General features: G+C 52.3%; 2 protein-coding genes across 11 annotated transcripts; one reads left to right on the top strand and one right to left on the bottom strand.

Annotated features, from left to right (window-relative positions):
* Window positions 1-16,289: 16,289 nt before the first annotated feature.
* On the top strand, window positions 16,290-68,088 carry JADE2 (jade family PHD finger 2). Of its 10 annotated transcripts, XM_039242249.1 has the most exons (14): window positions 16,659-17,300; window positions 17,962-18,189; window positions 22,146-22,328; window positions 27,189-27,246; window positions 29,236-29,324; window positions 41,418-41,575; window positions 46,055-46,215; window positions 46,892-47,103; window positions 48,277-48,444; window positions 49,878-49,994; window positions 51,238-51,702; window positions 60,999-61,116; window positions 64,043-64,171; window positions 65,479-68,088. In XM_039242249.1, the coding sequence occupies exons 4-14, from the start codon at window positions 27,189-27,191 to the stop codon at window positions 66,285-66,287; spliced, it is 2,484 nt and encodes an 827-aa protein (XP_039098180.1). In that variant the 5' UTR covers window positions 16,659-17,300; window positions 17,962-18,189; window positions 22,146-22,328; the 3' UTR covers window positions 66,288-68,088. The 10 variants fall into 10 exon arrangements, with proteins under 10 accessions (XP_039098181.1, XP_039098182.1, XP_039098180.1 ...); XM_039242250.1 differs by lacking the exons at window positions 16,659-17,300; window positions 17,962-18,189 and adding an exon at window positions 16,290-16,447; XM_039242251.1 differs by lacking the exons at window positions 16,659-17,300; window positions 17,962-18,189 and adding an exon at window positions 16,599-16,616.
* On the bottom strand, window positions 18,420-20,231 carry LOC120238522 (translation initiation factor IF-2-like). Its single transcript, XM_039242303.1, has 5 exons — window positions 20,161-20,231; window positions 19,779-20,050; window positions 19,440-19,539; window positions 19,154-19,233; window positions 18,420-18,913 (listed from the first exon to the last, which is right to left on the bottom strand). Exons 1-5 carry the CDS (start codon window positions 20,229-20,231, stop codon window positions 18,420-18,422), a joined length of 1,017 nt encoding a protein of 338 aa, XP_039098234.1.
* Window positions 68,089-69,457: the final 1,369 nt, after the last annotated feature.

The raw sequence follows: 69,457 nt of genomic DNA, 5'->3' as shown, positions 1-69,457 counted from the left end.
CCAGGATGTGGAGTTTTTGGTGCTAACACTAGGGCAGGTTAAAAAAAAAAAAAACAAAAACAAAACAAAACAAAAAAAACAGGATAGTTTGTCACCCTAGGTGGTAATCATTAACCCAAAGAGGAGACAGGCTTCAGGAGGCACCAGCCAGCCTTCTAGCATGGCCCCCTAGGGCCTGCCCCATGCACCACCTAGTCTCTGTGGTTTGTGGCAGAGACTTGACCCGCTCTGCCTGGCCCAAAGCAGGGAGATGCCCCCCTCCTCCAAGCAAGAAAACCTCTGTGGTCTGGGTGCTCTCAAAAGGCAGGAAGTTGAATCATCAGCTCCAGTAACGTCTCCGTCAGCCTGCGGGTCTGCCCCAGGGAGTTCAGGGCTCTAGGCCCAGGGGGCTGGCTCTACATTTTGCTGCTTTCTCTGAACAGGAAAGGTCTGGAATAAGGTTTCCAGTGAGGCTTCTGAAGAAATGAGAGCTGTTGAGTCAGGTAGTGAGGAGAGCTGGATGGCAGTCCACTGGGGCTCTAGCCCAGCTCTGGCCTAAGCTTGCTGTGTAGTCTTCAGTGACTCCCTCACCCTCTCAGTTTCTCGGCCTTGCCTTCTACCACAGAAATGCTGATTCTTGAAATCCCCTTGAATTAAGAATGTGGATGGTGACCTAAGCGAGAGCGTTCTAGGTCAGTGGACAACTCATTCTAGGCTCCACAATCAGAATGCTCAGACACACATCCTTGTCTCCCACTTGCCTGGGAGCAGGACCTGACCCTTTCAAACTGCAGAAGCTTCTAGGAAGGTGACACCTGGATTTAGGGGGCTAAAGGGGAGGAGCAAAAGAAGAGAAGCAGATTAAAGAAGGTTACCCACTGATAATGATGATAATCATACCACTTGTTTATTAAGCACTCACTATGTACGAGCCCCTGGATGATCTTACTTGATCCTCACAATGACCCTTTAGGATAAAGACTGTCATTATTTCTGCTTTATAAGCGAGGCAAATGAAGCTCAGAGAGATTATCTTGCTCACAAATAGCTACCAAGTAGAGGAGCAGCCGTTAACCACTTTGTTAGACTGTACTTTTGAGGTTCTGGGGCTCAGGCAGCCCACAGGGAGCATGAGGGAGGGATGAGCTTCCCAGAGAAGTGAAGAGTCCGGTGAGAGAGAAAGTGTTCTTCCTGGTGCTGGACAAAGACCTCCAGAGAATGCACAGAAGTCTGGTGGCTGCTGACCTTGGCGTAGTACCCCTGGCGGAGGCAGATCATGCTCCCGCGGATTCCCCAGATGGTCTCTGAGGGCCTGATGAGGAAATAGGACACACAGCAGGATTTTGCTGCAGAGAGGGAGCTGAGCATTTATTTCCTGAGCGAAGGCAGCAGCTCTGCTCCCAAGATGCCCCCTGGGGGTCTCGGTATGCTGCTTCCTGCCCTAGCATGGGTGCTACGCTCAAGGTTCAGAGCCTTGCGGCCCATGACATGCACTGTTTGGTGTCCCCCTTTCTCTGTGAGAGGGGGAACAAAGAGAATTCAGCAAGCCCAAGAGGGGCCAGTAGGGCCATTGACAGGGACTGTTCCCCAGGATGGAGGTAGCCCCCAGCTTGGCTGTCCTCGATAACCTAGCAGGTAGATGTTCCCCGGCAAAGAAGCCAGCCCAGCTGTGCAGGCTACTGACTGGACCCCCAGCATAGGCTCAGGCCAGGCCTGGAGATGCCTTCTCTCCCATGAGCAGCAGGTTCAAAGCCAGACTAAGCTATACCCCTGACCATTCTTTACCCTCTTTACCCTCTCTGGGGCAGCATGAAATTCTCTGCACACTTCTTAATCTAAAAAGGGCTTTATTAATGTCTGCTCTGTGGGTTCTAATTGGACAGGTAAGAGTGGGAATTTGAGAGGACCTGGGCTGGTACCTTGGGGTGGAGATTGGGGCCTGGAATCTGGGTGCAGGGGTTGAGGCTACTCTCCTGACCCCCATCTTGCCTGCAGTGGACCCCAGGCCTCAGGACCCAAACCATCCTTGCAGACATTTGGCTTCTATACCTGGCTATTTTAGGCAGCTTAAAGCTAGACTTGATTATGTCAAACCTGAAATAGCTCCTTATATTAGACGTAGCTGGCTCACCCTTCCAAAGAAACCTTTCTGGAAGCCTTGGGGTCTTGTGGTGAGCACAACACCCTCCACCACTCCCCGCCATCCTATCCTCAGTCCGTCTGGCAGAAAAGGAAGAGCAGACCAGGGCCTCCACACACAGTGTGGGCTCCATGGGCACATGCGGGGCTAAGGGCCCCTGGCAATGCAATGCTTCTGGTTAGTTCTGGGCCCTGCCCCCAGCTCCTCCCCATGGGCAAAAAGGGCAGAACAGGACTGGCCGGTTGAGGACACTGTGGGACTGTGCCCAAGGAGTGACAGTTCTGGGCCTCTCCCTGCTCCTGATGATTGCCAGCAGGGGTGTGGAGCCCAGGAGGGAGGCCCCAATCCTTCCCCAGTCCAAAGGCCACTAACAGCCCAGTGGCTGGGAGTATGTCAAAGAGGCCGGGTCTTCAGGCAGGGAGGTACAGGACAAAGGAGGACAGGCAGGAGAGAAGGAAGGGGCTGGGCTTAGTTCAGATCCTAGGGCCTGAGTGCATCTCTGGCTGGGTCAGGCTGGGCCTGGAGCTGCCCTCACTGTCCCCCACTATACAGCCTGAAGCCTCTGGACAAAGCTCTGCATCATAGTCCATCTTCTTTGGCCCCTCCTGCTCCTGGGTGGCAAGTCTCCTGTAGGACTTGAGTGATATGTCACCAGACTTCCAGGTTCCCAAGGCAAGCCCCTGCCTAAGCCACTCTGGCAGAGAGACTCCCTGCTCTGACTACGCCCCTCTCCGGGAAGGGGTACTTGCCCTCATCAGGGGTGGATGCTGTCAGACTTGCCCACGGTGGAATTTCTGACCCAGGGCAGGTAGGTGAGAGAGATCCTTGGGTCTGGGAGTCCTTTGTGAGCCCCTCAAATTAAGTCAGCTAGGCAATGCTCCACTACAGCCCTGATCACTGCGGGGGCCAAGTAGACTTCATAGGGCCCCAAGTGATGGAAGTGGGGAGACCTTAGAACTCTCAGGGAGCTCCTAGCAGATGCAGTGTGGCCAGAGCAAAGAGGACAATCCAGCAGTCAGGGCCATTGGTGCAGAAGTCAGAGCTCTGCCTCCTCCATCACAGGGACACCCAGGCTTGCTCAGAAGCCTGGGCAGGGATGGTGCTGAGGGGAATGGAGCTAAAGGGCTAGACTCGAGGCTTCTGGCTTCCTGACCCTGGGCTTGGCATGGGGTGGAGAGAAAGCTGAAGGGGGCAGACTGAGAATCTCAGAAATCAGAGGAAGACTTCCTAAAGAGGCGAGGCTGCCACGTGAAATGGAAAAGCTGTCAAGACTGGGGAGCTGGGAGCAAATCTGGAGGTGGGGACATGCTAACAGGTATATGGACCAGTGAGCCACCCTCCTCCTATCCCCGGGGGAAATGTGTACAAAGCTTGTGGGTGATGAAATGGCAAGCAGCAGGCACTCTGGTCCTGAGCTCCAGGCCCTTGCAAGTCTTCACCCACTGTTGCAGTTTGAATTGTGTCCCACCAAAAATGTCCTAACCCCTATACCTGTGAATATGACCTTATTTAGAAAGAGGCTATGTGCAAATATAATCCAGTTAAGATGAGTCATTAGGGTGGGCCCAAAGCCAATATGACTGATGTCCTTGTAAGAAGAGGGGAATTTGAACAGTCACAGGTACATGTGGAGAATGCCATGTGAAGACACACAGACACAGAAGGAAGAGAGCATGTAAAGATGAAGGCAGAGATCAGAATGATGCAGCCACAAGCCAAGGAATGCCTAGAGCTACCAGAAGCTAGAAGAGGCAATGAAGTAGCCTCCCCCTTCAGGCTTGGGAGGGATCCTGGCCCTGTCAACACTTTCATTTTGGACTTCCAGCCTCCAGAGCTGTGAAAGAACAATTATCTGTTGTTTTAAGCCACTCAGCTTGTGGTACTATGTCAACTCTAGAAAACTAACACACCAGGCTGGTTCTACTGCCCGGGATGCCCTTCTAGCAAGTCCGGTCACTGCCATCATGCAGGCAGTTGAGGGTGACTTCTTGGTGAGTCCTGATGGTGAGCCCTTGTCCAGTTGATCAGTAAGGTCCGCAGGCCAGCCTGCCTTCCCGACTAGACTGTATGCTCCTTCAAGCAGGTTCCTGGTATATCATGCACGCTCAGTCAGTGTGATGTGAATGAAGGAATAGTTGAGGGGTAATGAGACCCTCTCAAACTGGAACATGTCATCTACTCCTCCACAGCCTATTCTAGCTTGGGTGGGCACAGGGCAGTCCACAGAGAGGTTATGGCATCATCCCCACGGACCACTCCTAGCTCTTCTACTGTCCAACCCCCTCCTAGCCTTGTGTGAGCCTAAATAACTTGGGGAAATTCCTAACCTTCCTTTTCAATTTGGCCATTGGCTCTAAGGGTTTGCCACAACATAACTGCTCAGGTCCCTCCAACAAGGGGACTGTGTCTGTGGCTCGATGACTCATGCACACTGCTCCATCCCGCAGCCTTGGGCGGGACCCAGGGCTGGGGATGGTGCCAGCCAGGGCAGGCTAGGAGCTGGGACATCCCATTGCACCAGCCCAGTCCCCAGGAACGGAGTGTGCTCAAGGCTTCAGGACAAAAATCTGGAAGCAGGGAGGCAACACTCATTTGAACTGAGATCTGAAGGACAAAAAGAAGCAGGCAGAGGCAACAGTGAGTTCAAAGGCCCTGAGATAGGAGTGAGCTTGGCGTGATCAAGAACTGAAAAGAAGACAGAGAAGGCTGGGGCATGCTGAAAGAGAGGTCAGGGATAGGACATGTGATTAGACTGAGCTCACCTGGATAATCCGGGGAAATCTCTCCATCTCAAGGTCCTTGACTTAATCATGTTTGCAAGGCCCCTTTTGCCATGTAAGGTAACATACTCCAGGTTCTGGAGAGCACAACATAAACATTTTGGGGGCGGGCATTATTCTGCCCACTGCAGTATGTCGCTTATCCTCTTATCTGCCTCTCACTCCATTGCTACATTTCTATTCACCTATCTATCTACCTATTTGGATTTGACCATGGATCTACTAACCTTGTCACCTGGCCACAACTTATCTCTCTCCTTCCCCTTTATCAACTCTCAGCAAGTTATTTATCAGCCTATCATTCCTCTATGACTTTCATCTTTCAATCTGAAAATTGTATCATCCCCCAGCCATTGGTCCGATAAACTGACTTTTAAACTCAATCTGTCATTTGATTCTCCTCTGCCCATAATGAATTATCAACATCTAGCTCCATATTTTTATATGTGCCACATATATGGATGTTCTTTCTAAACACCTACAAATAAATTCAATAAATATTCACGATTGCTTCCCATGTGCCCCTGTGCCCAATTCTATGTCATGTGTGGGTGCAATACAGGGTTGATGATATCCTCGGTAGCCATATTGGGCACTTTTTCATCATTGTCATCATCACTGTCGATGCCATCACTGCCAATCTATGCACACTTTCCGGTTTCGTTATCCATGTAGGTATCATTTTTATATGGCCTTACCAGCCAAATCCAGGCTGTTCTAGTCTGCCTTCCGCTCACTATTCATCCTGTGTATAAATAATGCAGACCCATTTTAACTGGATCTTAGATAAGGTGTAGGTAGAAAATTATATCTGCAGGGCAAGCATCTTATGCATCAAATAACAAATCCTAAAGTTAAATGGAAATTATTTTTAGGTTGTCTGGGCAAATAGTACAGAGAATGGGGAATCCAGAGATGTTGCATCAGGCATATTTGGGCACATACAGACATGCAACACACATGTACACATGCACATGGGTACACACAAATGCACACGTGCACACAATCTTTCTTTCTTCTGCCCCCACATAGTGAATCCTTCCTGGCTCATTCACACCTTGTGTGTGTGCACACACATGGCCAAAGTGGACATGACTCATGCCCTAACCCATCTTGTTTCCAATCTAGGAATCTCACCTCCTCACCTGAGCTGTGAAGTCTTCCAGGGCAAGAATGATACCTGCTCTTCCTTGGGCATGCCCTCCCAGCCTGGCCAGCCAGGGGACTAGACACTTAAGAGCTGTGTGCCTTTCCTTGAATTCTGAAGGCAGCTGGGAATCAGAGAGGTAAGCAGCTAGATGCCCAATGACAGAGGTCTCCAGGGAAGTCCCCACTGCCCAGCACAGTCCTTTCTGGCCCCTAGGAATATGCCTCTCTTGCCCCAGCTAGATGCCAGTGTCATATAGGCTTTCCTTCTTTTGTAGAACTTTCCTACAGCCTAGAGGAACTGTATTCAGTGGATAAATCTGCCTTGAGCTGGCCTAGCTGGGGATCAGCTTGACAAGAATTCCCTGGTTTCCAAGCATGTCCGCTGCACAGGCATCCAGGGCCAATTCCTGTCCAAGCCTCTCCCCCAGGGCCTTAGCTGGAGATCTAGCACATTTGGAAGCAGGTTACCACCTGCCAGAGCTGCAGGTCCTGGATGTCCACCAGCTACAGTGATCCTGGCTCACAAGTCATTTTGTCCACAGCCCTAAGACAGGAACAGCTTGCTAGATAGTGCCTGCAGGCGGCTCCCAAGGCAACCACCTTGTACTCTGGGGTATTTCCCAGCAATGGGAAGCTGGTCAAGGCCAGGACACCATTAACGAAGCCTTGACTGGAGTGAGGCATCTCAGGGCCAGCTACCCTTGCTGCTTCCCATTCCATACTGAGGCTAGATTCTATCCACATACTTGACCCCATCCCTATCCAGTTTATGCCCCTCCTCCATTCTGTGGTATCCTCAGGACAGGAACCTCATCTAATACATCTCTGTACACTGAAGTCAGCCTAGACCAACCATAGGAATTATATGCAGAACAGATGTGCACCTGTGCACAGCTCACACCAACATCCTGTGGGCCCAGAGCCGAAGTCCTAGCCTCAAGCTGTCTCCACTTCTGCCTCCCAGCCCAGAGCCCTCACTCAGTGGGTTTCATTAACTGTTTAGAGCCCAACAGGTAATGAATTATCCCCACATTTGTTTCCTGAGGAGCCAAGCTAGCCCAGGTATCCTCAAGCCAAATGTTCTGGGAAGAAATGATAGTCCATCTGTCAGAGGAGGGAGCTCCTCCAGGAGGCCATGGTGCTGAAAAACCTCCCTTCTCACACTGGCTCCCAGTCCCAGCCTGGCCCATGTTCAAGTCCCAGCAGGCCAAAGGCCAAGTGGAGCTTTTCCATGCCCCTACTGGAGCTCAGTCTCCATGGGAAAGCTCTGGAATGGACTTAGAATCCCAGAGAGACCCTAACGCTGGGGCCCAGAGAGGGCCAAACAAGCCCCAGTCCACGCGGGAGTCAGCACCGGGGCTAGACCAGAAGGCAGGCGTCCTGACCTCCAGGACCACAGTGCAGCCCATGATTGGGCTGGGGAACATGTCCTGCCACCCCCATGATGCTTCTGTCCCTGTAGAATTCTAAACATCTGTGGGAGCAAGCAACACTACCCAAATGCAAAGGGCTTCTTAGGGTTCTCTCAACAACCACAGGGTTGACTCTTCCTCCTCATCTCCACAACTCCTACCCTAACCCTCACCTTTTCCCAACTTCACTTCCTATACTATAACACAGGCAACCCATCCACAATTTGATGAGTATCTTTCATATGGCTTTATTTTCTCTATGAAATTACATATATCTGTATATCTGTGTTCAGATTAAAATGTAGGCTTTTAAAGGTATTTTTTAATGCAGATAAGATCATATTACACATATTCCCCTGAAACTTGCTTTATGTTTTCAGGTGTACAACACAATGATTTGATATTTGTATATCCTGAAAGTTGCTTTTCACTTAACACTTATTAGAACTTTCTCTACATCAGACATGCAAAACCACACAATGCTTCTTCCTTTGCTGCCTTCTTTTTTTTTTTTTTTAATGTTTTTATATATTTATTTTTAAGAGAGAGTGAGCGTTAGCAAGGGAAGGGCAGAGAGAGACCTCCCAAGCAGGATCCACACTGTCAGTGCAGAGCCTGACTCGGGGCTCAAACCCATGAACTGCGACATGGTGATCTGAGCAGAAATCAGGAGTCAAATGCTCAACCAACTAAGCCACCCGACACCCGACTGCCTTCTTTTTGTACTGTGATTTAGCCAGTGCTCTAGTGATGGACATTCAAGCCATTTACAGTTTTTCTTTTTTCTTTTTTAAAGATTGCATTTTATATTTTATTTTAAAATAATGCTTATTCACTTTTGAGAGAGAGAGACAGAGCGTGAGTGGGGGAGGGGCAGAGAGAGGTAGACATAGAATCCTAAGCAGGCTCCAGGCCCTAAGCTGTCACCACAGAGCCTAATGCGGGACTCGAACCCACAAGCCATGAGATCATGACCTGAGCCAAAGTTCGGACTTTGGACTAAGCCGCCCAGGAGCCCCAAAGATTTTTCTAAGTAACCTCTACACCCAATGTGCAGCTTGAACTCATGACCCTGGGATCAAGAGTCTCATGCTCTACCGACTGAGCTAGCCAGGGGCCTCTCTAATGATATTCTTAAACAGATCTTGTGCCCACATCAGAGGACCTCTCTGGGGTAGATTCCTAGAAGTAACTTGCATGTTCTCATCTCCTACTTCTAACTTGGGGCAACAGCTGGTTCTTACCTTTCATCTTCAAGCAGCTTACTTGTATATTTTCCTGTACAAAGGCAGTTCCCTCTCAGAAGGAACCCTGGAACCAGCTATTAGCATCACGTACTATGCTCCACTGCACTGCTGGGCACCAGACAGACACTTCTCATCTCTCTGGATCATTCTCCCCGCCACCCCCCACCCAGCTCATCAAAATTGCTACCTATATGCAGGTCCATCTCCAGACCCTTCTCAACCTCTCTAAACTATTCCACCACACAGGCTCCCCAGGAAGCTTGACCATCCTGCATATACTTAAGGACTTGTTTTCCTAAATGGGCCAAAATCCCTTGAAGACAGGATCTGGATCTGGACCTGGAACTCACTGCCCTAAGATAAAGCCTTGTCTGTATAGGTGCTTGTTAAATGCATGCTATTTCTAATAAAACCAGGTAACCTCCAGCATGGCTACAAATTCATCAGTAAATCCATGGGACTGGTCTTTGTAAGACTGCCAGAAGAAGGGAGAAACACTAGGGAAGGGACACCCGTGTGGTGACGCTTAAAGCACGTGTGGTTCAGTGCTTTAAGCATCAGACTTTGGCTCAGGTCATGATCTTGCAGTTCGTGGATTCAAGTCCCGTGTCGGGCCCTGTGCTGACAGCTCAAAGCCTGGAACCTGCTTCAGATTCTGCGTCTCCCTCTCAGTCTGCTCCTCCCCAGCTTGTGCTCTGTCTGTCTCTCTCCTTCTCAAAAATAAATAAACATTAAGAAAAAATAAGAAAAAAAAAAAAGAAAGAAAGAAAGAAAGAAACCCTAGGGGGAAAGCAAAGGGTTTGCTTACACTGTTCAGCTTGACTTAGAGCCAGTGCCTTTGATTCTTGGTGGTTCTTGCACAGAGCCAGGCCCCTCAGCTCCATGCGGGACGTCTCACACTTTGCTGAGTGTCTGGTCAAGCTGGCCCCTGACTTGGCCGGAGTTACTGCCTGCTGCCAGTTTCTGGGGAAGTGTTTAGAGACCCCAGGGATCTTCTTTGCCTTCTGCCATCTGTGGCCACTGGGTTGAGTCTGAGAGTCTGAGAAGAGACAGGTGGCCTGGCTGGCACATCATCCAGACATCTCCTACGGCTGGTCAGTACCATCTCTAAACCAGCTGGCAAAGGGTCCAGAGGGGTGCTTCTCCCAGGCATGTGTTTGTAGCGCCACAGAAAGTAGCAAGGCTGGCTCTTGCCAGGGCAGTGTCTTAAGCTGCAGATGCAGCCCTGGGCAGCTTTCCTATCTGTCCCAAACTCCACCTGCAGCCCCTGCCTGGAGCCTAGGAGGCAGGGATGCTGGATCTGTTCTCTCTTGAATGCCAAATTATGCACTTTGCATAACACTTGGCACAGAGTAGGCAGCCAGGAAATATTTACTGAATGACCAACAGAATGAATGTTCACCCTCCCTTAGAGGAGGTCACCTAGTAGCACTGACTATATTTGGGAGAGTGAGGATCAGATTCCAGAAACAGAGGAGATGGAAGAAAGGGTGAGCAAAGCTCACGTGCTTGTGCGATCTTCCCAGGTTTTATTTTGTCCCTTCAGGGTTTGCAGAAAGCCTCCAGGAACTCTAATGTTAGGGCAAGTGCTGTGATCCAATTTTCCTAACCCTACTACTGCAAGTATCACCTATGGACTAGCACCATCTATATCATCTAGTGAGCCTAGGAGCCTGTTAGAAATGCAGATTCTCAGCCCCCACCCCAAACCTAACGAATCAGAATCTTCATGTGAACCCAGGTGATTCATGTTCATGGTATTGTGGGACAAGTACTGCCTTAAGCGGCTAGTGAGTGAACATAGGACTTTTTGCCTGACACAGTTTGGCTGCTGGAGAATGTGGCTAACTTCATGTGGGGCTTCTGCCTATCATGATGACTCAAATTATTGAGTCATATTATTGTTTGTCTCTCCAGCCCTTGAACACTGCTAGAACAGAGTAGGCATTCAATAAAGATTTGATAAATAAATATTGAATGATTCTCATGCTCTTTTCTAAATTTAGGGTGCTTAGGGTACGCTGGACCTCTGCTTCTGGATATTAGTCACAAGAGATTGGAATTTTTGGGGTCAGTAAGGACCCCCAGAAGAACAGCTACTGTCTGGAGCAGTTACTGAGTGCTAAGCCAATGCTTACAAAGTATGGTTCAAGGCCATGGGCATCAAGCATGACCAGGTACATATTAAAATTGCAAATCCTTGGGCCCTGCCCCGGACCTGCCCGTGGAGAACCTTTGGGGATAAGGCACAGAAATCCATATTTTATTTATTTTATTTTATGTTTATTTATTTTTGAGACAGAGAGAGAAAGAGAAAGCACAAGCAGGGGAGGGACAGAGAGAGAAGGGGACTAAAGATCCAAAGCAGGCTCCACACTGACAGCAGAGAGCCCAATGCAGGGCTCAAATTCATGAACCGAGAGATCATGACCTGAGCCAAAGTCTGACACTTCACTGACTGAGCCACCCAGATGCCTGGAAATCCACATTAAAAAAAAATATTTTGGAGGGGTGGCTCCTGAGTGGCTTAGCTGGTTGAGCATCAGACTCAAGATTTATTTATGTAAGTGATCTCTACACCCAATATAGGACTCGAACTCATGACGCCAAGATGAAGAGCCGTGTGCTCTTCTAAGTCAGCCAGGCACTCCCAGAAATCTACATTTTTAACAAGCATACCAGGCTCACTGAAGTTTGGAAATTATTGCAGTCTGAATTACAGAGGAGCAAACTTAGGCACAGAGAGGTTGTACAAAGTCACAGAGCCAGGGAATGGTGGGGACAGGATTCTATTCTAAGACCACCTGAATGTGAAATCCATAGTTCTAGGCATACGATCTGTTACACTGAAAAAACTGATGCTGGGTCCGACTGTGTGTATTTAGCCATATACATCACTTTGTGTCCACAAAGTCTGTTAGATTGTCAACTCTTGTCAAATATTGGAAGGCAGTTAACGTATTTTCTTTCTCTCAGTATCTGTAGAATCCATTAACATGCCTAGCACCTGGAATACCCTCCATAAAAATCATTTTAATTGAATTTCTACAGATACATGATTATCCATCCCTATAAACATACATATACACAGGACTTTTCATTTTCAGGTAGAATCTTGGAACAAGGTGTAACCACTATAAACTTTCCCACTCTCTCTTGAACCCACCCAATCACACTTTCACTTATGCCATTGTGTAAAGTGACTCTTATCAATTTCAACGTGGCTGAAACTAATGATCAATTGTCAGTCTATATCTAACCCTATCCCTCTTTGTAGTTTTGCACATAGAGCTTTCCTCTCTCCTGAAACTCTCTTATCTTGTCTTCAGGACATTCCTCCTAGCTCTCTGGATGCCACTGGGTCCTTTTTACTTTAGTTTTTTTATTGTGATAAAAGACACATAACATAAATTTTGCTATCTTAATCATTTTTAAGTGTACAGTTCAGTGACATTAAGAACATTCACACTGTTGTGCAAACATCACCACTCTCCATCTCCAGAACTCTTTCATCTTGCAAAACTGAAACTGTACCCGTTGAACGATGAGTCCCCATCTCCCCTCCCTGCTCCAGCCCCTGGCAAACATTGTTCTTTCTATCTCTATGAATTTCATCACTCTAGATATCTCATACAAGTGGAATCATACAGTATTTGTCTTTTTGTGACTGGCTTATTTCACTTAGCATAAGGACCTAAAGATGCATCCATGTTGTAGCATGTTGCAGAATTTACTTCCTTTTTAAGGCTGAATAATATTCCATTCTGTGTATATGCTGCATTTTGCTTTATCCATTCATACATTAGTAACACTTGGGTTACTTCCACATTTTAGCTATTGTGGATAATGCTGCTATGAACACAAGTATACAGATACCTCTTCAAGACCCTGTTTTCAATTCTTTTGAATGTATATCCAGTAATGGAATTCTGGATCATGTAGTAATTCTATTTTTAATTTTCTGAGGAATGGCCATACTGTTTTCCACAGCAGCTGTACTATTTTACATTCTCACTGATAGTGCACAAGGGTTCTAATTTCTCCACATCCTTGCCAACCCTTGTTATTTGCTGTTTGTTTAAATAGTAGCTATCCTATTGGATGTAAGGTGGTACTGTGTTGCATCTTTGATCTGTATTTCCTTAATGATTAGCAACATTAGCTAAAATAAAAGATTAGCATCTTTTCATGTGCTTATTGGCCATTTATATTTCTTCTTTGGAGAAATGTCTGAATATTTCTTTTTAAACAACATCTTAGTGATTCCTTTTCATCTTTCAGACCTCTTCACCTTGCAGTGGCCAAGGGCACTGCCCTTGGACCTCTTCTCTTTCTACACTCACTTCCTTAGTGATCTCATGCAGTCTTATAGTTTTAAATACCAGCCACCTGCTGACCCTCCTCAAAAGATACCTTCAGCCCAGAACCCGCCCCTGAGCTGAGGCTACCATTTCTAACTGCCTGCAGGACAGCTGCACTTGGGCATCGAGTAGGTGTCTTAAGCTTACTATGTCTTAATGCTGAGCTCCTTATCCTCCCCCAAATCTACTCCGTCTATAGTCTCCACATCTCTTTTAATGGCAATTCTGTTTTTCCATTGGCTCAAGACACTTGTTGTCATCCTTGATTTCTTGTTTTCTCGTGCCCCATCAACAAATCCTGTCAGAGCTGTCTTCACAATATGTATGGACTTTGACCACTTCCCCTCCTACTACTCTAGTGCACAGTAACATCATCTCTCACCTGGTTTATTTCAGTGACCTCCTAACCTGTCTTCCAGCTTCAGCCTTTCCACTTTCAGTCTGTCCTCCATCTGGCAGCAAAGTAACCTGGAAAATCCAGTGTCAGATTATGTCACTCGTCGGCTCAAAACCATCTTTATTACTCCTAACAAAAGCCAAATTCCTAATAATGGCCTATGTAATTTCTTTCTGCTACATGTACATAAGAAGCACCTTCCTACCTCAGGACCTCTGCATTTGCTGATCTCTCTATAGAGAAAGTGATTCCTTTGTGCCAGGGACCCCTGTGGCAGTCTGTGATGCCCATGGATTCCTTCTGAGTATAATATCTTTAAATCCATAAAATAAGTTTCCTAAATTATAAAGAAAGCCAATTATGTTGAAATAAACTCTCAAAATATTTTTAAAATGTGTAATAGAGTAATGTATGTGTTTCTTATTAATTCATTAAATTACACGAGCTAGCAGCATAATTATGAAGTAATGATAACTGTGATGATATTTTAAGGTATTTGCAACAACTATAATGTGATGTGAAAATATCTGATTTCTACTAGCAACAACGTCACAGGTGCTGCTAATAGCCCTGTGATTTGCTGTCTGCATTCATAATTGAAGAACATGCTAAATGTTAATTCGTGAAAATAAAGCTAAAATTGTTTTCCCCGTCTAAAGTCAAGACCCTCTGGATTCTATCCACAGATCTCTGGGGGGCGGGGGGGGGATGTCTGCAGTCACCACGTTAAGAACCCCTGCCTTAGAACATTCTTCTCCCATAAGCCCTCACAGCTCATTCCTTTACCTCCTTTTATTCAAAAGCCACCTTCTCAGTCAGCTCTTCCCTGAGGACTCTATTTAAATTGCATGCCCACGTTCCCAGTCCCCCTTTCCTACTTAATTTTTCTGAATAGCACTTACCTTCAAATATAATATTTTATTTTAAAAAATTGTGTATCTCCTTCCACTAGAAAGTGCATTCCATGGGAGTAGGCATTTTTGTCTGCCACTTCTGTGCTAGGTGCTCAGCCCTTAGAATGGTGTCTGGTATACAAGTGGCACTCAGTAAATATTTGTTGGGGAAAAAAAACGAATGATTACATCTCCTAGAACTGTTATGTTTTTTCTCTTTTTTTTTTCTGCAGTAAGTTCATGATTTGTGAGACTTTTACTAAAGATTAAAGAGTTACAGTGATCTCCGTTGCTATTATTCTGTTAACATTTTCAAGGTTAACCTTAAAACAGTAGCAGAAGCTGCAGGAATGCAAGGATTCTGATGAAGCTTCCAGTCCTAAATAAGAAGTGCCTTCCAAGGACTCCTTAGGGGACCTGGGTCTCACCCAAATTCAGGGAACCACCTCAGACGCAAAGTGCTACATATAATATTCTTTCTTGCTATTATAGCAGTCAGGCCCCCATCCCCAATCAAACCGATAATGCTCAAACCTTTTAATTCTGGCAGCATGGTAAAATGGAAAACACATAATCTTGGGGGCATCCAAACCAGATGCCCACTCTGCCACCACTTTCTAGTTTGTGTGACCGTTAATAAGTCACGAAACCTTTCAAAATAGGTAAAATGGGATTTTTGTGAGGATGAAAGGGGATGACTTGCAGAGTGCACAGCACAGAAGATGGTCATCTTCTCCCTCTTCCATCTCTCTAGGTCATTTTATAACTGCTTGCCAAGGCTCACAGGATCTTGATGGCTAAGAGGAGGAGCCTGTCCAGTCCTTTCGTGCATGTAAACTCTCTAGAACTAGACCCAATCAGAGTACTTTCTTTGGATTGCGCCACTGTAAATTGGTGCTTCCATTCCCACTTGAGATGTGTGGTTGAGACTGCCATCTGGACCTTGACCATGAAGCCCACCATCTATCACAAGTTTTTTCACATCTATTTCTTTTTTGCCCTAACTAGGAAATCTTGTACATGTCCTCACAGAGGGCAAGACAGAAACCATTGTCCTCCAGTATTTCAGTGTTAAGAGCTTTCGGGGACCACATTCAAGCACCAGGGAAAGTGCTAACGTACACTGTGCACTCTGAGCCAGGCCGCTGCTTTACACATATAGAATGTATGCATACATATATACATATATGTGTATGTACACCCATGGCTTCAAGAACCTGCCAACCATCCTGTTCTATATTAGAAGAAAGAGACCCAGAGAGATGAATGCATTTTCCCACATCAAGTAGCTTCTCAACTGCAAAGCCAGGATTTGAATCCAGGTATTTGACCATTTTGTTAACATGCGAACAGCCCATGACATCTGTTTTCTGGCACTGAGTTTAGGCTTGGGAAAATCCTACCAATTCAGAGCTAGAGTCAGGTCCAACCAGGAGGTGGTACCCCAGTTCCTCAGTCTTGCCACACAAGCCTTCCCAGACTTTGTGAATGAAGGCCAAGGAGGAGACCCTTGCTGGGGCTCCCTTTTAGCTCATATTTCTTTCTTCTTTCTCACCATCTCCCTCTTTGTTGTGTAGACAATTTACCCTGTCAGAGGATTTGTGCTGTTAATAGAAGTTTGTTTATTATTAGATTTATTTCTCCTATAAGCAAATGTGTTCACAACATTCCATCGGGAAATCTTTTTAATTGTCAGATAAATGTCATCTTATGTAAATCGAATATTTATCTTTCCATGGAAGGGCGTGGAAGGGAAAGACAAAAAAAAAAAGGATAAACAACCTTCAGTCTTGGAGAGGGAAGGCGGTTCCTGTCCCAGATCACAACTCACCCACGTGCCTTCAAAGCCAAAGGTGAGTTGAAAAAATTATTGGATCATCTTTGAGGGGCAGCCAAAAGGGAGGGGGAAGAAAGAGAAGTTGGCAACGATGCTTTGGGGATGTTGATCCAGGCTCCCAGGTTCCCCCCACCAATCCCTGCCTGAGACCAGACCACCCCCGTTCCAGTTGGGAGCATTCAGAGAAGTCTGCAGCTTGCCCCCGACACCTCCCCATCCAGGAGGCTAGCGCAGCTCCTTCCTCGAGAGAAGGTGAGCACCGCGGGCGCAGCGGGTTGAGTGGGTGTGGCCCGCGGCTCTGGGAACGGACCCAAGGCCCCGCCACCGCCTGCGAGCCGCCCGACAGCCCGCCTGCCTGGCGAGCGCAAGCGCTTCTTCCAGAAACTGCGAGGATCCGAGCGCACTGTTTGTGCACCACAAGGTCAAGTCGGGAAGTGGAGCCGGAGGAGGAGGGGCGAGAAGGCGAAGGGTGGGGAGAGGGGCGCCCCGCTTCCTCGCCAAGTGCCAGCCCTTGGAAGTTGCCCCCTCGGTTTTTAACCCTTTAGGGGGAAGGGAAGGACCAGCTAGGGGGGAAGGGAACACCCCAGGGCAAACACCTACTGGGGCCACCACTTGCAGCTACCCACCCACCCATCACTGCGTTCCCCACCCCCCGGAAATGCGGGGCATAGCTGGGAGCCTGGAGGCACCCGAGGGGGGAGGGGGGCGACGAACCCGAGAGGAACCCTCTCTACGGACCTCCCCTCCTTCCTTAAGGTCGCCCACAATTTCAAGTTTCCCCCGCCCGGGATGTTAGTTTCCATCTACTGTGGGTGGGGGAGGAGGGCCGCGCCCCCTCCCCCAGACTCGCGCGCGTGCCCCTCCCCTCCGCTCCTGCCAGCACTTTCTGCTCACTTCTGGCGCTGCAGAGCGCCACGCGATTTATTCGGTTCGCATTTTTAAGCCAGCGATTCGGGAGCAGGGCCTAGGGCGAGGGTCTTCCAGCGCTGGAGCCCCGGGAGGCGGGGTGCTCAGTGCAAACCTCGTTCCCTCCGCGAGTGTCGCCTTCAGGCTGTTATTTGCAAAGAAACGTCTTTTTGACGCAGGGAGAAATGGCAAATTTTAAGTACGTCATTAATATGGCGCCAAAAGATTTTTTTAAGTATAAGCTTGCTTTTTTTTTTTTTAAGGTTGTGGGGGGCGCCGCCCGGGTCTGGGGCGCAAAGGGGGCGGGGTGTGAGCAGAAAGTGTGAGTGAGAGAGTGGAGGGGCGGGGTATGTGTGTGAGTGTGTGAAGTGTGAGCAGACCTGATGGGACTTGCACGGGCGCAGCCGCCGCTCGGGCTCGGCCCTGGGGACAGGGCGGGCTGGGGGCGCCCCAGAGCCCATGGGGAGTCTGGGCCCGAGGTGCAGGCAGAGTGGCAGCCCGGCCGGGCACCCTCCCCCCAAGGCCTGCAACGCTACCTGGACCCGCTGCCGGAGCCAAACAACTAGGCGGGGGGTGGGGCGGGCGACGGGGGGTGTCAGGAGTGGAGATCCGAGTGAATAAGAAAAAAGTGGCTACTCCCCCTCCCTCGCTCCTCCCGCCCGCCCCCACCCCACCCCCACCCCAACACATTTTTTTTTTTCTAAAGAGATCACAAGGAAGTCTTGGTTTAAAAAGAAACAGAAACATACACAGGGGGATTGGTGAATGGTGCCGACCGCGGCCATCGCAGTTGGAGGCTATTTTTTTTTGTGGGGGGGGGTTGAGTAGCGTCCATGGAGTTACTTTGTGCCCATTCCTAGCGGCAAGGGCTTACGTCCAGCGGGCTGACCGTCCCCAGCAGGGGTGCGGGGCCGGGGACGCCAAGGGCCCGGCCGCCTCCCTCGCCGCGACCCCGGATGGATGCGCGCCCCCCGCCCGCCCGCGCCGGCCCCAGGAGCTCCGGGTTTCGGGAGCATCCTTCCCGCGCCGGCCCCCGCCGCGGCGCGTAGTCCAGGGCAGCGCCCCTGAAAAGGGCACCGCGGAGGAAGGTAAGATCCTGCCCCCAGCGATGGGCCCTGCGCATCTCCACGGCGTTATTTTGTGTTTTTGCAACAGATCTGCCAGCGCTCCTCGCTCCCTCGCTCGCGCTCGCGCTCTCTCTCTTGCTCGCTCGCTCCCTCTCTCTCCTGCTGGCTGCCTGTTCTAGGAAGCCAGGGCGCGGGGGGGTGGGGTGGGGGGGGAGATGCACAGCACCCGGGAGAGAGATTGCGCATGTTGGTCAGTCGTGTTTTAAAGAGTACATTGCGGGGAGGCTGAGAGGGGCGCATGCAACAACAACTTTTGGAAGGGTGAGCTTGGCGACCTTCTTTATTAATGACTGCGGCAAAGCGCCCCCGGGCCGGTGAGGGGGCGCGGGCGGGCGGGGGCGCGCCAGGGCTGCAACTTGCCCCGCGGGCTCCGGCCGCGCGGAGGGGCTGCGGCGGGAGACCGCAGCGGAGGGGAGGTCGTTCTGCGGAAGACTGGGGTTCGGAGGACCCGGAGCTATCTGCCCTCCTGTCGCCCTGAGTTTCATTTTGTTGATACGCAGCACGTCCGGCCGCCGAACCGGGCTGAGCCGGTGCACATGACTCCGCGCTGGGCTCACGTGCAGCCGGTCCGGTCCCAGACACCTTCCGGGGGCCACCGCCTCCGCCCTGTCGCCCCCTCTCCGGGCTGGGTGCACGCGGGCGCTGCACGCGGGGGCAGCATGCTCAGCTCCCGGGCGCAGAGGCTCTGCACAAATTAAACACAGTGTTTTGGAGGGGCGGGGGACACCCTTTCCAGGTGAGTATGCAGGGTGTGCAGTCCCGGTGTACGGGGCGCGGGCTGGGGTCGGGGGCAGCCCCCCCACTCCGGGGCTGCGCGGGAGTCCGGCGGGGGAGAAGCGCTGGGAGAGTGGAAATATACCGGCTGCGGCCGGAGCGGCGGGTGCGCGCCCGCGGGGCGACGGCAGGGGGCGTGGCCCTTGTTTACCTTCTCTCAACTCTGCCGGTTCGCGTCCCGCTTCGGGGACCGTACTGCAGTCCCCTGCCCTCTGCCTCGCTCTCTGCGCCCTGGGTGGTTCCGGGAAGATGTAAGCAAGTGGCAGTCTCAGCCTGGGACATACACACCTGATCCTCAAATAAGTGTCATTGCAGCCCCAGCCCCCACCAAGCACCGCTGCAGTCCCTCTCCCGGATCCCGGGCCCCGCCCCGCCCCCGGCAGTGGCATCTTCCCGGCCTCACCTCCTTCCTCCCTCCCTCCTTCCCACCCACTCGCCTGCGCCTGCGGAGCGGCTCCCGCCCGCTTCCTCCCCGCCTGGGTGCAGACTTGTGGCTCCCTCCGGTCCCTTCCCGCCTATCACTGGGCTTGAGACACTCTCATCTCCAGGCCAAGGGATGAGAGGAGGTCAGCCTCGCGATTCGTAGCGGTTACATCAGAAGGTGGGGATGTCTGCGAAACCGGCAGGAAGGCTTCGCGGTGGCTTCCAGAGGCCCAGGACCCCCCGCCCAAACACACACACACCCAGTCTCCCACCACACACAGCTAGCTGCCCACTTCCTAAGAGGCTCGGCTCCTCTTACCCGCCTCACCTAAAGACCTCGTCCCCCACCCAACCCCCGCGCTGGGCGTTAAGTCCGCAGTCCCCGGCCCGAACCGCCCCTTGCCCTTCCTTCGCCTGGGCCAGAGCCCCCCGCAGCCACCTCCGGCTCCTCCTCCCGGCTCCCGCGGTCGGAATCACGCCGGCGCGCCTCCAGCCTGCGGTCCCGCGAACTGCCTCCAGGGGCAGGCTGGAGGCGCGCGCCACCCCCTCCCAGCCCTCAGCCTTCGCCGCGGGCCGGGACGCTTTTTTTTTTAAACCACCTTGGCTGCAGGTCTTCTGCCCAGGGCTGGTGGGAGCGGGAAGGACAGTGTTTCCCTTTGCCCTGAGCCAAGGGCACGCTGCACCCGGCGACTTTAGTCTCTGCAGATGTCCAAACTTTGCTCCCGCGCTCAGCACCCTCGCTCATCTACTGCGGGACATAAAGTTTTACCCAGAGGCTGAGTTTGCAGAGGGTCATCAGGAGGCATCTTGTCTGCACTCACAGTGGCGCTAAAAGGGGCTGGGGAGAGGCTGAGAGGGCACGGCTGGCTTGCCGCCTTGCCTTTGTTGGAAGGGGGAGGAGCCCTGAGTTTTGAGCCCAGACTAGCTGTCAGGATGTCCCCTTAACGTTTATGTTTGCAAACAGAATCAGGGTCCCGGGTGGTACCGCTGCCTGGTCCCTCCTCTCACGGTGGCATTAACTCCCTCCCTTCACTGGTAAAATTCCCAGTAGGACATTTGGCAAAAGGGCCATGCGGGGAGCTGCCAACCGGGCCTGGCCCTGTTTCCTGGGTTCCCAGGGTGCTGGCTTTACCCCTACCCTGACTTCCTCTCTCACCTTAGGGCCCAAGTGAACGCACCATCCCTCCCATCTCTTCTTCCTCAGGCGGGTTGGGACTTGCAAAGCGATCTAACAAGCAGAGGAGGAAAATAACAACAGAATAACTGTAAGGGGAAGGAATGAGTAATAAAGCCGACCCAGGCAGGGAGGAGGGCTTTCATGTTTAAGAGATGCTATTTGCTTTTTAGGTCACAGGCTGCAAAACAGGCTTTGATCCGAAGTGGGCGAATAATTTATTGAGAGTTTGCATGGTAGGGGAAAAAAGGGGATGTTTGTTTGATCTGGAGCCCTCTCAGTTGTCCCAAGTGCTGTTGGCTGTTGTTTGGAGTGGAAAAGCATTTGGTTCTACAGCAAATGCCTCGCAGAGGGAAGTCCTCGCCCCAGGCAGCAGGGACTTGCAGTGAATGTTGGTTTTGAAACTGTTTGGCCAAAGGTCTCTCCAGCACTTTTGGAGATGAAGTGTTTAAGGACAAAGTTGTTTGGACTCGGGATGCAGCAAATGTTTCCAAAACTTTTCCCATCCAACGTGCTTTTCCCCTTCTCTAAATTGCACGGCTGATCGGCCAGTAACATTAATCCAAGAGAGCTTCCACTTGCCTTTCGTTAACAGGTGAGGTGGGACTGCTGGTCCCAGCTTGCAGGTGTAGCCTGGAGTCTTGTGGTTAGGCCTCTGACACTGACTGTCACATCCTTGACTGGGGGGCGGGGGGGGGGTGCTCTAGTTAACCAGGGTTCCAGGTAACAGGAAGGTAATTGTCTTACACCCAAGACCCAGGTCAGTGATTTCCAGTCCCAAATTCTTGACAACTCACCCAGCAAGCTCTTTGCAAGCCTTACAGTTAGTTCTGTGTTTAGGTGCTCCAAGGGAAGAGCTAGTTGCGAGGAGGTACCCCTGGCCTGCTTTGTGCTCCATCCACATAGGATCCTAACTGTGTGACTCAAAGTTGAGGAACCCAGGAAGGTTCTCAAATAGCCTATAGGAATCTGGAGTATGGGGGCACCTGGGTGCCTCAGTCGGTTAAGCGTCCCACTTCGGCTCAGGTCATGATCTCACGGTCCGTGGGTTTGAGCCCTACGTCGGGCTCTGTGCTGGTAGCTCAGAGCCGGGAGCCTGTTTCAGATTCTGTGTCTCCCTCTCTCTCTCTGCCCCTCCCCCGCTCGCTCTCTGTCTCTGTCTCTCAAAATAAAATAAAGACTAAAAAAAAAAGGAATCTGGACTGGAGTATGTCAGCCACACTGTGGGGTTGGAGGGCTGTGCAAGGTAGCCCAGGGGGTCAGAGTATACCACCTGGAGTCAGAAAGCCTGGGTTTGAATGCTGGCTATGCAGTCACCAGCTGTAACAGTGCTCTGTGCCTCACTTTCTTCATCTGTAAGTAGGGTTAATGATAGTCCATACCCCGTGGTTGGTGTATGGATTAAGCAATATATTGCATAAAGAAGATTAAACCCAAAGCCAGCCATGTGGTAAGCACCTGATCAGCATTAGCCGTTTTTACTATTACTGTTAATGATCTGGAGAGGGCCCAAATGCAGCTTTGACCTTTGCTCTCTCCCCTTTAGGCTAGGCCAGAGAGCCAGCTCCCCTCTCTGAAGAAGGGACCGGAAGGACCCTGCAGTTGCAAATGGGCAGCCATCTGTGGGAGCAAGCGGACTGAGCATTGCCCTCTGAGGTGGAGGGTAGGGTGAGAAGGTGCCGAAGGACAAAGTAGACAAGGCCCCTTTCATTCTTCCAGGATCCCCTCGGTAGGTCCCCAGAACTGGGTTTGGAGGGTGGGTGTGGGCAGCGTGTTCCAGGGGAGCTGGGTGCCCTCAGGGACACTTGGAAATGCAGGTGCGTAGTGAGAAGTGTTGGAGGAGAGTTCAGGCGCCCCTCTGCTTGGAGAAGCAAGTTTGAGGATCTGTGTACAGAATCATTTTTGTAATGGCAATTACTGTCCCTCAGAAGGCATTAAAGTTAATGAGAGATAGGAAAGACTGGGGCTCTGACCCGCGTTTAAAGCCAGTTTAAGAGCGTGCAGCTCTTGTTTTCTGAATGTCTGGCCTTCCCGACACAAGGAGGCTCTGAGGACAGGTTTTCCAGCCGAAATATCATTAAATTGTATTAGCATCTTATTACACACACGCCTAAGCGGTCTGCCTCAGACAGGGAGAGTTTTTGTTTCTCTTTGAAAGATTGTGTCTGGAATGGTAAATTGCCTGCTTGAAAGCCGTTTTCCCCCCCTTTTTAAGGAGGAAGACGAAGTCCTGCTGTGTGTGGTGGCGGGCAGGGCAGGCCTGGTGGCCCCCAGAGAGGAGAGGCCGGAGGCCAGGTTGGGGTGTTTTAACTGCCCAGGGAGCGGCTGCACTAGCACGCCTGAAAGGCCCACTGTTTCCAGGGTCAGCTGGAAGGGCGTTAATGGAGGCCCAGGGTGTTTATTTGAGTTTATTTGTGGAGAGGTCTTTAAAGGGGGCTGGCATTGGGCATTGGTGTTTCAAGTCCAGACCCAAGGCCCCCACTAAGACCAATGGCTAGTGCTGCCAAGAAAACATCTGCCACCAAATTGCTGCCCTATTACAGAGTTGACATTGATCATTAGCCAGGAGCCCAACCAAATAAAGCCTCCTGGAAAATGTGTGAGGTTAAGACGGGGAAGGCAGGCTGTGAAAACAGGACAAAATCTTGGCCTGGGGTGTATATTCCTGCAAGCTGCAGGCCAGCCAGCTGGGCTCTGTGCACCCCTCACTTCTACAGAGAGGGGACAAGAGCACACTCAGCATTCCCTGTGTATCAAACCCCTATTGTGTGCCGGACATAACATGAGGGGGCATTGGAGCTGCAGCAGAGATCCAGACAGATGTGCTCCTTCCACTCCTCTCCAAGGAAGACACTGAACAAATGGCTCAACAGACACTAATCATGGTAGATGCTCTGAAGACGTTGAATAACCAGGTTATGGGTTTTCTCTAGGTAAGGTACCTGGCATAGACCTCCTTGACATTTAAGTTGAAATGTGAAGGATAAAAAGTGAGACATGCTTAGACTACTAGAACCGTACAGCAGAGAGCGCAGCCTGTGCACCGCTCCCGAAGCATGGAATATTTGGCTTCTTTCAGGAAATGAAGAGACCACTGTGGCTAGAAAGTGGTGAGGAAGGGGATAGTGGTCCATGTGAACTTGTGGAGGGAGGGAGGGGCCAGATCATGTAGGATATTGTGGTCAGGAGCTTGAGTTTTGTCCTTTGATCAGCAGGAAGCCTTTGAAAGATTTTAAATAGGGGTATGGCATGATCTGATTTATGTTTTTTTAAAGGTCATTCTGGCTGCTGTGTGGATTCTAGATTGAGGGGTGGAGAGGAGCAACAGTGGAAGATGGGAGGTGAATGAGGAGTCCAGGCAAGAGAGGAGACTGGTTTGGACCAGTGTGGTAGCAGCAGAGATGTGGGGAAAAGTGGATGGATTCACAACATGCTTTGGACGGAGAGCCCACTGGACTTGCCAGGCGACTGCTGTGGGGCAGAGATTGCACAGAGTCTGTGGGAACTCCAGGACACCCACGCTCCCGAAGGAGAGCTTCTTCTCTCTGTCTCTGGGCTGGGGATGGTGTGGGAGGTGCAAAGGGAAGGAAAAGGGGACCCTTTTCTGGGGGTCACCTTTATCCCCAAAAGCAAGCACCTTATGACAGTGGCGTGCTTTGGGAGAGATGGGAGGGGCCAGTGGAGAGAGAAAACCAGAGGCCAAGACCAAAGTGTCAGCCCCTCTCCACACCCCACCTGGATTTCAGCTGTGAGGAAGGAGTTCCCTGTCTCCTAGCTGAGTTGGGGTGGGGTGGGGGGGTCAAAGCACAAAGGGCTGTCCCACAGGGGAGTCCAAGCCTCATTTGAGGCTTCATTAGCCACTAACAGGGGAGGCTCACCTGAGGCAGGGAGGCCTTTGGAACAGACTTGGTTCAAAGGAAAGAAGCTTCACTCACACAAAAAGTAGCTTCCCTCTGAAGCCTAGTTATTATTCCAATTAAGCCACACAAAGTGTGCTCCCTTAATAACACCCTACCCAGGAGAACTCAGGGGTGTTTTCACGGAGGGCAGGTTGGACAGGGAGCAGGCTGAGGGTGGGGTGCTGGTCTGCACGCTGGCAGCTCACCTGTTGGTCCCTGGGCAATAGGGAACAGCATCACAAGAAAGGTGTTGGCAGTCAAGGGGTCCTGTTACGGGCGTCCCTTCTGTACTGTACAGGAGCCCCTCGGGGCGCTGTTAGGAGGACCCCTCACCTGGCCCAGGGTTCTTATGGTATGACTAGGACCTATTTGGAGAGCCAGCCACTGTGCTTAGGGCTCTACGCCGATTCTGGCCCACAGATGTGTTTAGTTTGGCCCTCTCAAACTGTTTTTGAAAATTCTGAATCCGTTGCCAACGTTTGAAGTTCAAGAGACTTCTGTGAAAATCCAGATAGAATCCTTATCCTCTGAGAGGTACGTCTTTCTCGAGGTCTCTGGTCTCTTGAGGGGTAAAGCTAGGATTTGAACTCGGCACCCCTCAGTCCAGAGCTCCTGCTTTTCTGCTTTGGGAAATGCTGGCTTGGAAGTGGAGAGACATGGGGTCCATGGGCAGGGCTGCAGGAGAAGATCTGGCCTGCGTTTATAGCGCTTCTCCTCCTCGCCCTGCCCCCACCTGTGAGCGCTGGGCTGGCAAGACGCAGGCTAGAGTCAGGGCCCTATCACAGTCATCTTGTCACACTCAGAAACTGGAGGACTGTGAGGATGACAGCTGTGGGTGGCAGAGCGTTATTGCCCCATTCTGTCCCTGACCCGGGCCACGGGACTGCTTGTGCTCTGCTGCACAGAAGCAGGGAAGTCTAAAGGTCAAGGGCACATGCTCCTGAACCAGATAAACTTCTCACAAGCATTGCAATCTTGGGCAAGTCACTTAACCTCTGTGCTTCCTTTTCCTCATCTGCGAAAGGGAAGCAGCCATCATGTCCACTGGCATAGAAGGGCTGTTCTGAGGGCTTCGTGAGGTCCCTGTGTAACAGGGTGTCCCCCTTTTTCTGCCACAATGAGTGCTGAGCAATTTAACCTCCCTGACACTCATGCCACCCATGTCCTCAGACTTCCCCTGTACCTCTGTACCCTCTGGGGAGCATGTTTCGTGCACCTTTGGAGCAAGCAGCCCCAGTGAATGTTCCTGTCACCCTGATCCTACTGTTGGGGGACACTGGAATGGGAAGAAGCTCCTGACTAAGGTCAGATCTGAGGCGGGAGGGTCCTGGTCAGCTCAGAGGTCTGGACAGTCTTGCCCCGCCCTAGAAAGCTAATGCTCTCTGGTCTCGAAGAAAGGGGCCACGGTAAGAAAAGGGGAACCCAGGGCTCGGCAGGAACAGACTTGGAGGGGTTGGTAGTGGCAGGCGGCTCATGGGACCCCAAGCAGAGGTGGGGAACCCGGTTGGCCTGGAGCCAGGCTGGGTAGCGGGGGTTTTCTCTCTACTAACACTGGCTCCTTGCCCTTTGCTGTGGGCAGTGAGGCAGCCCAGGTTCCAGACTAAGAGGGATGTGGTGGAAAATGCTTTGGGTTCCAAATCCCAGATCTCCTCTCACATTAGGACTCTAGCCACTGACTAGCTGTGTGACCCAGCCACTTGGTGTGCTCTGCTCGGAGAGGAGTCAGAAGCAAGCTCTGCCACCCTGGGCTCGGAGGGATTCGAGGAACTAGTGGGTGGGAAAGCACTCCCAGCAGGCAGGGGCTCACAGGGCACAAAGGCAGCTCGGTGTGGGCTCAGGGATCAGACCATGTGGATTCGAATCCCAGGTCAGCCACTTACCAGCATGACAAGGTCCTGCACCCCTCCAGAAAAGGAAGCCAATGGCTCACAGCTTCCCGGGTTGTTAGGAACATGTGCGGACAGAACTTTGGTAGAGGAATGAGCTCAGTATGGAGAGCTTCTCTTCTTAACCTTGGAGTTAAATACTATAGTTGGGATAAAGTTGGCTTGGGCTCTAATCTGGAGAAGGACATTGGGGGAGGGAGGGCAGCCCAGCCTAGGACCAGTCCCCCTGGGCCTCGTATGTCTCAGGGACCCAGCTTGGAGCCTTTCTGCTCCTGCCCCTTTTCCACACCCCTCTGGCCACCACCCTCAGGATGGGTCCTCAGTGCAGTGTGAACTGGCTTGTCTCTAAACTCACATGGCAGTGGTCCCTCTGGAAGAATCTTGTTTCCTCTTCGTGCCCGTCCTCGGCACCCAGCAGAACACCAGTTATAATTGGATGGGAGTAGATTCTCTGGAAGGCCTGAGTTGCCTTGAGTGGAAGCTGGGGCCAGGTAGGCCCTAATCATTGTTCTGGGGCTGCTGACCCCCCTTGCCCTCCTCCCTCTGTCGTCTTTGGCCATACTCCTGCTCATCTGAGGCTCTGGGCCCAGGAGGTGGGAGATGCAGCCCCCTGCCCCACCCCCAGGAGTCCTATAGGTGGGTGGGGAGAGGGTGAGACTGGCTGGGGAGAAGGCTAGGGCAGGGTCTTATTCTTCCACTTCATCAGGGGGGAGTATGGGGAGGTAGGTTATCAGGCAATTTTCTGAGAGACTGAGGATTTCCTGTGCCTCCTGTAAATGTAATGGGGCCTGCCTTTCGTTGCAGATGGAAGAGAAGAGGCGAAAATACTCCATCAGCAGCGACAACTCTGACACCACTGACAGTAAGGCCTTCCTGCTTGGGGCTCCTACAAGGAAAGCATTTGAATAATTAGCAGGCCTACAGGCCTAGCTCGGAGGAGGCTGCCCCATGGTCTCCATGTGGCTGAAAGCATAAATCAGGCCCGGTCCTTGTGCTCCTAAGAAAGTCCCCACACTCTGTGGCCTCCAGAGCCTTGCCGTTCTCTTACCCCTATACCCTTTTATCCCCTAGGTTTTAATCTGGTTGGAAAAGCTCAGATCCCCTCTGGGTCTTTGCGTATGCTGCACCTGACTGCTCAGAACATATCCTGTTCCCTCTGTCCATGTGTTAAATCAGGGCCCTGTAGAAAGCCTCTACACAACAGACAGAAAATCTGTTCCTCATGATTGTAATTAGCTGATAGGAGTATCACCTCCTTGATGAGAGGGGTCATGTCTGGCTCAATGCTGTATCCTCAGCTAGGTCAGGCACATAATAGGTGTTAAATAAATGCTTGTCGAGGGAGTTAATGAGGGACCTTGCCAGTAGAATCCCAGAGGTAGACTTATGTATGGGTGTTGAAGCTGGGTGTCTTGGGGTCAAGGAAAGAAGGGGGCTTAGGGAGCCTCTTCTCAAATTTGGTGTTGATAAGGGAGGTTTGTATAAGGAGAACTTTTCTCCAGTACCAGAATGCAGCTCTTCCCAGATGCTGCAGGAACCTGGGCCTGCATGAGATGCCAAGTAAGGGGTTCTGTTCTGCCCTATGTAGGAGAGGTGCGGTGCCAGGCAGATCCCATCAGCAGTGCATCCTGGTGGGAGCCCAGGCTGAGGAAGAGGCCGAGCTGACTGCCAGGGAGGCTGGGCCTGGAGCCCTGTAGCTCTGCACCTCAGTTTGTTCACATATGTGGTGGGCACCTGGGATTTGGGAGATCTCCAAGGCTGCTTGGATCTCCTGGAGTTCCACAGCCTTCCAATAGACTGAAGACAGATGCACCCAACATGGCCAGCCAGCCCTTCCCAGCCCCTTCCCTACCTCCAGGTCTCCTTCACTGTCCTTTGGGGTCTGTTTGCTCAGCTTGGTCTGGTGTCTAACCTGGCCAGCCCTTCCTCCCTGTGGCAGGAGATCACAGCATCCGGCCCTTTGTGGCCACAACCACATTGCCTGTGGCTTGTCACAGTAAAGCCAAGAAGAACCGCATCCTCTGCTTCTAACATCATTGCAGACGAAGGAACCCTTGAAGGCCAAGCACCTGCAAGAGTGGCTGTCTGGGCAGCTGCATCACAGTTCGGCCAGGCTGTGGGGTACTCCCTTCCCACCAGCCCCCATCACTAATACCCCTCCCAGGGCTGTTGCTCCTTTGGCCCTTGGGGTGGAGGCTGCAGTCTTGTAGTCTAGTTAAGGGTCTTAGACCCTAATGATAATCGTTAATGTTTACGGAGGCGGTGGTCTGTATCAGGGACTGTGCTGACACTTTACAGGCATAGTCTCATTTCATCCTCCCAATAGCCTTTTGCCCCCATTTTAGAGAAGAGCAAACTGAGACTCAAGAGAGGTTGTCATTTGTCCGGGGTAACAAGCTAGTAAATGGGTCTACTTTAGCGTAGCATTCTTCCCACCTCCCTTTTGTGACTCTGCATGTCCACTGGGCACCATCCCAGAGTATGTCAACCTGGGGCAGGAAGGAAGAGTGGCCACAAAAGGCTTATTCTGGCCCTCCTTCACCAAGGAGGAAGCAGAGGACCAAAGAGCATAAGGGACTTGTCATGGGTTGTACAGTAAACTAATAACTGAGGAGTCCTGGCCACTGCCTTTTGTTTCCTAAGTCCCTTATGCTTGGTGAGTGGAGGAAGTATATGTGTCTGCATTCAGCATTGACAAAGTCCAGAGCAGGGACAGGTGCTCACAGAGGTTTCCACCTGCTGAACATTCAAGCCAGAGTCTTCCTTACGGGCTTCCTATCCTTGGATGTGGGTGGGTGGGTGGTGTTCCCTGCCTTCCAGGGGCTCCTAATGGGCTGTGCTCTATCTGCAGGTCACGCTACATCTGCATCAAGATGCTCCAAACTGCCCAGCAGCACCAAGTCGGGCTGGCCCCGGCAGAACGAAAAGAAGCCCTCCGAGGTGGGTAGTAGCAAATGTCCAGAAAAAGATGAAGCATTGGTGGGGAAGCCACAGGGGAAGTGTCCTGTGGACAGTTGAGGGAGTGAACTCTGTAGATGTATGGGGGCGAGCGTTCCTGGCTCGGGGTCCAGTCACTGCAGAGCAAGGCCAGCGTGGCTGAGGGGAATGAATGGGGACGAGGGGGTGCGGATGCCAAGCCTTGTAGCTTTGTAGGATGTTGTAAAGATGTTCCAAGTGAGCTGAGCGAGAAGAGAAGCCTTTCAGGGATCATAAGCAGGGTAATGACATAATCTGATGTTTTAATAAAAGGCTCCACTGACTGCTGTGAGAAGGGAAGACTCTTGCAATTGTCCAGGAGAAAAGCAGTGGTGGCTGAGAGCTGAGCAGTGACAGTGGAGAAAGAAGCAGTAGGATTTGTGGTGTTCTTGAGGCTAAGCCAAGGGTGACGGGGTGTGCTGATGCAGGGGTGACGGCTGGGGTCCTCAGTATCATCCAACCAGTTAGGTCATCTGCTCCTTATTCTTCCTGTTTCACACGCATCTGCATTCTACGTCTTCCTTACTCTGACCGAGATGTTTCTTGTGGCAGGTAGAGGTGTTTATGACTTTTCCAGCTGTGGAGAAGGACGTCGGGGGTGGGTAGTGCTGGACGTGCAGGGCTATCATGATCCTGCTTCTTGTGGCCACTGACAAATTCCATCCGAGGGTCACATCACTCTCTCAGGTCTTCAGTGCATTGCACTGGGCACAGAGGCTCCCTTGGCCCAGATGCAATTGCAGGAGCATTGAGTGCCCGAGAAGCAGGGGCTTTGAATCTGGTCCTTAAGAGAGGCATTGTTCTGGGGGCGCCTGAGTGGCTCAGTCGGTTAAGCGTCCAACTTCGGCTCAGGTCATGCTCTCACCTTTCGTGGGTTTTAGACCCGCGTCGGGCTCTGTGCTGACAGCTAGCTCAGAGCCTGGAGCCTGTTTCAGATTCTGTGTCTCCCTCTCTCTCTGACCCTCCCCTGCTCATGTTGTCTCTCTGTCTCAGAAATAAATAAAACATTTAAAAAAAAAAAAAAAGAGAGAGAGGCATTGTTCTGTAGCCTACAGAGTAGCCAGGAGCTATAGGCTGGACACTTGACTTTTAATCCTTAAAACTAACTCAGGGTTCTCTGTCCTTCTCTTACAGTAAAGAAATTGAGAATCTCTATAGCCAGGACTTGAAGCTCCTGAGGCCAGTAGTGCCAAGGGTGGGAAGGCCTAGAGTCTTGAGGCCGAACTCCGACATAGAGTGGAGGAGGGTGTCTTTGTTCTGAGCCTGGGGTCCTCTTTCCCCACTAACCACAGGGGCATTCATGGCTATGGGGGTCAATCCTAAGCAACAGTAGTTAGCCAGCCCCTAGGATGCAGTGGAGGCATCTTTCGCAGAGCCTTGCATTTGAAAAAGAACTCCCCAAGCCCTCCTTCAGCTGGCCTAGTCTAGCACTTTCGTGTGTGTTTGGTGGGACAGGGCGGGTGGTTGAGAACCGATGCCTCCCATCCCCCATCTCCTAAATTACTGTCCTCCTTTGGCCCTGTGGGAGAGGGGTGGAGATGGAAGGAGATACCTCTGGGAATGCAGTGAGGACTGGAACAAAAGCTGAGGATGAGTTGGGCACAGGGGGTGTGGTTTTGAGTGCCCTCGTGGACTAGCCCTGCCCGGTCGGTATATGGGACGTGCTCAAGGGCACTGGGACACAAGAGGCAGAGTGTGCCATAGGGCCCTGGGAGCCTCTGGGACTGCGTCTCTGCTCCTCCACCCTCACTCCCACCTGTCCTCCCACCCCTGTCTAGAGAGCCACAGGGCCTCCCTAGTGGCTATGGTTGAGTTAGTAAAACAATAGCCACATTTAAGTGCCTTCCACGTACCTTGGAGGCAGGAATTCTCTTTCCATTTTGGAGATAAGGATTCTACCTGTCCTTGCTCTGTTCGGAGAAGAGTGGCGCAGTTCTGGGGAGCTCCTGGGGCTGGCTGCTTCCCCAGACTCTGCCTGCCCTGCTTCCTCCAAGCACCAGGAGGAGGTGGGGGCCATTTCTCAGGGTAGAAATCCCAGGGGCAGGGCTGCCATCTATACCCTGGATAGGCCAGGGGCTGGGAGGAAACAGGTGTCTGCAAAGGCTGAGGGGAAAGAATGATTTGCATGGGGCTGAAAATTCCCCTCCCTCTTGGGTTTTCCAGCACAGAGCCTTTGAACCTTTCTCCCATCTAAAAATAGAGTCAAATCATCAAAAGGGTGTTGATGCCAGGCCCTCTGGCTACTGGTTGTGCATGGCTCTGGGTTCGAGCCCAGGGGCCTCTGCAGGCAGCTTTGAGACCTGACTGGCATCACCCGCCTTCAAGCCCTGAACTCCAGAAGGGCCGAGGAAGTCCTCCCTGCCTTGAACTGTTGCCAGGAACAAGCTCTTCCTCCCACAGCAGGCTGGAGTGCAGCCTGTGAGGTTTCCCTCGTCCCCTAAGTGAGGAGGCTGAACCATAGCCGGCATAAATTCCAAGTGATCATGAGGCCGAGAGGAAACCATCAATGAAAGCTTCCAAATTATTTGGCTCATGAGAAGGCAGAGATGAAAAGCGAGGATTTGGCGGCAGATAATGTTTGCACTAACTCTCCTCTCTGGGCCGTTCCCCTCTGTTTCTGTCAGTGGGTTGGAGAGGTGGGCCTTTAGAGTCTGCTGGGCCTGGGGGCCAAGGGCTTTGTTCACCCTGGTGAAAGGGGATCTGGGAGTCCCATTTCTCCAGTCCCTTAGAGTAAGACACTTGTGGGGTAGTTGTCAGGCTGCTCACAATCTGGGGCCAAGGTCCCAGCCGCAATGCTTGCAAATTGATGTGCGTGGTGCAGTCCCCTCCCTCGTGGGGAACTCTTGTTTCCCTTTGTCTCTTCATCTCTGAATGTGAACAGTGATGGCATGGGGTATCTGAGGGCCAGGAGTACCTAGCTTAACAGCAGTACCAACACATAGTGAATCCAAAAGCCGCAGAAAGGGCTGGGCTTGGGTTTATGCCAGGTAGGCGGCTGCCCCTGTAATAACCTGCTAGGGGCTGCCCTTCCCAGTGCACCCGAGGGTATAAATCTCCTAGCTCCCTCTGCACTGGAATAAGGTGCTGTAGGGCAGAAAAAAAAGTGCTCAGACCAGGAGTCAGGACCCTGGACAGGGCTGAGGTCTTGAGGCCCAGCTTCCCTTCTGGCCCTTAACCAGTGGGTAGCCTCCCTCAGCCAGAGTGAAGGGCGGGGGGGGGGNGGGGGGGGGGGGGGGGGGGGGGGGGGGGGGGGGGGGGGGGGGGGGGGGGGGGGGGGGGGGGGGGGGGGGGGGGGGGGGGGGGGGGGGGTGAGGGGGGGGGTGTAGTACAGGCCTCAGTACTGGAGCTGAAGGGACAGGCCCCGGGATTCTTGGGAGGCTGGATTTTTGGTGAAAGTGCACCAAGTCTGAAGTTGGCTCCAGGAACCCCTTTGGTAGTAGAGGGAAAAGATACAGTTGACCCCAAGGACATAGGCTGTCCCCTTCCTCTGCCCTGCCTGCGAGATCCCAACAAATTTGAGATTTGTCCCTTAAGGCTTAAGTTAAGCAGGCCAGCCCTGAAGGAGTGGAAGGGATTAGCCTGCCCTGGGAAGGTGGTACTACTATATAAACCATGGGTTTCTGGCCTCGCTTGTCTGACCAGACGGCATAACCATTTTTGGTACTTAACACTTTGTGAGACCTATCTCTGAGAAACTGATGGAATCCTGAAGATTATTCTTTTAAATACTAATACCAGGCCCCCAGTCCCACCTCACCTCCAGGAATTCTGACTTGAGTGGTCTGGAGTGTAGTCCCAAGTATCTACTTTTTTAAAGCCCTTTTGTCAGAAGCTGGGTTTAATAACTACTGCCACAGGCCTTTCTCCTTAATTTGCTAAGACAGGAAGTCCTGCCTTGATCCTCCCTGGAAAGACCCTGAGGTTGAAGAAGGAAGAGGAGGCTTTGCAGCCTGATTCAGTGACCTGAGCAAAAGCAGGGAGTGTGGGTGAGGGCAGTCCCCCAGCTGGCCCCTCCTCCCATAGTGTCCAGGGGATGAACAGGTTTCTGCCAAGCCTTTGGCCTGGCCAAGGTGTGAAGGACTTCTGGAGGAGAAATGAGGCCAGCCCCCTGGACTGGAGCCTGTGTCTTCCTCAGGCCTGGGACAGAGAGGCAGAAGGAAGGGGAGACCGAGTGGTGGGGGTTTTCCCCCAGGCCGGGTTTTCAGGAAGCCTGAGTCCCCGAAGTTAGCTATTGGGCAGAGACAATTGGTCTTCAGGACCCAGGAGCTACTGATAGTGATTAATCTCAGCAAGCGCTTGAGAACGCCTGATAGGCCTAGCTGGCTGCTAGGGGTGTAGAAAATGCAGGCCGTGTCCCTGGGGAGCTGGTCCTCTGACTCGCAGCAGGATGCAGGTGCTTCACAGGAAAGTGTCCGTTACGGGAGGTGCAGCCAGCTTTGCCACTGAGGAGCTCCGTGACCTTGGGCAAGTGACTGTATCTCCCTGAGCCTCCAGGTCATCATCTGTAGGGCCCTGCCGTGGAGTTTCTGTTCAGTAGATATGACTGTTCTTTCCTGAGGCCCCTGAAGCTTGAAGGTGAAGAAGACACCGGAAGTGAGTGAAGGTGAAGCTGGCCTCTCTGGGGACAAAGCCTTGATGGTCCCAGAACAGGGCGAGTATGAGTTGGGATCTGTCAGCTTCCTTTGCAAGCCCTGATGACTAATCAGTATATCCCTAGCAGAGAGAATAGGGCCTCTCTGTGGATTCCACAGGGGCCCTTCACCAGTGCTTAGCTTTTTGCCCTAGGGGACAGGTCCTGGAAGAAAAAGGTGATACTTGTGAACAGTTTCTGTCACCACTGAGGTGTCTGCCAGACCCAGGGTTCATGAAAGTTCCTATAGTTCCTATAGCAGTCCCCTCCCACCCCCTCCGAAAAGGCAGCAAGTGAAGAAGGAGGATGCAGCTTATTGGCTTACCCTGTTGTTTGAGAAAATGGGACCCTTCTACCTTGGGTGAGGGCATGGGTGGCCAGAATGTGTTGGGGAGCAAAACCACAGGATAAATAAAATGCCTTCCCAGAGGAGCACAAGTCCTATGCAGATGTTTGAAGTAACAGATTTTATATTAAAACAATGATGGTATCTATTGTTGTAAAATGCAAAATGCCCACGATTGTGAGAGGTCAAACAGGAGAAATCGAAAAAAGTTTCATGCTTGCCCTGTGGTTTTAAGCCATATTTCTAGCCAGCAGCTCCTCTGCCGCCCCCCAAGGCTGGTGGGTGGGCAGGAATGAGGGGGAGCCCTTCCACTGGGTTAAGTGCCTGCTTTCTGAGACTCCTGCTGCCTTCCTCTAGGGGTGGAGGGCAGAATCCACTTACAGTATAGTCGGAAACACCACTGCTCCCGCCAGCTGGAAATTCCTCCCAGCCTCTGGGGCTTGTCTTGCAAAAGAAATGTGTGTAATAAATTCTTTAAAGAGCAGGAAGTGCTGTTATCCTTGTGAAAGAGAAAAGAGGGTGTGTGTGAGAGAGACAGAGAGAGAAAGGGAGAAGTATCTGACAAAATTAACCTAGCTTGAATAGGACTGGGCAGAGGGTAGCTATGCTCAGAGCACTTCTCTGGTGTTTTATGCCTAATTTAAGTAAATTTGTTCTTGGCTTGGGATGCTCTTTATCATGTTCCAGCCAAAGAAAGAGTTCTTAAAAAGAAGAAATATCTCCCGGTTCCCTGGCAGTATTGCAGTGGTTAAAGTACAATGCAGACCTCAGATGAGTGGTTTACTTTGAGTCTCAGTCTGTAAAATGGTCGAAATGTGAATTAGGTGAGGTAATAAGGTATGTATATATGTATATCATGTATAGAAAGCATTTAGCCTGCGCCTTGCTTAACAGGACAATGACTTTTCAACATTAGCTATTGTTTCTAATGAGATAAAGTGCTCAGAAAAAGCAATTGTGATTTAACATGAGGTATTTGGAGGGCACCTGGATGGCTCAGTCAGTTAAACGTCTTGACTTTGGCTCAGGTCATGACCTCGCAGCCTGGAGCCTGCTTCGGATTCTGTCTCCCTCTCTCTGGCCCTCCCTTGATTGTGTTCTCTCTTTCTCTCTCTCCCTCTCTTTCTCTCCCTCTCTCTCTCTCTCTCTTCCTCTCTCTCTCTCTCTCTCTCAAAAATAAATAAACAAAGTGAGGTATTTGGTAGTAATTTCACTTGGCTTGTTCAGGACAGACCCTCCATTTTTGCGGGGATTTGAAGGAGGGTACCACTCCTACCTTTACTCCTGTGTGGACAGAGGTCAAGGAGAGGCATCCTTGGCAAAAGCTGTTTTCATTGGCTTTGGGACAGTGACCAAGACCAGTTCCTAATGTCCACCTAGAAGGATCTTTCAGGCCAGCCCCCTGCCTCTACTTCCCCTACTAGGCAGGACAGGAAACTTCAGAGTTTAATCATACTTCAGACAAATCCTAAGGTTCATTCATTCATTTGTTGTACACCATTTCTTTTTCTTTTCTTTTCTTTTTTTTTTTTTTTGAGAGAGGGTGCAGGTGAGTGAGGGAGGAGTGAGAGAGAGAGAGAAGTGGGACTCACCCAGTGCTGGGCTCATACTCATGAACTGTGAGTTCATGTCCTGAGCCAAAGTCAGATGCTTAACTGGCTGAGCTACCCAGGCACCCTGTTGAACCCCATTTCCTGAGCATCTGGTGCATGCCAGGCACTGTACCTCAGACAGGTACCATGATAAACCAGACACATGCAGTCTCTGCTTTTCTCAGCCTAATTACTACAGGAGATGGACATTAAACAAATAATTACACAAATAATCATATTTTGTAATGATGATAAGTGCTGGGGCCTTTCCTTAAGTAATTGAACTTCCTCTTGGTGTCTGAAATACTCTATGATACAATAATTCACTCTTGAGAAAAGGACACAGATCAAGGTCCCAGGATGAGTTATTCAAATAACATCCATAAATCTTGCAATCACATACTTCTCGAGAACTCTGTGTAGGGAATAGTGGAAGTTGCCTGTCATCATTTTCTTTGCTTTAGGAGGTCATGCCAGCCCCCACTGACAGTTCCTAGTGGAGTTTGTTTGGGGTTCTTCCTGGGGAAGTAGGTGTGGAAAACCAGACAGATGGCTCGGTGGTTGTAGTCTTCAGTCTGAGGAAAAGGAAGTGGAGGTCAAGGCCATGTGCGTTGTCACTAGATCTGGGGAGAGTAGGGCCTTCGGCTCCTTCCAGAGCCATATTGGCACCTCGGCATTCAGATTGGTTATTAAACATTCTTCCTACTGTTTGAAGTTTTAGACCTTTAATCATTCTTCATACTGTTTGAAGAAGCTACAATTAACATCTCCCAGGCAGCTCAGAACTTGGTTGCTAGGCAGCAGACCCTTAAAGACAATTTGTCATTTTCTGCCATAGGAGAGAAAAAAATAGTAAACATTAACATTCTTGGGAAATTGCTTGTTTTCCAACTTCCAACTTTTTCGCCATGGACAGGCTTCCAGTTCATCAGCGTCCATTTTATTCTTTATTTAGTTTTCATAAATAATTCAAAGGCGTTTTAGGAGAAGAAGTGAGCTTCTTTCAAGCTTAACCTCTGGCAGTTTAGAACAAAAAGGATGTTTGGGTGACAGTCGGGTTGCCGTATTTGTGGACAGGTTTTATATTAATGCACAGAGGCTCCTTTGGAAGTTACAGGGTACCGAGGTGCCCAACTGTAAGTAGCCTTGGGCAGCAACCCAAGAAGGTCGCAGTAGATTCATGGAAGGCTCTTGAGTCCTTTCGCCTTTGTTGGCATCTCACGTGTGGTAGACCCTGTGTACGTTGTCGGGCTCCAGCCTGTGGTCCAGCTGGCACTCACTGAGCTCACCTCTTTCATGTGGGGGCTGTGGAGGAAGAAACCAGGGGACCCCAACACAGGGCTAATGGGAGTTCACAGGAAGCCCAGAACCCAGCCTGGGACCCAGGAAGGTTTCCCAGAGCACATGTGGACCCCCACGTCTGAGACCTCCAAGGTGAAACAGGCCATCCCCGCTTTGGCAAGAAAGAAGAGTGTCCCAGCAGGCTCCTCCCACGTGCCAAGGGTGAAAAGTGCTCCGGAGTATGGAGTATCTATCATGTGGCCACAGGGGCCTGGTAATTCCTCCAGCTCAGCTGGAGGGAACAGTGGAAGGCCATTCAAGGGTTTGCAGTTCACAAAGGCCACCTTCTGATTTGCATATTCTAGCCTTTGGGGAAGCTATCTGATTTGGCTTTTGTGCAGGCCTTGAGCAAGTGGCCAGAAGGGACAAAGGGGCTCTGGGGGAGTGCTGGGTGGCTTCAGAGTCCATGGGCTGGGATCCTTTTTCACTTCCAGCATGTAGGGCCTTGTATAGGTGATTTAACTAACTTGAGTCTCAGAGTAAGGATGATCGTAGCCTCTACCTCACAGAGTTAGTGTAGGAACTCAGGTTAATTCAAGAACTGCCTTTAGACGGGTACTGAATACATAATGCTCCGTAAGTGCGGGCTGCTACTATTATGATAGTGCTCTCCTTCCTGAACTTCCATCAGTCTCCTGCCCCAAAGGACCATTGTGTCCAGTCTGCTACCCGCTACCTAAGTGAGGGACGATGAAACTTGGAACTGTCTTGGGGCTAGACTCCCCCTCCCCTCCTCCGCCTCTGTCTCACTCCTAAATCTCTCTGATCCCTTGAGCCTGGGATCCCTTCCTGCAGAGTTCCAGTGCCGCTCCTGTTCCTACTCGGGGCCACCTCTCCCCTGCTGGTGTAGCCTGACATTGAGCCTCCCAGACTCCAGCTTGGGTAGTGTGCTGGTCCTTCGGCTTCGAGCCCGGCTTGGGGATTTCAGCTCTGCATATATCCATGAGGTCTCTCACCCTATTAGTGCAGGTTCAAAAAGCACTGCCAAGGAGCCAGCTGGAGGCCTCAGATAATTCCCTAGAGAGGGCCATTCATTCATTCATTTACTATTTACTGAGCACCTGCTATGTGGCAGTCATTATGCCAGGCACTGAGTACATAACAGAACACAGGACTGCTTTGGCAGGGCAGATGTCGAGAAACAAACCACAGGAGCACACCAGTTCATTGTGGGGGGGTGTTAAGTGCTGGGGCCTGAGGCAGGATGGCCAGGTGGAAGATGGCTCTGCGGCGCAGTTGGTGCTCCTTGAGTCAGAGTGAGCACCTGAAAGGTGCAAAGGAATCCTGAAAGAAATGGTGCTTATACCACAGCCCAGGATGAGGGAACAGCAAAAGGTTTCAGATTTACCCATGCCTTTTTGTAGGGACACTTGGTGACAGTAGTGAAGGGTTGATTTCTAGAGCCAGATGATGGGCTGTCCCCGGTGGGAGACTCCCCATGGCACGGGAGCAACAGTGTTTTGGCCTGTACCACTTGGGTTACCTGGATCAGGAGATCTCAGAGGCAGTGATGAGCCGACTGTGGGTTCCATTCACCCCAGCCTCTGCTGGGCTCGGCAGAGGCCTCGGCTGGGAAGGGCCCAAGCCAGCAAAGGGGGACTTCTGAAGGACAGCACAGAAGCACCTGTGTTTGTGTTCTTGTATCAGCCGCCTTACTGCTTGTTAATAAGATATGCAAATTATCAGGGTTGTGAAATCTTCCCCACATTTCATCTTCTGCTTAATTACCATTTAATCGTAATCTCATTTTAATTTTTTCACACTGGCACCTTAATTAAATGTTAGGGTGTTAGTCTTAACAATTAAATTATATTGGCAAATAGAGTCTCAAGAAACTTGACCTTTTTCAAGCCCTCTGTAGCTAGATGCAAATGTTAATTAGATTTCTGCACGATGTTTCTGCGAGCCCCGCTTGGTACACCCATTTCAGTGTTTCCTTGTTGTTGTGGCCCTAGATTTGAATGAGACACACACAGCCAAGTGAGTTGGTCCCCTGGCAGGCAGAGGTTACCATTAAACAAGTTGGTCATGAACCCCTGGAAGGCCAGTGATGCTGGTTTTTTGGAGAGTGGTGGGTTTGGAATTTGGTCAGAGGCCTGGAAAACTAATTGAAGTGGTTTCTCAACTTGTGATTCTCATTTGATGACTGCTGGGAAAGTTGGTGCCTAAGCAAGTCACGTTGTGTCTGGAGCTGCCACCACCAGGTCCTGCAGTAACACTTTGTGCGAGACCACAGTGAGGTCAGGCAGCTGGGCAGGAGAGGCACTGCCGGAATCAGCTAGGGCTGGGTTTGGAGACTATTCTGGGGTGGAAGTCGAGGGTCGGGGCAGGGGGGCAACAGACAGACTACGGGGAAGCCCAGATTACCCCTGAGTTCGCCATTGCCCAGAAGAAAACCAGAGCATGAGTGTGTAGACATTCATGGCCTGGCCCTGAGAATATTTGGATGGGCTTGACTGAGAACGAATGCAACCTTCTCTTCTTCTTACTGTGTCACACACAGAGTATGGCACTGTGTTGCCCCAGCTCAGCGGGACACATGGTGTCCTCGTTCTTGAGAGTCGTTGGAGTCCTTGACTCATGGGGAACTAGTCTCTGAGCTGCCACCGGAACTGGCCTCTCCCTCAGCTATTTATATAAGGTCCTGATACTTTCTTTGCCTGGGATTGGTGCCCTGCACTCCTTCACACCTCTGCTTGAGCCTGTGGTTGCAGTACAACCATAATTTTAAGTTTTTATTTGTTGATTTTGAGAGAGAGAGAGAGAGAGAGAGAGAGAAGACACGAGCAGAGGAGGGGCAGAGAGAGAATCCCAAGCAGGCTCTGTGCTATCAGCTGAGAGCCCGACATGGGGCTTGTATTCATGTACCATGAGATCATGGTCGGATCCCTAACTCACTGAGCCACACAGGCACGCGCCCCCCTACCCCCGTTTTTTTAAGTTTTTATTTATTTATTTAAAAATAATTTTTCAGGGGCGCCTGGGTGGCATAGTCGGTTAAGCGTCCGACTTTCGCTTAGGTCGTGATCTCGCGGTTCGTGGGTTCGAGCCCCGCGTCGGGCTCTGTGCTGACTGCCAGCTCAGAGTCTGGAGCCTGTTTCAGAGTCTGTGACTCCCTCTCTCTCTGACCCTCCCCTGCTCATGCTGTCTCTCTCTCTCTCTCTCCTAGGAATAAAAACATTAAAAAAAAAAAAAAAGCCAGTTAGAGAATATGATCAAAGAAATGATCCCTAAAGCACCTTACAGTGAATTTTACAACAACCGTGCAAATCTGTATGAAAAAAGCTTTAGCCTTCCCATGAGGAATTTTAATAATATTTGAATAAATTAAAANTCGAGCCCCGCGTCGGGCTCTGTGCTGACTGCCAGCTCAGAGTCTGGAGCCTGTTTCAGAGTCTGTGACTCCCTCTCTCTCTGACCCTCCCCTGCTCACTCTCTCTCTCTCTCTCCTAGAAATAAATAAAAATATTAAAATTTTTTTAAGTTTTTTTTTTTTTTTAATTATTTTTGAGAGAGAGGGAACGAGCAGGAGAGGAGCAGAGAGAGAGGGAGACACAGAATCTCAAGCAGGGTCCAGGCTCTGAGCTGTCAGCACAGAGCCCAACATGGGGTTTGAATTCACGAAACTTGAGATCATGACCTGAACCGAAGTCAGCTGCTTAACTGAGCCACGCAGGCACCCCTTTATTTATTTATTTTGAGAGAGATTGAGGACATGAGCAGTGGAGCGTAATTTTAAACCTTCTATAGAAATTCCCCGAGCAGTCGCTTAATGCCAGTATGCACAGAAGCCTTCCTACCATCTGATTTTTCCCTTAGGTTTTTGGCCTTTCTTGGCAAGTTTTTCCTCTTCTCTCTGAGTTCCACTCTCATCTATCATTCAAAGTCCATTCTTTAACAGATCAGAACACAGGTGAATTCCATTCAGTACATTTATTGAGCATCTACTGTGTGCAGAGCCCTGTGCTGAGTTCAGGGAAGATGTGTTAATGTAATTATTGCTTTTGTGTTGGCTTCTTACTTTGAAGTAAGCGGTGGGGGCGTGGGGGGAGGGGAACAGCAAGCCCCCTGGAGTTGCATTTGCCTTTTCTGTCCCGGGTGTGGAGCAGACCACCCTGAGGCACTCTTTCCTTTCCCGCTCCTTACAGGTGTTCCGGACAGACTTGATCACAGCCATGAAGATTCCAGACTCCTGCCAGCTCAGCCCGGATGACTACTACATCCTGGCCGATCCATGGCGACAGGAATGGGAGAAGGGTGTGCAGGTGCCGGCTGGAGCAGAGGCCATTCCAGAGCCTGTGGTGAGGTAAGTCAGGCAGACCAGGCTAGGGGGTCCTCAACAAGGCAGGCCAGGGCAAGGGACCTTCATAGCCTGTCTCTGTTCTTAGATTCTTTGGTCATATAAACCCCTGAAAAGTTCCAGAAATACTGGCAGTTTACCTTTGAGGCTGAGAACTCAGCTCTGGAGCCATATGACTTAGGTTCAAATTGCCACTTGCATTCAGTGTGACGTTGGGCCAGAAGCATAATCTCCCTGAGCCTCTGTCTCCTTGTCTGTGAAATGGGAATGACGACGGTACATCTACCCTATATGGTGTTCAAGGTGGCATAGGGAAACAACGCCTGGGAGACATTTGGTACGGGACCTGACCCACACAGGCATTCAGTAAAAACTGGCCTTGGGTTATCCTCACTTCAGTCCTAACTGGGTCCCACAACCAGGTCTTATCTGGGAAATCTCCGAGCTTTTAAATAGTCCTTAGGTCAGGAATAAGCCATGCTCTTGACTTGTTAACTCCCTTTTAAGGAGTTCTAAGTGGGAAGGAGTCGAATGCTGACACATAGCAGGTGCTCTGGAAGCAGTTGCTATGATCCTCCTCAGGAGGATTCCCTGCCAGGGCAAGGTGGCAGCTGGGTTGGGGCTGGGTCGAGTACAATCTCTCCAGGCTTTGTAGCCTTTGGGTCTTGTGGGTCACAGAGACCCCTGGTGCCTCGTGGCCATGGGCCTTGCCTCCAGCGACAGAGGTCAGCCAAGTGTTTTCTGCACCCTGCAAAACCCTCTAAGTCGTCTCTGGCCAGAGGGACCTGATGTCCTAAACTCCCCGGCCCTCCTGCATGCTTGGCTTTGGCAGCCCCATGGCTCTCACTTAGGCCCATTTTGACAAGTCCTGGGTCAAAGATTACGACCATGACCTCCCTTGACAGTGCACTGTTGCTTCCTGGCCACCACACCTAGGAGTGCCCGCCTGGTGCCATACCTGTGCTGGACATGAGATTACAGAGGCAGATAAGACTGAACCCTGATTAGGTGCTCTGTGAGGACCGGGGGCTGGGCAGGGCTCATCCTGTGGCCCCTGAGGGCCGAGTGCTGGGCCCTCTGACAGGGGAGCTCCAGTAGTCTCTGAAAGAGAGAATATGTGGGATTTGGAGAGGGAATATATTCTCCACATCCCCTACCCAGGGCCAGAAGCATGGATTAAGCTCCTAGCCAGTTTGACACCTTTATATCTACCTACTGAAGAACTACTACTAACCAATTTAAACCAGTTTTCTCCTCTGTAAAATGGGCCTGGTAACTGTAGCTGCCTAATGGTGTGGCAGGGATGAAATGAGAATACACATGGCAAGGACCCAGGGTAGCAAAGGGGAGGGGTAGGCCACCAGCTGGACAGAGAGGGGAGTCCTGATTAGGCTTGGCCCAGCTGTCTGTCCTCCCTCCTTGATGTCAATGTCAGGTGGTTCCGGAAACATCCAGTAGCCTGCGTAATTAATTGCAGATGCTTCCACACCAGTAGCTTGGCTTCTGTCTGCCTTCGCGGTGCTTTATCTGTTGACATCGAGAGGAGAGCATGTGTTCAGACTGCTCTGGCTTCTCTAGGTGCATTCCCTGCATATGCTCGGCTGCTCTAAGCTGACAGGAGCCAGGCACTCCTGGCCTGTCTGTGCTCTTTGGAGAGGATAGACTGAAGGTAGGGAGGGGCTGTCTTCTTTGTGAAGTCGTCCCTATCTCCCTCTAGCCCAGTCCCTCCATCTTCCAGGGTACCTCCCATTGCAAGGCCCTTATCTCGAAGCCAGCACAGCAGCGACCGTGGTTAGAACTATTAACAGCAGCACTTCCTGAGAATTCGCTGTGCTGAGCCTGCTATGTTCATCTTCTCATTTAATTACCATATCAGCCCTCTAAAGTACATCTTTACTGTCCCCATTTGAGAGATGAGGAAGTCGGGAAATTCTGGGGAATTCCCTGCATGACCGCCAGGGCCTAGTGGGCTGGGCCAGGAAGTTACAAGCCGCGGGAACAAGCACTGGGTTGCCCCTGTGAGGCCCAGAGAGAGTCTGTGCCCCCATCACGCTGGCATGCCAGCTTTCATTGCTCTCCCCCAGGCCCCACTGTCTTTCCCTTTTTGTCCATTCTTCCCTGGCCATTGTGCAGGTCTGCCCACCTCCTGCTCTGAAATTTATCTGGTTAATGAGAACCTGTCTTATCCCCTGGTCATGAATTGAGTGATGACCTGTGCTGCCCCCTCAGTGAGGCCAAAAGACTCGACCTAGGACAAAACCAACCTCTGGTATAGGTATAGGCTTTTGAAGTAGAGACCCTCCCCCAGCCCAGGCCATCCACCTTCTCCAGCTGATCTCTGTCCTGCTGGCTGACAGCTGAGACTGAGACCTTGGCCTAGGGTCAGGTGGGTCGGCGGCTGGTAGAAATAGCTTCTTCCATAGCCAGAGCCAGAAGATGTGTAACACGTGAGGACGAGAGCCCCAGAAAGCACAGGAAATGCCTTTCCTGGTGTGAGCCCCTTAACCCTAGATTCTCAGAGAAAGAAAGGAACTTTCTGACAGAGCACACAGGTGTCGGCAGTTACACCAGTAGGTGGGAGGGCACTCAAACAGAGGTTGTGTCCAAAACCTCACTGAACATACGCTGGGGACACAAAGCAGCATCAAGACAACATTTGTCTTTGTTTTTAAAAGAATGTATTAATTCCAGTAAGACCTTCATGAGGGAAGGCAGGATTTTATAGGACTAAGAGTATCAGTAATGCATCTGTTTGGAATGACCTATTTTACGGGGGGCTGGAGGGAGCCGCCATCAGTCACTACCTGAGGCCTCCCTTAATCTGGGCCTCTCGTGTGGGAAAAGGTGGCACCAAGCACTTTGCCTTTCTCCGTACTCCCGTCAACCTCCTCTGAGCCTCTCCCTGGGTCTGGAAGCCGTTTTTGCCTCCCTGTCTTCTTCATCCTTCCTGCCCCTCTGGCTGACACCTGGCCCATTTCCTGGAGCCCAGGAGTCCTCCCCATAGTTGAGCCATGTCTGTGCCATCCTGCCCACCCCTCCCGTCCCCTGTCTGCGCTGAGTCACAACCCCTGGCAGCCCTGCCTTTGACCCCAGGAGGCCTCTTGGGCAAGTGAGGGGCCTCTCAGCCCCTGGGAGGGCTGGCCAGATGGAAGTCAGGCTCTGCAGCAATAACCATGGCAACGGTGGGGGGTGAGAAGAGCTGGCATTTTGAACTGGCATCAGGAACTGAGGGGCAGTGCACAGCTGAGTCACGAGGGGGAACTGTGCCCTCCCCAGGCAGAAGCCCTCTGGTTCCATTTCAGAAGGAGCAAAGTAATATCCAAAGGTTTTAAAATACACCCTTACACACCTGTAGTGATTAATGTGTGCCAGGCACTATTGTAAGAGCTTTACCCATATTCATCCATTTGACTCTTACCAACCATAGAAGGTAAGTACTGTTATCATTAGCTTATTTTTTTGGATGAGGTCACTGTGCACACAGAAGTTCAGCAGCTTGCCCAGATTACACATTAAGTGGTAGATCAGGGTCGCCTGGCTGGCTCAGTCGGTAGAGCGTGCGCCTCTTGATCTTGGGGTTGTGAGTTCGAGCCCCATGTGGGGGGTAGAGTTTACTTAAAAAAAAAACATAGTGTATCAGGACTTTGGGTCCACATTTTGCAGACAGGACCCTTCCAGTGGAGCTGCCCCAGGGAGAGCCATGACCCAAGGGAGGGCTGCCCTGGAGTATATGATTCTGGGATTGTAATAGGCCCACCTGTGGATCCAGGGGAGGAAGCCTCGATCTTGCAGTGGGGGTGGGGGCACCATGGTGAGAGACTGACTGCTCAGGTTATGCCATATCTGAGGGAATGATAAGGTATGTGGGAGACATGTGTCTTCTGGAGGTGTAAAGCTTTCATGTGGAAAGGGCTACGGTGGGCTACTGCAGTGTACTCAGGTAAGGCTCCTTCTTACCCTAGAGGAGAGCCGGCCTCACTTCCCCTTGTGGGGTCATGGGGATAATCTTGGCCTCTCCCTAGCCTTGAGGGGCATGCTGAAGGACCTGAAGCCCCACTCTTTCCCACTTGTCCCACAGTGGTCGACACTGGGCATTGCCCAGTGAGAGCACATGGACTGCCTCCCATAGGCCCGGGCAGGGCAGATCTAGATCATGGAGCTTTAGCTAAAGCCTCATGACAGGACCAGTAGAGGAGTGCACTGGGCAGAATGGATATGCAGGGCAATGGGTCAGCATCCATTCCCCTCCTTACCCACACTCTGCCCTTTGTTCTGCTTTCCTGCTTGCCCATAGATAGGCCTTTGGGTCTCTGCAGGGTAGTCAGGCAGGAAGAGGTAGTGTAAGGAGGTCGCATCAAAATCTCACACCTCGCTTGTCCAGCAGCTCCTTATCTAGTCTGGCCGACTCAGTGGAGCCCGCCAGACCCCGTGAGCCTGGCAGGCTAAGGATCCCTCCTCTCATGATTCCCTCTCTTGATTTCCTAGGATCCTCCCACCGCTGGAAGGCCCCCCTACCCAGGTGTCCCCTAGCAGCTCTGAACTTGGCGAGGGCTCCCAGCCTGATTGGCCTGGGGGCAGCCGCTATGACCTGGACGAGATTGATGCCTACTGGCTGGAGCTCATCAACTCGGAGCTCAAGGAGATGGGTAGGTGACCTGATGGGACAAGAGTGGGTTTGGAGCAGGCCGAGCAGAGTTTTCTTCTGAATGCCACCCTCAGAAGGGTATGGGCACAACTGAGCTTTGGCACTGCATGGATCTGAGAGAAAATCCCTGCTGTATTCTAGTTTGGAGAAGTTATTTGGGGTGTCTTGTGCCTCATTTTCTGTAGCTGTCAGGTGAGTGCACTAATAGCATGTAATTTCCAGAGTTCTTGAGAATATCGTTAGTAAGCTTGACCGTTACATGAAGAGTAAGTGAGCACATTAATGAGTCTAGGATGAAAAATGAGGCTGAGGACAATTGATATGGGGCTCCTGGCTGAAGCCCACTAACATCTCCTAGGAAGGTCCCCCATTCCTGCCATACACACAGTTCAAGCAGTGGATTCTCCATGCATATAGCTGCCTCCCACAGATACTTCCATGTTATTTGCATGTACACGTGCGTGTGGTCACAAGCAGGCTGTCAAAAGTCAGAACACCATAACCTGCCCCAGGGGTCTTTGAGATTGAATGGCCCTGCCCGTTCTGTTTTCGGATGACGGAGCTGAGGCCCGCGACAATGGGTGCATTTTCCCATCACCCGGTGGGTGGGAGGAGACCCCTCCATACAACTGCCTGACAGAGCAGGCTCCTAACACCCTCCCCTGCTGTCCTCACAGAGAGGCCAGAGCTGGACGAGCTGACACTAGAGCGTGTGCTGGAGGAGTTGGAGACCCTGTGCCACCAGAATATGGCGCGGGCCATTGAGACACAGGAGGGGTTGGGCATCGAGTATGATGAGGACGTCGTCTGTGACGTGTGCCGTTCTCCCGAGGGCGAAGATGGCAACGAGATGGTCTTCTGTGACAAATGCAATGTCTGCGTGCACCAGGTGGGCATCCTCTCAGTCGCCCCCTCACATGTTCCTCGGCCAGGCCGCTGCCTGGACATGGTCATCCTGGCTGTAGGAATGCAGGAGCATTGTGGACACAGGCCCCTAAGCAGGGCAGGGGAGGAGGAGGGAACGGAGTGAGTGCCCCCTGGCTCAGCCCTGTCAGCCACACTGGAGTCAATGTCCACTGGGTGGTCTTTCCATGCTTTTCCTGTGGGCTTTCCTTGACTCCCCTCACTGAGCACCCTGCCCCCCTGCCCCTCCTCCTGTGCTCCTCACCATCCTAAACTTCTAAAGAGGCAACACAGTGCAGTGATGGAGAGTAAAGCCTGGAGCCAGCGTTCCTGATTCCAAATTGTGGCCCTTCCCTTTACAAACTATGTGACTTTGGGTAATTTCTTAACCTCTCTGGGCCTCTATTTCCTCAGCTTCAGATAAGTAATTTCTTGTGATGATTAAGGTACTTCCTATGAGCTGTTTGCTTAGAACAGTGTAGTCCGGGCTTATAAGTATTTACCATTATTGATGATATAAATTGGGTGCTGTCTGACATGCCGACATCTTGATCTTGGGCTCCAAAGCTTCCAGGTTTGGAGCAGTTCTGGGCCTTGTTTCTAGAAGACTTGACTGGAACCCAGTGGATCTACCATAGTGCGCGCATGCACACACACACACCTCCTTATCCGCCACTTCTGAAATAGCTTCTAGGGAGCTCAGAGGGGCTTCATCACTTGTCTGTGTACCCCCCATTCATTCATATCCCTTATACCAGTTGCTCTTAGGTCCATAAGCCATAGGCACGACTAGGAGGAGCCGCCTTCCCAAATCTCTGAAAAGAGGAAGAAAGCTCTGGGCCCTGTCCTTAGGCAGCATACATACCCAAATGTACGTTTAACTTACAGGAGTTCATGGCCGCTTCTGAAATCCATCACTCATTAGGAATCTCTAGCCAAAGCGACTTCCCTCCCAACAGAGGGCAGAGCTGAGCCCTTCCACAGAGGACTGGCGTCTTTGCCTTACAATCCCTCCGGAGGCCTCCTTGCCAGAGCCTACTAGCAGTGTGGCACTTGCAGCTTCTAGATCGGGCTGAGGCTGGGACCATTTGCGGCTAAATCCTGACCAAATGCACATGGCCGATGCATCTGACTTGTGACTGCCCTGCTCTCTCCCCAGGCATGCTATGGGATCCTCAAGGTGCCCACGGGCAGCTGGCTGTGCCGGACGTGTGCCCTGGGTGTCCAGCCAAAGTGCCTGCTCTGCCCCAAGCGAGGAGGAGCCTTGAAGCCCACCAGAAGCGGGACCAAGTGGGTGCACGTCAGCTGCGCTCTGTGGATTCCTGAGGTGGGCAGACGTGGCCATGGGGCGGCTCTGGGGAAGCGGGTCTGCATGGAGCTCAGAACTCTGGTTACAGACCACTGGGAAAGAAGGAACCGGTCTGCATAAAAAGGGGTATCTCCTATGTGGTACCCAAGAACTGGGGCGGCAACCCACAGAGAGCTTTGGATTTAGACAGAACTCAGGTGGTGGTTTCCATGGGTAAATGGGATTATGGGCACTGGGGGACCCAGGTGGTAGGTCTGAGAGCTGGGCAGACACCAGGCAGTGGAGTAGAGGGGAAAGCGTGTTGTGAGCCCTTCCAAATCCACAGTGGTTCCAACCAATGTCACACCCCCTGTTTAGAACAAAAATGAGCCGGCTGACCTAAAAGGAAATCGAGCAATCAGGCAGAGAGCTAATTAGAAGTGGATAGTGGGTCTGCTAACTATGGCTATGGCTGGGATGGAGGGGTCGGTGTGGAGTCTGCATGGAGGGGGACCATGAGAGACAGGCTAGGTAGGCCCACTTTGAGTTAGAAGAGGCACCAGACTTCTGGAAGGTTATCCTGTTTTATTTGAAATATGAAATGGTGACATCCACCAGAATTTCTGACCTAGCCTTGCTGTGTCCCCAGATCCAGAATGAGGCCCCAGTCTGATGCTGCCTGTACCTACAAGCAAGCCAGGCAGCCCTGTCAGCAGATGGCCCTACCCTTTGTGGGCTTTCAGTCTGAAAAGTTCTTGTACGGACCCACATTGTAGGCTTCTGTGGTGATAGTGGTTGTGTTGACAGTGGTATCTTACTCCCAGATCAGCCTCTTAAAGCTGGAACTACCTCTGAGTATACTCTGGGCTGGGCACAGCAGAGACAAGCAGAATCAACAGGGACTTCTCCCTACCGTGGGGGCCCTTTGGTTTAGGATCTCTGGACAGGAGCCCTTCCTCCATCTTCAGACATGGGCAGTGGGGAGGCAGACACACCCTCTGGGGCTAAGAGGTGGGCTGTGCCCAGGAGACTTAGGTGTGGTTGTTGGTTTATCCCCATAGGAGGGATGGGAAGGGCTAAATAAAGGCACATCCTTATTGGCCAGGAAAGCCCTGGAAGCCCCCAAGAAGAAATGCTGCTTTAGGGCCTTTACTTGCTGCCCAGAAACATCAATTAAATAAATACATGTTAGAATAAGTAATCTGTGTGTACACAGAGATACACACACACTCAGTTACACAGACTGCTCTGCACTCTCAAACAGAGTCACATTTTAAGACTAGTCATAGGTGAGCAAACACTAACACACTCAGTGGTCAGCCTGAGATGGTCACGGAGGTCTTGGGATTCAGGGGCTCTCCCATTGCTCTGTGCACCCACTGCCTGGTTTCAGCAGACAACTCCCATTTGGGGGATCCTTAGAGGCAGGCTGGGGATGAGAGGCCTGATGCGGCTCCCTGTGTCCTGCCCAGGTCAGCATCGGGTGCCCTGAGAAGATGGAGCCCATCACCAAGATCTCACATATCCCAGCCAGCCGCTGGGCTCTGTCCTGCAGCCTTTGCAAGGAGTGCACAGGCACCTGCATTCAGGTACGTGGCCTGTTCATCTACTGCCACCCGGGAGGTCTCCTGCATAGACCAGCTGCCTAGAGAGGTGCTTCTGGGACACTCTGGAAAACACACGGCTGCCAGCACCGCCACCCCCACCCCCAATGGGCCACAGATGCCTGGGACTGGAGCCAGACTCAGAACCCCACCCAAGGGGCATTCCTCTATCCCCAGTTCCTCTAGGCATGGGGTAGAGGCTGCAAAAGCAAAGGCTTACCACACCATTGCATTGCTGAGGGACCCTGGCTTTCCCCAACAGCAGCTGTCTTTGGGGTTAATAAATACATTGACCTCATGTCCGACATCAAACATGTGGGAGAGGTAGGAAACCCTTTTCATCCAGCTGAGCTAATAGGCTCTCCCCCTGCAGGACAGTGCTGCACCAGTCTGTCCACAGCATTGGTTCCCAAATTCCGGTGTGCGTCAGTATTACCTGGAGAGCTTGTTAACACGCGTGTTGCTGGGCCTACCCCCAGAGGTCCCACTTCAGTAGATTAAGAATGAGCTGAGAATTTGCTTTTCCAACAAGTTCCCAGGTGACCCGATGCTGCTGGTCTGTAGTTTGGAAAGTAGGGGTTTATCCTTTGTCCTCTTCCTTTCTCTAGCAGCAGTTGTCATTGCAAACACTAGATGTGCCTCCACCCATTTGTAAGACTTTCAAGTGACTTGTGAGTGCAGTCATTAATAGTTGGGTGGGGTATTCCTGAAACATTTATCAGTTGCCCACAGCCATCATCCAAGGCTGCGAGGGAGGAGTGAGTAGTCCCTGAGTTGGCCCTAGCTGCCTGGGCAAGAAAAGGAAAGGGTCCCTGTCCAGCACCGCTTCCCAGAGGACAGAGGAGGGGCATGACTCTCCATCTGAGATGATGTTGCAGAAAGGAGGCAGTGACCCATCACCAGCCTTTCTTTTGACGCCTCTTGTTCCAAAGTGATTTTGCCCACACCGTAATGCAGCCTAATCCCCAAAGGGTTGTCAGATCACCTGACCATTTCCCCAAGATATATGGTGCTGAACCCCATTTCCTTTCAGGCTACCCCAGAGTTCCCCCTTCCCAAATACTACAGCTCCTTCCACACCCACAGGATGTTTGGGGTCCATGCCATTTTACATAGGGTATCATCAGCATCCTGGGTTCTCAGTGGAACCCTGGAGGGTGCCCCACATCCTTCTTCCTTCCCACCAGGCCTCCCTTCATGCCTGACACTTCCCCTCCTCTCTCCCCAGTGCTCCATGCCTTCCTGTGTCACAGCATTCCATGTCACATGCGCCTTTGACCATGGCCTGGAAATGCGGACTATATTAGCAGACAACGATGAGGTCAAGTTCAAGTCATTCTGCCAGGAGCACAGTGACGGGGGCCCTCGGAGTGAGCCCACTTCTGAGCCTGTGGAGCCCAGCCCAGCTGGCGAGGACCTGGAGAAGGTGACCCTACGCAAGCAGCGGTTGCAGCAGCTGGAGGAAGACTTCTACGAGCTGGTGGAGCCGGCTGAGGTGGCTGAGCGGCTGGAGCTGGCTGAGGCACTGGTTGACTTCATCTACCAGTACTGGAAGCTGAAGAGGAAAGCCAACGCCAACCAGCCACTGCTCACCCCCAAGACCGACGAGGTGGACAACCTGGCCCAGCAGGAGCAAGACGTCCTATACCGCCGCCTGAAGCTCTTCACACACCTGCGGCAGGACTTGGAGAGGGTGAGTCCCCCTGTCACCTTCCCACCTGCCGGCCTGCCCGGTGGGCATCCCCAAGGTCTTTCTGCCCTGTGTACACCGTCCTGCAGCAGCCATGGCTCTCCAGGACTCCAGATGGTGATGTCTGGCCGAGGGGCTCAGGACTTCTAGTTCTCTGACAAGGTGGGGGTAACTGATACTGTGCAGAACAGGGAAGCCTCTAGGCCTTGGATCTCTGAGCCCTTCTTGTCCCAGTCCTCTTATAGGCTTAAATGGTAGGTACCTTGCTACGTTCCTGAGGCTCTAGGACATCAGAGCTGGGGCACAACCCAGGCTTCCAGCTTCTGCTGGCCTCTGTCCCCATTAGTGGCCTCCGTGGGCCATGCCTGTTCCCAACACATGAGCTTCAGCTTGGAATTGGAGGCAGGGGAGGAACTGGGAATTGCAGCAAGTTATATCAGCCCGCCAGGCATGTGCTGGGCCAGGGCAGGGATGACAGGTGTTAACGTGGGGCGTGGGGGCATATGGGTAGGCTGGAGGCACAGTCAGCCTGTGTGGACTATAAGGATGAAGCTGAGTGGGTGGACCAAAGTGTGTGTGGAAGCTGCAGAATGTTTTAAGCAGTGACTGTCCCTCTGTGGCTGCAACTTCCAAAGAGTCCCCCTGAGAATGAATTGAGGGGCAGCCAGTGAATGGGTTGGCTGAAGCCGCCCTCAGCTCTGTACTAAGGAGATAGGTGGTCTTGGCTTGATCCAGGGTGGTAGTTCTGGGGGCAGAGTAAGATGAGACACCGTGGCTTTGGGGTAATTTGTGGTGGTTAAGGGAGAGTGAGAGTTGCTTTCCTCCTGGAGCATGGGAGCCCTCCACAGGTTCCACTCCCTCCTACTACCCCAGAAAAAAAGATGAGGTTCCACCTTCCGTGGCATATGCCCTTGAACTTGACTTTACTTTCCCACTGTGTTACTTCCAGCACCTAACATAGCACCACCAAGTTGGAGGCAACTCAAAGATGAAACAGGATGTTCTCTGAACCCCAGGGCCTGTTTTAGGGACATTCAGTTCTGGGGTTCAACAGCACGTGGGATCATGTCATAATATATTCCATGCATGAGCACAGACACACAACGTCTGTCCTTTCCCCTTTTCTCCTTCCTTGTGAGGAAGCAGTCCTGAATGGAAGCATTGAGGGGGCTTTGTATGACCTGAGGCAACTGCTTTTCTTATGTCTATCTCTGTTGGCGAGTCTGTAAAATGGGTAGAACAACCTGGCAGGTGTTGTGCTGTGTTGAGGCGAACATGAGGTAGAGGCTCTGAAACTGGACCTGGCTTCCCCAGTCTCCTTTAGCCCTACTCCTCTGCCCTGAGGCCTGGTCAGGGTGAAATGACCCCGATGGCCTGAGAGGAAGCCTAACTGCCTGGCAGCCAGCCTGCCACCAGGTCAGAAGGGGGAGGTGCAGAGTGGGGACACCAGATGTCCCTGGCTCCAGCCAGGGCTGAGGGCAAAGCCATCTACATTGCAGCCCCTACTTCCTGGGCAGCTCAGCCTCCTGTGTCATGTGGCAGTGGTATCAGGTACATTGGGACATCGAGTACTTTCAGAGACCAAAGCTGCGTCCAGAGTTGTCCTCTGGCCACCCCTGAGTCTGCACCCTCCAGGTCTCTAGGACAACACCCTGCTGTTACCCCCGCTGTTTCCCAAATGACCCCTTAGGTCTGACCTTCCTGGTCATGCTGGTCAGCCCACTGGCTCCGCTGGGGCCATGTAGGGAGGCCTGGGTACAGGGTTACTTATTTAATCATTATCTTGAAGAAAGAGGCAAAGTAGATCCTCCCGGTCCTAATGAGCAGGTAAAGAAACGAGGACTCTGGAAAATTAATGACAGAAAGCTTTAGAGGAATTAGTGTTTTCTAGGGTTTGAGTTGAATTTGGACCTGGATGGGGGGTGGGGTTTCTCATCAGGAGAGTTGTTGGCTTAACCTACTCTGTGCATTTCCTGAGCAAAAGCATCCCCCAGCCTCTGGACCTCATTGTCAGCTGGTACAAGTGGGGCCAAGGGGTCAAGGTCAAGGCAACATCCCAGGCAACCAGAGCTGCCCTGCAGAGAGGCCTCTGGTCGGACTCTCCAAAGTCAGGCATGAACCAACCCACTCTTCCGCCAGCAAGAGGAGACAGGGCCGACTTTGAAGTCTGTGCAGCTCTTCGGGACTCAGGAGGGCCCTGTCAGAATGCTTCTCCAGCAGCCCCTGAGCTGGACTGGCAGGCACCGGCTGAGACTGAGGCGAGTGGGTATGCAGCCCTGGCAAGCTGGGGAGAGTCAGAGAGCCCTGTGCCAGCTTGACCCCCTCCAGGTCTAGCCGTGGGGCCTTTTACGGCCACGCGTTGGTGGCTTGCATGAGTGAACAGGGCTGAGAGCTCTGCCACAAGGGAGGCTTTCTGCAGAGACCCATGACTGGTGGTGGCCCGGCCGTGGCCTAGTGCCAACAGCCGAGAGTATCCAGCCTCTGACTGGGCACCAGGCCAGCTTGGGCTGCATCCATCAGGGAGCTAAGGTTGGGGTTGAGACTGAAGCATTGGGCAGTTGTGGGTTTGCATCCAGTTCCAGCACTTTCCGGCTCTGTGCCTTCTGAGTTTCAGTTTCCTTTCTGTAAAATGGGAATAAGGTGCCAGCTGATGCTGGAGTCACAGTGGTGGTGGGAGTACAGTGTCCTCTGCTGTACGTCGTGGTTATTGTTGCTGTTCTGGCCCTTAGAAGAGCGGGCGGCTTGCATAGAGGGGCTCCGTGGAGGACTGAAGGCATGGACCCAGTGCTTGGACCTGGGAATGAAACACAGGCCATCCCCCCTGATGGATGTGTCCCACAAGGCCAGGCCAGAAGCAGAAGCAGGGCCACGCTGCAGCCACTAGCCTGAAGTCCCATTTTATGATCAGCCTTTACGTGTTTTCCTAAAACTTCAGCCGCAGGCCTTGGCCTCAGCAGGCAGCTCAGGAAAGCATGGCCACCGCCGTCTCCCAGAGTTATTCACAGCTGACAAAAAAATTGCGGTGCTGATGAGCAGCCTGTCACACGCCGACTGGTGTCCCCTAGCAACCGTGCTGGCAGTTCGAGCTGCACAGGGCCTCCGCGCCTGTGCCTCTGGATCCAGTTACCAGGAGTTCACTCAAGAGCATGACCCGGCCTGGGAAGGTGGGGGCAGCTCTCAGACATTCACCCCCCTCCCTGAGGATGGACACGTGGGAGCTCCCCGAGGCCCCATTTTTTCTCCTAGGGAGAAGGCCCCGCCCTCCCTCACACTTGCCACCCATCTGCTTCCTTGTCACGTTGGTCATACCCCATTTACTCTGTCCTCAGTGCCCGGATTGTGTTCTCCTTGGCCTCCCACCAAAGCCTACCTTGTCCCAGGCAGCCTTGGCTTCCAGAACTCTGGCTCCTCGGCCACTGTATCTCCCATCTCTACAACATTTCCAACCCATTAGTGTCCGCACCTCATTGAAACCCTGTCGCCACCTCAAAGTGCTCCCTCGTCAGTAACCCTGCATCCACACATCCCCCTTCCTACTCAGCCTCCTGTCTCCCTGCTTCCAGCCTCCCCACTCTTTACTGTCCCCTGCTTTCTTCACTCCCGCTCCATGTGGCATTATTAGCTCACTGCCCGTGCCCTTGCCCCTGTGTGAAGGCCACGTACCTGGCAGAGCCTCACCTGGTAAGAATCCTATGGTGGTGAGCAGGTAAGCTCTACCAAGGTTCCTGTCAGCCAGCCTTGTTCTTGGACATTCTGGACTCCCCAGTCTGCGCCCTGGCTCCGCCTCCCTCAGGGCTCCCCCTTGTGGGCCCTCGATCTCACCTCCTGTTCATCAGACGAGACCCCTCCAGCTTCCCACCTGTAGAGCCCTCCCTATCGATTCTCTGCCCCTTTTACCCCATCTCCCCTTCCCTCAATGCCTACCCTGCAGCAAGGGAGTCGGCCTTCCCTTCATGCCTGCTCAGCCTCCAGTATTTGTTTGTTTGTTTGTTTGTTTTTTAATGTTTTATTTATTTCTAGGAGAGAGAGACAGCGTGAACAGGGGAGGGTCAGAGAGAGAGGGAGACACAGACTCTGAAACAGGCTCCAGGCTCTGAGCTGGCAGTCAGCACAGAGCCCGACGCGGGGCTCGAACCCACGAACCGCGAGATCATGACCTAAGCGAAAGTCGGACGCTTAACCGACTAAGCCACCCAGGTGCCCCAGCCTCCAGTATTTGAATCTACTTTACCTTCTCCCATTTCTGAAAGGACATCCTCCCTCCTCATGTCCCTCCAGGGATGGGACCCTCTACCCTCATCCCCATCTGTTCTTTCCTGTCATCCTGGCCAGGCTTCTGCCACTGCCATTTACCAGGGCCACCAACAGCCTCCCATGGCCTACATCCAGTGGCCACTTCCCCATCCTCACCCTCTAGCCTTCTGAGCAATGGTTACCACAGTCAGGTACGCCTTTGGTCTTGAAATACGTTTCTTGTGGATGCTCTGACCAGATCCCCCCTTAACACCTCTGTTCTCCGGCTCCCTCTGTGAGTGTTCCTTGGCCCCAGTGATCATCAGTTCACCACACTCAGTCTGACCTCTCAGTGGTCTGCTCCTCATCAGGAGCTGGTCCAGCCCACACTCCCTTCTGAGCACCAGCATCTCTTGCCCAATTTCCCACAGGTCCAAGCCTGCCCACCCCCCCCAACCTCCCTAGTCTCCACAGATGCCCCAACACTAGTCCAGTCTAGTTCAGGATAGCTGGCTGGGAGCCCTCCCTGGCCCTCCACTCTCCTCACCCACATTTCACTCTGTAAAACTTACTGATAGCAAAACAGTTTCATCAGAATGTAAAAAGCCTGCTTTTACTACCAATCCCTAGTTTGGGGAGACTTTGCTACTTCATTCATTTTTTTGACTCTGACTTATTTTTGAGAGAGAGAGAAAGTGAGAGCACATATGCAAGAGGGGCAGAGAGAGAAGGGGACAGAGGATCCAAAGTGGGCTCTGAGCTATCGGCACAGAGCCTGATGTGAAGCCTGAACTCCAAACCATGAGATCATGACCTGAGCTGAAGTCGGACGTTCAACTGACTGAGCCCCATAGGCACCCCACTCTTATTTTTTAAAAGAGAACTTTCTATGTTTAAAATCCGAAAAAAACAGTAATGACAGTGTCAGGAACCTAATAGCCAGGGTGAACTTCTAAGGTGGTATCAATACTTGGTCCCCAAAAGCCATCACAAAAGAGGAACTCTACAACATTCAGTAACATGTAGCTATGTAACCATCAGTCTTTTTTAAAATTGTTTTTGTTTTATTTATTTTTGAGACCAAGACAGAGCACTAGTGGGGGAATGGCAGAGAGAGAGGGAGACACAGAATCTAAAACAGACTCCAGGCTCTGAGCTGTCAGCACAGAACCCTATGCAGGGCTCAAACCCACAACTGTGAGATCATGACCTGAGCCGAAGTCAGACACTTAACCGGCTGAGCCACCCAGGCGCCCCTTGTAACCATCAGTCTTGAGAGAAATTAGAGAAGTTATTGATGGTTCCAGGGTGAGGTGGGAACAAGGGGTCACATCCTGGCCAGTGTACCAACCACAGAAGGTTGGTATTGTTGGGATTCTTACAGAAAGAAGCACTCCTATCTTCCCTAGCAGAAATCTGCAGATAGTACCGACTGTGTCGTGCACTCACAGAGGGAGCCAGAGAACAGGGGTGTTAAGGGGAGATCTGGTCAGAGGATCCACAAGAAATGTATTTCAATGTTTCAGGAAAAACATGGAACATTTACCTGCAATGTATTCTATTTTTCATGGCTTACTCATATCTACCACTGCATCTCATGAAACAGACATAGTCAGAATTTCTAATTGGATCAAAAAATGTATCAGTAGGGGCGCCTGGGTGGCTTAGTCGGTTAAGCGTCCGACTTTCACTTAGGTCATGATCTCACAGTTCGTGGGTTCGAGCCCCGCGTCGGGCTCTGTGCTGACTGCCAGCTCAGAGCCTGGAGCCTGTTTCAGTCTGTGACTCCCTCTCTCTCTGACCCTCCCCTGCTCACGTTGTCTCTCTCTCTCTCTCTCTCCTAGAAATAAATAAAACATTAAAATATTTTTAAAAAAAAAATGTATCAGTAGATATTTTAATATTTCCTTCCTATGCCATAATGAACTATCTAACTCAGTAGCCAGGGGCCTAGAGCACTAATTCTCAGATTCTGTAATGCTATATAAAATAATATATTTAAGGACACAGCCCCCAAAGACTTTCACCTTCCCCCAAGCCAGGGAATGTGTGTTTCTAACCAGCCACCCCAGGGATCTTGATGCCAGTAATTCATTTGGGTTTGCCGTGAGAAACCTTTTTGTAAAGTTTCAGAAGAAAGACCAAAAAAAAAAATCTGTATTTTAATAGGAAGTGATGAATATTGACTTCTTTGAGGGGGACGCCTGCAACTCTAAGGCTCATGTCATCTTTAGGGATTAGTGTTAGAGTTAAGTTCGGTTGTGGCATGTTTGGGAAATTTTTTAAAAGCTGGACTTTGATCTGTTTTTAGGTTGGATGTATTGACTGGTTTGTTTTGAGACCTCCAAAGTCATAAGTCTGTCCACCTCTCTTCACCCCCATGTTCCCCATGCACATGAAGTCATGTGACTGCCAGGAGGAAAGCAGACCAGGTTTCAGGGAGAATAATGTTGGGCTGCTTGGATGCAGTGGACAGGGAAGGCCTTCTGGAGGTGACTTTTTTTTTTAAATTTTTTGTTTAATGTTCATTTATTTTTGAGAGAGAGAGACAGAGTGCGAGCAGGGGAGGGACAGAGAGAGAGGAAGACAGAATCTGAAGCAGGCTCCAGGTTCTGAGTTGTCCGCACACAGCCTGACACAGAGCTTGAATTCACGAACCGTGAGATCATGACCTGAGCTGAAGTTGGATGCTTAACCGACTGAGCCACCCAGGCGCCCCAAAATATGTTTTCTTACAGTTCTAGAGGTCAGAAATCCAAGATCAAGATGTTGGCAATGTTGATTCTGTCTAGAGACTCTGACAGAGGATCTGTTCGGGGCCTCTCTCCTGGCTTCTGATTGCCAGCAACCCTTGGCATTTCTTGACTTGTAGATCCGTGATTCCATCTCTGCCTCTTTTGTCACATACCATTCTCTCTCTATGTGTCTTCGCATGGTCTTTATGAGGACACCAGTCATTGGATTTAGAACTCATTAACATCTGGTGTGACCTCATCTTAACTGATTATATGTGAGGTTCCAGGTAGACATAAAATTTGGCAGGGGGCACTGTTCAACCCAGTAGGGAAACCAGTGGAGGTGTTAAGAGGGAAAGGATTTACATTTTAAGAAGATGATATGGATAGCAGAGGGGTCAGAATGCCTGCTTGTCCAGGTAGAGCCAGTGCAGGTGACCAGGAAATGGAGGGGACTGATGGGAAAGAATTAGGTTCACCAGGGACTCATGGGGCACACTGAAGGGGTGGCTCTGGGGTCGAGTGAGGAAGAGCTAGGTCCTGAAGGGTGATGCCAGGATCTTAGCACTTCTGCCTCGCCCCACCCCTCCCCACTCCCAGCTCCCCTCAGCCCAGCACTGTAGACACAAGGCCTTGTTCTGCCATCTTCCCTGCCTAGCCTTACTCTGGATCTTCGGCCCCAGCCTGTGCACCTCTGTGTGATCAACATCCACTCAGCCTGGCTGTCCCTTTGTCCAGGAAGCCCTCTCGCTAGCCCAAGTCTGGGTCAGGGCTGCCTAGTCCTGTCAGTACTTACTCTGCATCTCTCTGCCCTATTGGGCAGCAAGCTCTCAGAAGAAAGGGACCTGATGGCATTGCCTGCTGCTGAGCCCAGGGCCTGACATCGCATGAGTCCCCAGAACCACGGCTTGTGCTTAGGGATGTGTGATTATGAGGCGCTCCTGAGGAAGTCTAGCATTTGAGAGGAAGCAAGGGCTCTTAGGCTGGGGCCAGGGGCTGCTGCTCTGGGGAGATGCTGGCCTTGTATGCCCATGTCCGTGGTCTAGGCTGGGTGCACACATCAGTGTGGTACAGAGCCTGGAGCCGGCATTCTGGTATCTCCTTCACCCCAGGAGAAGTCCTTCTGGGCTCAGGAAGGAAGGGAGGACATCCATGTCTGCAGAGAGGTGTGATCACAGCTACCCCCAGGCCAGGAGAAATGGAGGTCATGGTAACAGGCAGGGCCTCTAGAACCCATACATCTCCCCCAGGCAACTTAAGGTCATGAAGCCTGAACTCCACTTTGAAGATGGAACCCATCTGCAGACGGAAGTACAGGCCTCAGCTGCACAGACCCTGGCGGGACCCAGAATTCCAGCACACAGCTTCTGGCCAGCCTTCCCTGCTTGGGAGGTTTCCACCTGAGCTGAAGACAATGGCGGAACAAGGAAATGTCTTGAGGGAGGGGCCTGGTTTTGGCCCCTGAAGTGTGATGTATTCTGAGAACAGCCACGAGGGGATGGCACACTGGGGAAAGGCACCAGGTGGGCAGGGAGCAACATGGCCCGTCCTCCAGGTGCTTGCAGAACAGCTGCAGACCTAAGCAAACTGGTCTCCCAGGCACTAGACCCTCTTCCTAGCTGTCCTCAGGCAGTCGAAGAGGCCCCTGCCTTTCCCCCTGAGAACTTCTGTCTCTGGCCGAGGGAACATAGCCATGTGGAGGGGCTTTGGCCAGAGCAGGCATGGGCTTGCCTCAGGTCCTAGTGCAGCAAGTGGACGTGGCTCAGCCGCAGGGGTCAGAGACTGCCTGTCTGCTCGAAGCCGCTTTGCTGGGGCTCTCTCTGCTCTGTGCTCCATGGCCATCTGTGTCTCAGGATAGGAGCTGGCCTTGCCGTGGTGTTTGCGGCTGAGGAATCTCTTTGATGGACAAGAGGCCTTGGCCAGGAGGCAGAGGGATGGACTTGGTGACCTTGCGTGCCCCAGTGATCCTTGGCAGTGTGAAGGTAGGGGAGGGCAGTCACAGGGGCAGCATGGCAGAATGGCCAGGAAGTTTATGCCTAGGGGAGGCAAGTAGAGTCACCAGCATGAGTTAACCAGATGCTCCCCCTGCCAGCCCTGGCTCAGTGAGGGCCGCGGGATCAATGCTGTGTTTGGCCTGTGTTTTGGACCGGAGAACTGTGGCTCAGGGCTGAGGACACACTCAAGGCTTGGGAATTGATTCCTAGATTGATTGATTCCAGTCAGGTTAGACAGCAGTGCTTCCCCCCCCCACCCCGCCCCCTCACCCAGAGCCGGGAGGCCAGGGGTAGCTGCCCATGAGTAAAGTGGAAAACCTCTCTCTTGTCTCCTCAGGTTAGAAATCTGTGCTACATGGTGACAAGGCGCGAGAGAACGAAACATGCCATCTGCAAACTCCAGGAGCAAATATTCCACCTGCAGATGAAACTGATCGAACAGGACCTGTGTCGAGGTAGGCGTCTTCCCTGCCCACTGCCAGCCACCACTCGGTGTACATGCTCTCAAAAGGCCAGGTCCCAAGGAGGGTATGGGTCTTCAAGTCCTGATGGGAGCATGTGCATGGGGCCTGGGGTCGCTGGCCCATACACAGACCCTCCAGAACCAATTAGTAGGCCAGGATGGGACCTCCCGGGGGCCTCAGTTGTATGTTGATTGGCAGGGAGCCAGAGATGGGAATGTGGGCGTCAGGCCTCTCCGGAGGAAGCTTTCTGGTCCACTGGGGACACCTAGGTGGTTCCAGGGCCATAGCAGTGCAGTTGATTGTATGTGCACAGTGGCTCTAGGCTGGTGCTGGGACAGTAAGGTTCCAGAAGCTAGAGGGATTCCCTGAACCCGTGTTGATCCTGAATCAGGCAGCTGCTCCAGAGATGGAAGAGGGCTTCTGTGTTCTTTGTCTCTGACCTCATCTGAGAAAATTTAGATGCTGTACTAGCAGTTCTTTTTCTCCGTTTTCTTCTTAAACTCTTCCCATCACATGCATTTAGCAGATCTAGAAATCAGAGGCCAATGAACCTCCAGCATTACTGTTTTCTTCTAGTTGTGTGGATGTTGCCAGACACAGGGCCCTTCCCAGAGTGTTTACATGTTCAGGAGGGCAATGCTTAACTCAGGAAAAGGTCTTCTGGTGTTGAATTACATCCAGCTCGGTGGTGCGAGATTTTTGAGCCAGGAGCTGCCACTGCAAAGTTCAGCCTCAGGGTCCAGCTAGACCTGGAGTGGAGAGGAACCTGAGCTGTTGGGCCACCCCCAGAACGAATGACTGAGGACCTGGTACCGCCCCACCCTTGCCTGAGCCAAGCTGCCTCATTTGCACTTTGGGATCACCACGTATGCTGGCCCAAGACACCAGCGCTGCCAAATACAGGTCCTAGTGTAGGCCGGGTCATGTCCATGCAAAGGTCAGAGCTTACCATGCTTACCAACCTGGCCGCCAGAGCTCTCCAGGCTCCTTCTCCTCTGTTGATTTTTTTTAAATATATTTTTTAAATGTTTTATTTATTTCTGAGAGAGAGAGAGAGACAGCATGAGCAGGGGAGGGTCAGAGAGAGAGGGAGACACAGAATCTGAAGCAGGCTCCAGGCTCTGAGCTGTCAGCACAGAGCCCGACATAGGGCTCAAACCCACGAACCATGGGCTCATGACCTAAGACAAAGTCAGACGCTTAATCGACTGAGCCACCCAGGTGCCCCCTCCTCTGTTGATTTTTTTCAGTGAGTATTAACTGATTGTAGACAGGATGCCAGGCCCTGTGCCGGGTACTGCGGGGTACGCTGCCATGGACGGGATGGATAGGCTTCCTGTGTGTGGAGCTCACCATCTGGAAAGATAAAGGAAAGTGGTGCCCAAGGGGCTGCAGTTGGAACCAATGCAGGGACAGAAGTAATCTGTCCAAGCCACCAAGGGTGGCTTCATAGCAGTGGTGATCCTGGAGCTAGGTGTCCAGCTTCCTAGGACCTTGCAGTGGCGAGAGGTCCAGCTGCAGAAGGAGAGGTCCACAATCAGGGTAACAGAAAGTGGCAAGGCATGCAGTACCCTCAGGCACAGGATTCCAGGAACGAGGTCAAGAGCCAGGTCCGCATCGTCACACTGAATCTGGGGACATTTGCAGCTCCTAGACCTGAGTGGCAGCATCAGGCGGCCCTCTGTTCAGAGCAGGGCATGTGGGGAGAAGACTGGTTTTCCATCTGCCCGAAGCTCATGCCCTCTGTGTGGTGACACTTGACCCATGGGATGGGGACATGGCTACAAGCATGTTGTCGAGGCCTGTCTGGCCAGAGTGCTGGAGCAGCCTTCCTGTCGCAGCAATATTTAGGCTGTGAGCTGAACCAGTTGAAGAGCAGGACAATTTAGAATCCTAGAGGTCGGAGGTTGTCTTTTTAGAGAAACTAGAAGGCTGGCATAGCAGCAACCTGGGTAAGAGGACCATGTCTCAAGTGAGGTTGGGGGCTCGCTAGGATCAGACGTGCAAGATGTATGTGGCCTCAGAAGGAGCTCAGACTTCCCTGAGGGCTGTGGGGAACCGTAGAAGTCTCCCTCCAGAGCATATAGGCAGGGTCCCATGTCAGAGATGAGGATTCTGAGGTTGCGTGGGGGATTAGCAGCACAGCTGGGCAGAGTCCATGTCCCTCAGACTTCTTGTAAACCTTTATCTGAGAAGCGCTTCAGCTTCCTGCTGAAAAACTAGGAGAAGATTTCTGGCAGCTGGGCCTTCCCCATGCAGATATCCCTCTCCCGCTTCAGTGTTCTCAGTAGCTCCCTAGACCTATGTCATATCTAAGGATATGAGGGCCAGGTGTGCAGCCTGAGTCTGCCATCTGCTGTGTGACCTCAAGAACAGACCAGGAAACCAAGGCAGGAGACTTGCTCATGGGGCTGACCACTGTGGCTAGACTAGAACCCACGTCTCTTTATTCCTCAGACAGCCCTCAGACTTCTCTCCACATCCATGTCTGGCCCGTCGGCCTAGCATTGAAGGCCCTGTCCTGGCTTTGGCACCCGCCAGGTGTAGCTACGCTTTGCACCCACTAGGACTCACCCCGACCTCCCATCATATCTATAGGCCATGTAGATGTTAGACTGTATTCCAGGTCCTGGGGGAGGGTCCTCCACCCCCTTTGTGGCCCTGTGCCCTCCCCAAGCCACTCAAGGGCAGCGGTATGCACTTACCTCTCTGTTCCCCACCAGCTGTCCCTGACTCACAGGAGCCCACTTATCCCAGGTCTTCAGGGCTCTGAGCCTAGGGCACATCAGCAGGGCAAGGTGACCTTGAAGTTGAGGCACAGGTGATAGAGGATTCCTAGGATGGCCCATAGTGATGTTGGTTTTGGCTGAGCTGCTCGGAGTAACCGCCTCCCTTCTGCTCTCTCTTTCCCTGGCAGAAGGGTCTGGGAGGAGAGCAAAGGGCAAGAAGAGCGACTCGAAAAGGAAAGGCCGCGAGGGCCCGAAGGGCAGCCCTGAGAAGAAAGAGAAAGTGAAAGCGGGGCCTGACTCGGTCCTGGGGCAACTGGGTGAGTGAGTGGCCGCACTGGCCTGGTGGACATGGCTGGGCTCACATCATCACTCCCCTTGAAGCCCTCTAAGGCCAGCAGGGTCCACCAGCACCTCTGTTGGACAGAGTAGGAAGCCCAAGAGGGTTGGCTAACCAGGCCATTCCGTGCTCAGGCGATCACACCTTTTAGCCATAAAGGAAACTAGATAGGTCTCAGTGTCCTTTCTGGCATCCCGAGAAATTCCCCTTTTGTACATGTGGAGGTGGGCCCAGGGGCTCAGGAGCTGCCTTCACATTCTCTTAGCCAGAGTCCTGGAGGCCCTCAAGGGACATGCGGGCCCTCTGGACCCTTCCAGAATGCAGCCCTATGCTGAGAGATGAGGGTCAGCCAGAATTCTCCACCCTGGTCCCACTGCTGGAATTTCTCAAATGAGCCCTCACTTCAGCACCAGGAAGCCTTCCTGGAGCCACTCAGACCCAAAGGAGTAACCACAGGTATTGACCCAGCACGCGGTGAATCACAGCCTCCTCCCTGCTCCTACATGAAGCAGAACAGCCCTTGAGCGCTCCCCCCACCCCCAGCTTTGGGCTTTCTCTCCCCAGGTATCACATGCTTCCCCTAGAACACTTCTCAGGGATGACAACGGAATCTTCCAGACCTCTCTCCAGCAGGGAAGCCTCAGGTCATCTTGTATGTCCCTCAGTGTCAGAAAGGGAGCCATTTGGGTATCCAAAGGAAGGCCCAGTCTCACCTGCTGGCTCTGACATCCAAGAGGGACCTTCTACTCAAATGCACTTTGCTACCCTGTTTACACCTGATTCTCTTATCCAACATCTCTGCTTCTCTGCTTCCGAAGTGATTCTCATAAAAAACCCAGCGCCCCCTGGTGGCCTGAGGGTGTTTTCCTTCATTCCTTCATCCTCTGTATCCCCGGGATGGGGGTGGTGCAGAGCCGGCTTCATGGGTGTACCTGTGCATTCTCAAAGGGCTCTTGCTTGGTTTAATGCTCTACTGTTGTCACCTTGAGCTCTCTTAATAATTTTTGAAGAGGGAGCCCGCATTTTCACTTTGCACTCTGCACTCCAAATCATGAAGCCAGTTCTGGGAGTAGGTCGTCCTGGGGAGAGGGGCATATGGTGTGGACCCTCTTTGGTGGTGTTGACAGGAGGGATTAGCAAAACAAGATGGCTCAATTGGGTCTGGCAAGAAGACGAGAGGGAGACAGGTGCACAGCAGCCTGCTGGGGAGGGTCCAAGAGGGCCTCCTGAAAGGGGGTGGCATGCACCTGCAAGTGTCTCACTTGCTTCCTCTCTCCCCTCGGCCAGGCCTGTCCACCCCATTCCCCATCGATGGCACCTTCTTCAACAGCTGGCTGGCGCAGTCGGTGCAGATCACAGCAGAGAACATGGCCATGAGTGAGTGGTCACTGAACAATGGGCACCGCGAAGACCCCGCTCCGGGGCTACTGTCGGAGGAGCTGCTGCAGGACGAGGAGACACTGCTGAGCTTCATGCGAGACCCTTCGCTGCGACCCGGGGACCCTGCCAGGAAGGCCCGTGGCCGCACCCGCCTGCCTGCCAAGAAGAAGCCACCGCAGGATGGGCCTGGCTCACGGACGGCTCTGGACAAATCCCCCAAGAAGCCCTGGGGCCAGGATGCAGGCAGCGGCAAGGGGGGCCAGGGGCTAGTGGCCCGGAAACCAACGCGGCGAACGCCTTCCCACCTGCCGTCCAGCCCCACGGCTGGGGACTGTCCCATCCCAGCAGCCCCCGACAGCCCCCCCGCTCTGGCCCCCGAGACCCCGGACGAGGCAGCCCCAATGGCTGCCGACTCGAATGTCCAAGTGCCTGGCCCTGCAGTGAGCCCCAAGCCCTTGGGCCGGCTCCGGCTGCCCCGTGAAAACAAGGGAACCCGGAGATCGCCAGGTACCAGGCCTGATGCTGGGACAGGACCGCCCTCTGCTGTGGCCGAGAGGCCCAAGGTCAGCCTACACTTTGACACTGAGACTGACGGCTACTTCTCTGATGGGGAGATGAGCGACTCAGATGTGGAAGCTGAGGACAGTGGGGTACAGCGGGCTCCCCGGGAAGCAGGGGCTGAGGAGGTAGTCCGCATGGGGGTACTGGCCTCCTAAGCCACCCCCGTCCTGTCCCAGGCCCTGCCCTGGTCCTCCCACGAGGCCTCAGCCCAGTCACAACTGCCATTTCCAATCTCTGCTGAGTGTCTCAGACCCTTGAGACTGCCACTCTGTTGTGGTGTTATTTTTAATATAGAGAGAGTTTTGAATTCCACACTGTTGTCTTTCCTCTGTGCTGGCCTAGGACATTAGAATTCCTTCCACGGCTCTGGCCGCAGGGGCCCTAGCGGGTCCTGTGTTCCATCCCCGCCGCGGCAGCACCCTGCCCCGGCCCAGGCGACATTGCCGGGCTCCTGGCTAGATGTAGGCGAGGCGAAGAAGAGCTCAGGACGCCAGCCCGCTGCCACTGGGTGACACAGACCGTCGTTTGGGCATTATCTCACGGCAGATGGGCCAGCCCACGGCCTGCCCCGCCTTGTCCCCAAATTCCACTGGGGTCCATTTGGGGGGTCCTGCTGCACTCCACTGATCCCCAAGGAAGTATAATAAGCGATCCCCAGCCAGAGTCTACTCACTGTCACAAGCACAACGAGCTTATACAAGAAAGCACTGAGGGGTCGCTGAGGGCCCGCTGGTTCCAGAGGAACCACAGCTGTTCCTGATCAACCCACATCATCTGAGGCCTGCCCGCCCACCCCGTGACCCTCCACTCCCTTGCTGCTCCACCCCTGCCAGTGCCCAGCCCGGCGGCTCTGAGAAGGGGTTCCTAGAATCCTTTCTGAGCTGTGCCATTTACTCAGGGGACTCCCAAACAGCCAGCCGCCAGTGCCGGTGGAGGGCTGCAAGGGAGGGCCAGTGCCCAGATAGGGGCGTGGGGCTCAGACTCCCCCCACTTCGAGAATTGCTCTGGGGCTCCAACTTCCTTCCTTCCTTCGGGGCCAGTCTCGGCTGACATCTGGTCACTCCCAGACAGCTGACCTGACCAGACCAGACCGTTTGCCTTTTCAGATTTTCCAATCCTGCTACGAGATGAGCTTCTTCCTCAGTTTCCTTTCGGAAACCCCTCCTTCCAACAAGCAAGTGGGATCCCGGGGCCCAGGGCCGGCCATGTCGGCCTGCTGTGTCTGTTTGAAGTCTTGCTGGATGTTCCTGGTTCCTCCGTCCCTGTGAGCCGTTACCCCCTTCCCTGGCTCTGCCCTCCTTACCCGCTGCCACCCACCCCGCCTTTTCCGTCCCACCCCCTAGGTTCCAGGTAACTAGAACCTTTTGCTCTGAAAAGTTGTCAGGGGAGTGGCCCCAGGGTGATAGCTCAGGGAACAAACAAAAAAAAGGAATTCAGTGAAAACATGGTTTTTTTTCTTTTATGAATTACTCCTGGGTCACTTCCGCCACTGGTGAAGCCAGAACTTCGCCGACCAGAACCTTGCAAAAGTCCAGTGAATCAGTCGAATCATTCTGTGGATGCCAAAGAATATTTTGACCATAATACAGCACAGCCTGGACCTGATAACTTGTCACTTGGACTTTTTTTTTTTTTAACGGAGTTCTTTAGCAACACAGTGTGGAGACCTGTTCGTTGCACACACCCAAGGAGATGAGCCCAGGCTCTTGGAAGAGGACGCTGTTCTGCTGCTGAACCGTTGGAATCGGGACGTGGGAACCAGGTGTTGGCATTTCAGATCCTGGGCCCGGCCCGCTGTGAGCTTTCCTAAACTCTGAGACCCACAGAGGGGATGAATACGGACGGCAAAACCAGCATGGCAAGGTCTTCACCATGTGGTTCCCCCCCACACAAACACGCAACGTGCAAATCGGCGGGACGGGCAGCAGCTTGACCACCCACCCCCGCCTCCAGAACTTTCAAGGTACGACAGTGGCACTGTCATCGACACTCGGTTTCATGTGAATTTTAGCAAGATGGGAAACAGCGCTAGGACTAAGTTCAGAAGATCGGGCAAATGTGTCCGATTGGAGTGGACTCGGGGTGGGCTTCAAGGATTCTGGGCGCTGAGACGGCATGAGCTACCATGTGGAGTTGAGTGTGCCTGCCGCCGTGGTAGTAACGGCCAGTGCAGTGTCCGCACCAGCGGCCCCTCCCCGTTCTCTGTTTACTGCCTTTGAATAGTCCTCCGCCCTTCCCCGTGCTTTGGGCCACAGTCTTGTCTGTGCCGGATTGCCCGGTTTGACCTCCCAGGGAGCCAAGGGATGAGCTTAAAGAACAACCAAACTCAGCCAGGGGGAGGGGTGGGGTCCCAGGAATGCCTCCGGCCCAGTAGGCTTGCCTCTCCCCCCACCATCCCTTCATGCATCCTGAGGCAGAGTCCGGGCTCCCTGGGGGCAGAGGCAAGGACAGGAGAGAAAGGGGAAGGAATGTACCTACCGTGGCGCGTCTGGCCAGGGTGTGGTCCGGGCACGTCAGGCGGGACAGCCAGCACCCTTCAGGGGGCCTCCGCCCAAGCTGGCCTCCGGATCCTCTGCTGTGTTGGCTCTTGCTTTGGACTGGACTATGTCTGAGGCTGTGTCCTGCGGCGGGGGAGGGGGGGGCGGTTGGGAGGGGTGCAGGAATCCGGGATCCGTTAGGCTAGCTGTGGGAGGAGGTGGGGGGACCTGCGCTCCCAGGCCTGGCCCTAGAGCTGTTCTTGCCAGGCAGCTGTCCGCCTCTGGTATGTCCAGCAAGACCACACGGAGGACAAGGACTCTGGTTTCCACCGTCAGCCACAGCCCCTTCCTCTTCTTCCCGTCTCCTGTCCAGTGCAGACAGCTTTGCCAGCCCTGGTGTTGAGGTGGGAAGGAGGGAAGAAGGGAGAAAGAAGGCCTTTTGCAGGCCAGAGGCCGAGGCAGATACTTTGCTTGAGCACCTCTGCCCACCACACTCGCTGCCCTCTCCCAGGAGGGAGAAGCTCCTGTTACTCCTTCTGGCTGCCGTCCCCCCTTCTCCTAGTCCTGGCTGCACAGCCCCTCTTCCCCCTCCTCACAGCCAGGAAGGACGGGGTGCAAGGAAAAGTATTTTTATGAATCACAAAATGTATTTTAAAGCGAATAAGGAGAAGAAAGGTAGAAGGGTTTATTTTATTAAATGAGCTCTGACTCTGTGACAGTGTGTGAACATTTTCTGTGTCAGGGTCTCGGTTTCCTTAGAGAAGCCACCCGGGTTTCCAGACGTGAGTGCCCGACTGTAGGCGTGTATGTGCCAGGGCGCGTCTCGTGTGTCCACGTGGGTGCGTGTC

Source organism: Hyaena hyaena, unplaced genomic scaffold (genome assembly GCF_003009895.1).
Source record: "Hyaena hyaena isolate Hyena2069 unplaced genomic scaffold, ASM300989v1 scaffold_214, whole genome shotgun sequence".
NCBI classification, from domain to species: Eukaryota; Metazoa; Chordata; class Mammalia; order Carnivora; family Hyaenidae; genus Hyaena; species Hyaena hyaena.
Note: the sequence above shows the minus strand (reverse complement) of the source record. Positions and strands in the feature narration are given on the sequence as shown.

Coding starts and splice junctions, on each gene's coding strand:
- LOC120238522 (XM_039242303.1), bottom strand. CDS start 20,231: ATGCCTCCTGATGACCCTCTGCAAACTCAGCCTCTGGGTAAAACTTTA. Junction 20,051..20,160: donor CCCGCAGTAGATGAGCGAGG/GTGCTGAGCGCG, acceptor CGCTCCCACCAG/CCCTGGGCAGAAGACCTGCA. Junction 18,914..19,153: donor ACCGGCAGAGTTGAGAGAAG/GTAAACAAGGGC, acceptor TAATTTGTGCAG/AGCCTCTGCGCCCGGGAGCT.
- JADE2 (XM_039242250.1), top strand. CDS start 27,189: ATGGAAGAGAAGAGGCGAAAATACTCCATCAGCAGCGACAACTCTGAC. Junction 27,247..29,235: donor CAACTCTGACACCACTGACA/GTAAGGCCTTCC, acceptor CTCTATCTGCAG/GTCACGCTACATCTGCATCA. Junction 29,325..41,417: donor ACGAAAAGAAGCCCTCCGAG/GTGGGTAGTAGC, acceptor CGCTCCTTACAG/GTGTTCCGGACAGACTTGAT.